The sequence below is a fragment of the Nestor notabilis genome, unplaced genomic scaffold (genome assembly GCF_000696875.1).
Source record: "Nestor notabilis isolate BGI_N333 unplaced genomic scaffold, ASM69687v1 scaffold3395, whole genome shotgun sequence".
NCBI classification, from domain to species: Eukaryota; Metazoa; Chordata; class Aves; order Psittaciformes; family Psittacidae; genus Nestor; species Nestor notabilis.
Genome location: NW_009928813.1, coordinates 896 through 72,984, shown reverse-complemented (window position 1 = coordinate 72,984; position 72,089 = coordinate 896). Strand labels below are relative to the sequence as shown.

The following is a 72,089-nucleotide window of genomic DNA, read 5'->3' as shown; positions in this document are numbered from 1 at the left end:
GCAATGATACTTCAAAATGTCTGCAGCCATAAAGTTGGGACACCTTAAAACTGTTAGAAAAAATACCTGATGTAGTGTAAACAGCTGTCTGTGTTTTATTGCAAGCTCCACAATACTTACTACCCTTTTTTTAGAAGCTCTAAATGCTGTAGCCAGGAAAAAAAGTATTTTTAAACATTATTTTTCAGCACATATGATGGAGAGGAAAGGTAGAATATGTGTATCAGGCAGTTTAAAAACAGGAAAGCCAAGAAATAGAGATCCAAATGTTTGGTTTATTTTGCAAAATATGTTTAGGATTTTTAAGGTTGTCTTGAAGGGTTGTTAGACTTGACTCATGATTTTGGGTTAGGCTATACTACTGATTCTAAAAAGTCAACATAAACTGTGTAGTCAGCATGCTAATGGCTTCTTCCTTTTTGTAAATGAAAACCTCTTTTTTCTCACAAAGAAATAAAAAGGTGAACAGGAAATCAAAATGAGAATTAAATAATTTAAATTCAGGCATCTTTTCCTTGAGACTCTGCCATTCCCTTGGTTTAAGATACTGTAGCCCAGATAATTTCTCACTGCTGCCCGGAAGTTAGGAGACCACTTTCATTTCCCACTATGCATTTAGGGAACAGAGCCTTGTTCACATGGCCCTGCCACTGAGCCAGTACTGACAGCTTTGACTTTGACCCTCTATTTTATCACATCTCCTTTCCCTGTTTCCCAGAGCCTTGTATCAGCAGTGGCAGCAACCACGTTGTCCTGCCAGCATTGCCATGAAGAGAGAAGGGGAGAGTAGAATTTTATTATGGACCAGATCTGGCCCATCCACTTGCCAGCTTTAATTTAGACCAATATAAAGGACAAGGCGAGACTGACACTCAGTAGGGGAAAAAAGTGTCCAGATCTAGTAGTGGCTGCTACATCTACTCAGCAAATTAGCAGTGGTCCTTAGACAGAGCCCCCAGTGGGATGATGCATGTGTGCCTGACAGGACCCCTACACATTCACTCAGCTCTGGCACACGGTAGGTACAGCCAAGGTACAAAGACACTTTGCAAATACATTGCCCTCTAGGATTCAAGCACAGTTCAGGAGCAGTAACACTGCCCTGTGCCTGCTGAGGGCATCTTCCCACAGGGAGAATGTAACTGAACAGACCAGCATAAAGACTGAAAAGTGAATGGCAGGCTGAAATTCAAATAATTAGAAGTTACTTTACTATGAATCTGAATACTACTGTAATGATCTGGGGCACATAAATGGAAAAGTAGAGAATGTGATGTACGAAATTGTGAGGAATTGTAAGGTAATGCTCATGGGATGATAATGATGATCGTGGTTCATTCTTAGGCAGACTGTCCCAAATGCTCCCCTTTGTATATTATTTCAGCATAAGGGGGATTTTTTTTCAGTTTTTGTTTGGTTTGGAAGACACATAGCGTTAAAGCTTTTAAATAAGTACAAAATGAATTAATACTGTTGTGTTTTTTGGCAGGACTGATAGAGAACGTTTCATTTTGAAACACAGTCTTTACCTCTGTTCTCTGTATTTGTTTTTGCTTTTTTTTTTTTTTTGAGAACAGGGTGCTGAATGGCAGAGGATGGCTTTTTGTTGTCAGGAGGGTTGACCTATTTTTTTTCCTGCACCAAATTTAAAGCCGAAAAGATAATAAGATTGAATTTCCCGATTAATTAGCAAACTTCTTCTATCACACAAGTAAGTGGTTACGGGTGAAAGTAAAAATTTATACAGATTATGTTCTGGAGGAGGCAGGACTGAAATCTGCTCCTGTAAGTAATGTGGTAGAAGTTACGGGTGAAGGAGGCATATTCTAGTTTAAAACAAATCACAGTACATTACAAAAGCTCTGCAAAAGCCTGTTCTAGCTCACACAAGCTCCCAGGGCTGTCAAGAAAACACCAAAGACCTGCGTCGCCTGGGACCAGTAAGTTTAAACGCAATCTGTTCTTTCTGAGCTACGAGAGTCCTGTGAGACTCCAACTCTGTTCCAAACTTCTGCTAATAGCAATGCCAACTAGGAGCATGGTGAATTGTGATTTCCCCAGCATAGCTGTGCCAACTAAAGCCCCAAATGACTCCGTTGTTCTAGAAAATATGTGTTTTTCCTAGTATAACTTTTCCTGTGTGGTGCCATGGCCAGGTATGGTCTTGCTGTATAAACAAAAAAAGCGTCTTCACTGGTAGAGCTGCAGCTGTATCTCTGCGCTGATAAAATGCACATAAGCACAGACATAAGAGCACAGAATATCACAGTTTATAAACAGGGTTGGAGGTTGATTATGTACAGCAGGTCTAAAAATCCATTAGTACCTCACAGAGGCTTTACTGTTCTCTTTAGTAGTATTGTGTTTACTCAGAGGAAGCTATTTTGAACTGAAAATATGCAAGGCTCTTTCCTTTTTTTTAACGCAACTCTTTTGTGCATGCAAAACAACAACACTTCTCACATTACCTAGAGGTTTCAGGGAAGGGGAGAAATGTATATAACCCTTGCCAGACATCTTTCTTCAGATAGGAAGAAAGATCCAATCAGGCATCTCAAGTTAAAAGAATAATTTGCTTGGAAAGTTAAAATAGTGATAAACAACCTAGAGTCATTCTGCCAGTGGAGATCGGAGGGATCACAACCTGATTGCTGGAGACAAGGCAGGTTTTAGGTGCAAGCTAAATGAGAAAAACTTGGGAGCAATGTGTTTTATCAGGGAATGAATGTTCCTGCAGTTCAGGCATTTGAAAATCGCATTAACCTGGAAAAGCCAAAGCAGGGACAAGATACAGACGTGAACGTAATAGATACTGACTGCAGGGGCTGCAGGGCAGATGTCAGCTCTTACTTCTGCAGTGGAGGTCATGGAAGAATCTTTTTGGTACTTTTTTTTCTTTTTCTTTTAAACCAGCACTATAGAGTGCATGTAAGCAGCAAAAATAGTTCACTTGTGAACAGGAAGGAAGAGGCCATACATGGGTCTTACTTTCTATGTCTCAGTCACCTTACTTCACCTCATACACCCAAAGATTATCTGGTAGGCTAAATGAATGTGGTGCTACACAAAGGAGCCAGAAGGCAGCTGCAGAATAACCTCCTTGTGGAGAGGACTCACCTGCAGGTACAGTGAGCAGAGCCAGCCCAACTGCAGCCTGTCCTGGCCTGGCCCAGCAAGACTCCACAATGCTCAATTCTTCACTAGCACACAAAGGCACCAAAAGGCTTTTGCTGCTGTGAACTGTACACACACACACACAGCTTTGGAGCAGAAACATTTTGGTTAAGTCACTGAACTGCAACTCAAGCCCATCTCTTCTCTCCTAAGCACCAACCAATGAGTTGGTTTTTCCACAGATGGCTGTAGGGTTTCCTTGTTGTGTGGGCTTGGGTCAAGATCACAAAAATAAACACAGTAAATGCTTTAAGTTTCACCTGTGTGGATTCTTTTACTCTGTGCTGGTTTGTAACATAAAAGAACTTTGTACTTGCAAACCAGCTGGTCCTCAATTAAGAAAACTCTGTATGCAAAAAATATGGGTGCTAAACACATAGTCACAGAAACTTGACTTTCTAGTTCAGTATCCAAAGTCCTTCCTCTTGTAACTTGTCTGCCTCCTCTGAGGTCCAGGTTGTGCTTGGTCCCCATGCACAAAGGAGAAGGGGTTAAATTTCAGGGGGCTGGGCACTCTTTTGCAAAAATACAGTACTGTGCCTAGATGCCTGCTGTTGGTATAATTAATCTGCTTTTGCACACTCAAAATCCCAGAAGGTATCACCTGGGTTTCAGAGTGGAACATTTAGGCAATGCAAACTCTTCCAAGGTTAGGTGAAAATGAGCTGGGTGTTTATTTGTTTAAACCAGAACCAATACAGTAGACTGACAAGGCCTGGAATTATAGAAGGTTTGGCCATGCATAAGCTTGATTTTCTTGCATTTAAATGTCACTGTCAGCTGTAGGCAATGTTCCAGCTTGCGAAGTTTCACTGAAATTGGAAGCAACACTGAGCTTGGCAGAAATGTGATTGTAAGGTTTAATTGAAAGAATAAGCATGCTATTACAAATTAATGTGTAGAAGGCAGCCATGGTGGGTCCATATGGCCTTCCACTGCTCATTGATCATACACCCTGTCATGCACTTATCCTCACAGGAGCCGCTCAGCTTGCTGAGAACTATTACCCCCATTTTACAGCTGGAAAATAGGAGCTAGGAGAGTTACCTGTCTTGCTCAAAGGCACAGAAAGGAATTGATCAAGGGGAACTGCTAATCTTTTCTTCCTTTCCAGATTGCTTATAATTTTTCCCTAATGAAAATCACTTCTTATCTGATAAACTCATATTATGCAGTGCAGAGGAAACCAAGAGAAGCAGTGTCTTTTAAAAATAAATTGTTACAAGCCAACACGGGTTTAGCAATTTACTGTAATTGCAGTTTGATTTTCAGTTTTCCTGTGAAAGATCTCAAACTTACCATCTTAGGACTGAATGAAACAGTAATTGTTAAAATATACTTGGTTGACTACTGATGATCTGTGGGTCATAGTTTTCTTTTTTTCCTGAAAATTACTTCTCATTTTTTAAGATGAAAACCATACGTTTTCCGGCTACCAGCTCTACACAAACATAAAATTATTTTTCCTGACAATATTTTATCAGAGAAAAAAAGTAGGATTAAACAACTCTACAGCAGATGAATTTTGCCCTGCACTTAATGTTTGACTTGTTGAGAGTTTCACTTAGTCAAACATTGTTGGCTCTCTCTTATGCTGTTTAAATCATAGTAACAGATAATAAAGCCTTGTTCATGTTACTTTCTCTTTCCAGGGAAAAGTTGCCACAAAGAGGCTGTGAGGTTTGGCAGAGATATGTATGTGCTCAGAAAATAAAGTTTGTTTTTAAATATGACCTTATCCTATAAAATCTGGTGAATTTCCCTTTAGCCAGCCTGAACTTTGGCCTTATTGACATCTTTCTTCCCTTCTGAGTTGATGTTATCTTATACTGAAAAAGCTTGCCAATATTACACATATGCAAAAATGAGGAAATAGTACAGATGTTGATATCTCTTTTGTTGGAGTGTGAAATGAAATGTGGATTAAGGAGTTATCCTTTGTGCCGTCTGGATGTAACAGCATGTAGACTAACAAAGGGAATCCTTCTGAGGGACTCTGAGTTAAACATTTGTAAGAGGTACAATCAAGCTCTTAAGGTTCACCTTAGCAGAGGTAAAGGAGTTGCAAGGTAGGAACTCCATAAGACTTATCTTTCAAAAACAGAGCAGCCATCTGACTTAAAAAATCTGCTGATTGGTCATGGTTCATACACATAAAGCCAGTATCAGTTACAAGGCTTACATGCACATACTGTTAAAATAAGCCTCTGCCTAGGCTGACAGACTGTAGTCTGGTCACCCTGAATAAATAAGCAAAATGGAAATCATACTTTGCTTTTTTGGAGGTCATACTGCATGAGAGAGAAAACACAGCAGCATTTGGGGTCTCACCAGATTCTTTCCACGACAGCAAAAATACAAGCAACGTAGTTAGGGAGTATTATTTCTTTAGTTTTTTTATTTGTTAAAAAGAAGCCTCATTTCAGGAGTCTGATGGAACCAAACAGCAAAAGGCAAGCTCCTCACTCAGGAATCCTTAAGTGTGCCATGCAAGTAAACCCTACATTCCCCAAGCTGGCTTTCTTTGGTCCTTCAGAAAAAGCATACACAGCACTACCTTTCCCTGCTCTCCACCTTAGCACACACAAAGGCTACAAACTCTGTAGTCTGAACAGTCCTTAGCAGAACCATTGACAAATCTGAAAATCTTTTGATTAATGACTCACCTAGTAGCAGCTGTTAGCACTTCCCAGCTTAACACTGTCACCAATATGAGATGAAGATACCGAAACAGAGCAAGAGAAAATGGAATTTCTCTTAGCAAGGCAATGTATCATGGATAACCAACTCTCGTCTCGCCTTCACAACCCTAATAATGAATTTGCAAGTCTGCATAACAATGTGAAGATTGCTTCCACCTGACAACTAAGTAGGCATTTTGATTACAGCAGATACAGGACAGGTGAAGTCTATCCCGACCAGTGAGTTACTGATCCTACCCCTTCAGAGGGAAAATTCTCTGTAGAAAACTGGTCAGGCAGGATTTCTAACCATGAGTTTAGCTCAAACTCAACTGTTTTTTCCTCAACAGTAATAAAAATATTCCACCTACAAAAGGCGGGAATAGCAAAGAGAACCAGTGCCATGTTATGCTTAGAGGCTGGTATTTCTGGGAGTGCATTTTCAAGACAGGAATAAAAACAGCTATCAAACCACTCAGATTTTCTGTTCGTTGCATGATACAAGCAAAGAAGTAGTGCACGAAGGAAATGATATTAAGCTTATAAGCATTTAGGAACAATGTGAGCCTTATCTGGTAGGATCCAAAGCAATGGGATAGTCAGAACCCCATCCCTAGAGTTAAAAGATACTGGATACAGTCAGAGCCTGATCTGTGGCTTGGTTTTTTTTTGTTGGTTTTTTTTTTTTTCTTTTTTCTAATTTTTAAGCACTAAGATTTCCTAAAAAGTTGGGAGTATTTTTCACTATCTTCTAATCAGTCTTCAGCCATGTCCTTATGACGAAAATACAAAATCTTCAGAAGTTCTTTTCTTTTCCAACCTGGGACTTCACAGTAAAGCAAATATTATAGTCCTAGTTCATGCACAAGGCTTGTACAAGGCAAAGGAAGGTTAAAAAAAAAAAAAACAACCAAGAATTCAGCTATGACTTAAGCAAGGTCTGGTGCATAAAAGTTTAAGAGCCATAATAAAAGTGGCTAGCACCTGGGAGATACTCAAATCCTAACATTTCATAAGGCATGACTTCTTAACTGGCTTCACCTCCTTAAAAACTGCCATGGCTAAAACAGCCTGCCTGCTCTTCCCATGCATGGTGTATGACATGCTTCTGCCTTCCTGTGGCCAAGCAGCAATCTGGTCACTCTGCAACTGCTCTAGTGCCAGTGCCACAAAGGGAATGCTAGGGATATAACAGCTAGAAATAAGAAGAGTGGAGCCATTCTTCTCGTCATGCTCAGAGTGTGAAAGTCACCTGAAGTTAGGGTCTGAGCTAATAGTAGTTGAATCTGAAGTTTCCACTGATACCAGTGTTTCTCCTGGCTCTGCTTGGTGATGATCTATGTAAACTTCACCTAAAAGGCAGGTAAGTCACAGTCTTTGTTTTCAGCTTAGGCATGGTACATTAGATAAATTTCACCCCTGTCAAAATGAGAGTCAGAACAGCCCTAGCTGTTTTACAGGTGATAGTGCTTCTGATAGTGGCAGCCTCACAGCAGGTATTTAATTTTTGTATCTGTAAATCACCTCCCTTGCATGTATAAGCCTGCAAAGCATACTCTTCCCTATTATGACACAATTTCATCTGCATAGGACCTATCTAGATCAGGGCTTTACCTATGTCTGCCTTTGGGCAGGCCCAGAGGGGTCTGTGAATACATGCTCTGTACTGAAGATGACTGGCCTGATGGCTGAGTAGATCAGTATTGACTTGATCAGCCTTTTGTTTGAAAGACATGTTTTGTTGAGTATGAATATGCATCTGTGGCTTAGAAGTGCAATTGTTCTCTCACCCAGTAAGAAGACAATTTAAAATATTGAATAAGTTCTTTTGATAATACGTAGTGTCCAAAGTTTCTGTGCATTTTACACAGTCTATGGTTACAAGTCACCCATTTTAAACATTTGGTTTCTGTTTATCTGTTAGATTTAGGTACTTATCTCACAAATACTGAGTTTGGTTAGGATACTTTCTTAGTATATGAATTTTCTTTAGCTCACTCTAAAAAATGTTAGCCTATATTGCCATCAAAGTAAAGGATAAATGCCTATATGCCACTAAAGATAAATTAACCAAAGCTGAACCTTTGGAAAGAATTATTCCATGAGCAAGATGGAAGGAAAAAAAAAAAGTTAAAACCAGAGGTTGTTCTGAAATGACTTCAGGAGAACACAATTTCTTTTAATGACCCACAAGAGTTTATATGAGTTAAGATAAATTGTTTTGTCTCGCATAACCTGGCATTGTTAAAGCTCAGAATTTAATATCCTAAATTTCTATAGATATAATATAATACCACCTGCAGGTGGAACAGGGCAAGTATTTTCTTACCTGGCATTAAAAATTATTCCCTTGGAAGAAAGAGAAGTAGACACCCCTTATATTCTTGTGTTTTCTTTCACAAGTTCCTCATTGGAGCAGCATCGAGAGCAACAAAGATGCTACTACAGGAAATTTTGCTCTTCTTTGCAACAGGATAATTCTTTGGCAACTCTGTTAAGATCACCACTGTGATGCCACAATATACAGAACACTGAGCAAAAAAGAAAGGAAGAAGAAAAAGTGAAATTCAACTCTTTAGGTGATATACCTTCAAAACTGGCATTTCTAACTCTAATATTGACTGCCTATATTGGAATCCCCAATTTTGTTTCCTTGCCCTGTTTATATGTACGGAAGGCAGATTTTTCCTTCTGCTTTCCCCTCCCCTGTCTTATTCTAAAACTGATTAATTTGTCACAGTAACTTTACAAGACTATGTACCCCAGATCAGAGTCCTCAGAACTGATATTCTCCATCCCCATGGATATCAAGAATACAGTGCTGGTGGTGGTACTGTGAGTGCTTTATTGAACAGAACTATTGCCAGTCACTGAGATGTTTCAAATGGGAGGAATAAAGGGGTCTTTTTAAGTTTTGCTAAAAGGCAAAGGTTTGTCTGTCTCTGAAGCCCACTCATAGCACCTTGTAGAACTGATCTGCAAATCATTACTACTTGGGATACACAAGTTTTGAAAGCTGTCTTACTGAAGCTCAAGCTAGAGTTACAGTTAAGAAAGGTTCCCTTAGGATGAAAGTGGAGAGGCCAAAAATACAGCAATAAAGCCCAATTCTGACATATTAGGCTCATTCTCCTAGCAGTAATCAACAACTCTTAGTATTTAACTATCTACAGCTTCATTAAAGTGTCCTGTATCCATGCCAGCTTTCTCTGAAGTCACTTAGAACCAAACCAGATGGAAAATTTACCCTTATGTGTACTTTACCACAGCATGGATCAGTACTACCTTTAATCACAGCATTCACTGCACTGAAAAGGGGGAATACGTCAAGTATTTTGGTAAATACAGCTACTACACATGGCAAATGTCAAGATTTTAATGACACTCACTTTCAGTGCTTTTCCTCTTCAAAGGGCTTCCCACTAGTTGATACACTTTAATGACTATTCAGAACTGCCCTGTGAAGTTAAGTGCTCAAAGTATAATGCTGTTTTCTGGCTTTCTTCTCTCCCTTGAGTCCATTGCCCCAAAACTGTTAGAATGGAGCTGTATTCAATCACTGCTACATAGTCCTGGCCTGTTTCATGACAACATAAGTTAGCAGGTAGGTTGTTTTGCTGCTCGATTTGTCCAGTATTCTGCTTCAAGTGAAACAACTGGCTCAGACTCCAGGCTTGACAGGGTAGGTTCATGTCTACCATTGTTACAGCTTCATTCTTCCCTTTGAGTGTCATATCCTCAGGCTTCAGTGGAAGCCAGAAGGCAAATACAGGCTTTGCAATGAGACTACAGAGTTAACTTCTTTCTTACCACTTGTGTCTTGCTTTGCTGTTCTTAAATGCCACGCTTCATTCAGTAATTCTTATTTCTTTTTTTTTAATCCAGCTTTCAAGAATGTATTTCATAACAGCCTCCCCACCTATGGGATAATTATGCTTAGTTAGCTGTACTCAACAGTGATGATTTCATAACATGCCACAAACAGGTGCGCATTAAATTCCTTTATTGGAGACAGAAACATTGCATAATTACAGATTTGATGAGGAAAACTGCAAATAGTATAGACTGTTTCTACTGCCAGCAAAATACAGTTATTACAGGATTTATAGACATACAAATATAAAGTGTTTCTTTCATGCCAGATGGTCCGTACATAACAATGCCATTAGGAGCGCTTAATTGTGCTTCTACAAAACCTTTAGAGAAGAATGAGGTAGAGTTTCCTTTAGTTTATCCAGTATTTTTTCACACATCTGTCTTTTACTGGTTTTATATGCTCAGATCCTTGTAAAATAAGCAGTTAACTTTAACATTTGAAAAAACAGAGACCCTTCAGAGGTGTTTACTTCTCCCTCTTTAAGTTGCTAATTTCCCACTGCTTATATGCTACAATTCCAGTAACTACTACTGCAACCTTCTAAATATTTTGAAGGTCTGGTAGATCGGGACATTTGTCTTTCCAAACTTACTGCTTTGACAGAAATTGTTTGCAAATAGCTTCAGATAAAAACTATTACTTGTTTCCATCATGGCAAAGAACCTTTTACACCCTATCACTCTCTACTGTAGTGGCCAAGTTAAAGTCCAAGCCATCTCCCCAGGAGATGGAGGGAATAGATTCACTCTGTCAATACCCTTGACTATGGAATAGAGTTAATTATATATTTGTCTCCTACTTGCAGTTCTAGTCAACTCCTGGGCCATTAGAAAATAAGTATAAATTATGGGAACAGAATAGGCCACTGGCCTGTTGAAAACAGCTTCTCATCGTTAGATGATCTGGAACATTATCTGTTTGTTTCCATCTAATATTTTACTGTTTCATGACATATAAGTGTGTTGCAGCTTTCAGCTAATATACTAGGGCCCAAGTTATGAAAATGTAGGCACAGATGTAGGTATTTAAACAACTGAATAAGAGCATTCCTAAATAGCAATAATATTCTACTATCCTGCTAGACATTTGGTATACCTGGGTAGTCTCTCTCTTGGACTGAATGAGAATGGTAATGATGTTCTTCTGACCTCCTGTCTTGATGAGTATTTTTACTCTCATTCCTTAGCATGCCTGTTCTGGAAACAGAAGACTTTGCTGGCGTTTGCTGCAGGCATTTAGTACTTCGTAAAAACCCTAGAGTGCACTAGGGTACAGCAGAGGAAAAAAACCCTGTTATTTCACCTGAAGAGGCCACAATTCCAGCGGTGACCAAATCATAATGAAGATGGCATTTGGCATACAGGAAGAAGCTGATTACATAAAGAATGTGTGCTTTCTTCTCACAACCTACTAATAATAGCTCAGTAATACTGTATCAGAATTCCAAAATGAAAGTGCAAAATTTAAAAGATTCCATGTTCATATCTTGACCACTTTGATCATAAAATGAAAGAAAAACTGTTCCTGCAAGATAGTACTGCCTGAGATAACTTCTGAGCTCCTCCATCTCACACTTAAATGACTGCTCTAAGCATGACAGAATCAAGTCCTATAAAGAGTTAGCATTAGTAAGAGAACCAGCTCTTAGAAACTTTCCCAAGTCTTGCTTAGAAAAAAAGCACTACACTTACTTTATCTACGATTCCCTGCATACCTCTTTGGTAAAAACCAAAACTGACCAGTACTGGAAAATTATTTGGAACACTGTAGTTAATTACTTCCACAAAGTTGTTGTCTGGTTTGTTTTTTTTTTTTACCTTAACTTTAATCAGCAGATATTTTAAAGACTTTAAAATTCTATACCAAGGTCTTAAATCTTCCTTAAGATCTTCCTATGAACATGAAATTTAAGATTCTTTATTTTTTCAAAGATAAAGAATTCAGGATTGTGGTAAAAATGGCAAAACCCAGACACAATAAATTGAGTTTTAAGATAATCAAACAGTATAAAGTCATGTTCAGAGAGACGGACAAGGATCTAGCCATGCTGTTACTACTAGTAAATTTAAAAACCTTAATTTTTAGTAAATTTGGGTGTGGTTGACCTTGCTAGTGTGGTTAATGAGAACCTGAGCTACTAATGCCAAAATTTTATTTCACATCTAAGGATTGACTTATTCTAGTTCAGTATTGCTCTATACCTGCTAAGCCCTAATGTACATGACTGTTCTACCTGAAGGTAATGGCTAAGTTAGCTTTGTTTATGGAGTTGGGGATATATTTGCCAAGTGTGCTATGGTTGGCACTCAGATTCTTGCATAGTCAGGGGAAATATCCTGAAAGTCCCACTGGTAATGACCATGTTTAAAGCAAGGGATGGACAGAAGGATTGCTACAAAAGTATTTCTCACTAGTGCAATACCAATACTCTATTTTGCTATTATGACTAAACCTACAAATACTTATTAAGAAGTTACTTAGCTTAAATAATTCAGGACCTACAAATTATTTTTCCAAATCTTGAGGATAGTGACAAAATACAGTAAACCACAACTCTTTGACACTTCTCAACTGCTAAATACTGCAGTTCAGAAAACTGTAGTCACAACTGATAAAGGTCTGTCTCAGTGCTGCATGACAAAGTGCACCTCTAGAATGGTTGTAATCTAATGCCTCTACATTGAGAGGTGCAATACTTCCCTCAAGCATCACTTTTAAATAAGATAGCATTGTCTGAGAGGTGGAGGTGAATTCTCATTTCAAGATTTTTCTGTATGCTACTTTATACCTTGAACTACAAATTTTACTTGTTTCTGGCTTCATACAGAAAGCCTTAAACATATTTCTTACATGAGTAACATTTTTCTCCTGCATAATCAAGATACAGTTACTCTAAAGCAATCCTTCAAATACTGGACTTTACACAGTATCTTTCTCTGCTGCTTACAAAGCTTTCTGGAAAGCTTATGTGATCTGCAGTAAAATAACTTTTCATGTAAAAGTCTGGATTAGAGTTAAAAGTGGTATAAGTGGTAGCACTACTACTCTGCACTTAAAAGGAAGTTAGATGATAACTTGTCCAGGGACACGAAGTCAGTGGCAGTCTGTCTGTTCAGGCATTACATATGCAGGTGGTAAAGTGCAAATCTGACCCCTGAACATGTACAAGATGACCAAAACGCCTTCTTTTTTTTAATTCACTACTGCTGAAAGCAAAACACAATGCAAAATTTGCTTAAATAGTCACTTTTAGATAGGAGTATAAGTGGCATCATGATAGGATGCTGAGGAAAAGAGGCTGCAAGTCTGTGTGAAAGGGAAAGACAGCAATGAACAGCCCACCTCAGGTCATGCTCAGCCATCATTTACACCTGCCCACCTCTCAGTATACAAGCCTGCCATTAGAATATTAAAATTTACCATCAGTAGGGTGAATCCCATGCAGAGAGAGCCAATGTGCCATACATAGTCTGGCAGACTGTGCTACCATCTCTGTATTCTATTTTGTAGCAAGGCACTGTCTACAGGCAGAGGCCACTGAATTCAAGAGGGGTTCCTCCTCTACATAGGTATCTATGACATCAGTTCCAACTGTTTTTCAGTCTTCCTCTTTGGAAGACCACATATTAGATAGACATTTCAAATAACTTGCACTCCAAATGAACCTTTCAAATATCACATTTTCCCAAACTAACCGTTCTTCATGGCCAAGGAAAAATAAATATAAAATAAGTATACAGGAGGGGATCAACGATATCTCTCTGAATTAGGCAAACCCTAAACAAGAGTTTATCTAGAAAGAGGAGGTCAACTGCTTTTTAGCTTGAGATAATTGAACAGGTGTGAATAACGGCTGGGCAGAGAGAGCTCTCACTGTCTTGCTTTTGTCTTATCAGACTTCCCTTCTATATCCCAGAAAAAAATAATGTTTGCTTTCCACTTCTATGGACTGAACAGATTATCTACCCTAAGCAGGAAGCTTTATTAGCATTCTCACCAGAGTCTATCACTGTAAATTCTCAGTGAATTTGCCCTTATTGCAGTTAAGAATCTAGTAAAGTAATGTCAGTTGCTGAAGCCCTAAGTCTTGGCATCAGAACAGCTTGTATGAAATGCCAGTTTCATGAAAAGTTCTCTCATCTGAAGGACTTTTCCTACACATGAATCATGCTCACCAAACTGAAAATTAAAGAGATGCTCAGTACTGAAAATAATCATCAAAAGAATGAAGGGGAGAAGAAAGACCATACGAAAATTGGGAGTTTGTTATTATCATTTTAAAGTAGCAGTGTTTGTAAAACATAAGCATGTGAAAGGCTGAATCTCATCTGATCAATCCAATTAAACATTAAATAATTGCAGTCAATTATGCAAATATCACAAAACAATATTAATTTGTTGATCTTTTTTGAATAGTCTCAAATTCTCCTAATGTTAGACTATCTAATGTCTTAAATGATCAATTAGCAGAGCCATAACTAAGTGATGAAGAATGGATAATTGCCTAGTTATGATGTACCATACTCTTTCTATGTAAATCTGTGGCAATTAAACCAACAGGGCACATGGAGAAAAGATGTGCAGATGTTCTTTTACAAACTATTATTAGCTTAGGGAATACCACAGTTCCCTCCTAATTTTTACAGGCAAAAACAGGGGAGTGCAGTAGCAAATACTCACTATTATTTACACATATTATTTCTTTGCTTTGGTTAACAGGATAAGAAAGCAATGATAGAATGCAGCATAGGACAGCATGCAATATCAGAAGAATTTCATGTATTATACTGGCCTGTCAGCTCCCTTATTTAGGTTTTAAAGTTTAAAATCTAGAACTTATTCACCTGGATCCCATTTAACCAAGATGTTAAAGACAAGAATTAACATACACACGCTACGTGTTTTCATGCTTCCTTGCTAGAAAAGTCTAAGCATTTCTGTGGGTCATTTCAGATTCAACTCGCATCATTTTGAAGTGTCCATCAACTCAAAATGTTCAGTAAAGGGAAAGGTGTCTCTGGTCAGTGCAGGAAACAGTGCAAACCACAATAAATGAAAACACCTAGCCTCCTCACAATAAATTACTTGCATCCAATTTAAGAAGAGTTTGACACAATTTTTAGGTTTACGCCACATTAAATAATTACGGTCCTTATTCATTCTGACTGATAAATAGATTACTGCTAGTATACTGATGCCTTCATGGAGATTTTTAATATGATACCTGTCAACGCTATCAACATCCTGAGCTCTTATGGTATACAACTACTTTGCCATAGATCTTGAGTTAGATATTTCCACTTCTCTTCATTTGCTGCTAAATCTAAGATGAACATAAGAGGACATATTATATAGTTCAGTAAAGGCAAGCCACCTGTGATTGTTCACTACATAATCTTTAGAGAGCTCCATGCCACACTCTAGTTAAAGGCACTCTTTAGTTATACTTGTCTCATTGGATAAAACTCTCTACCCCACACTGCATCTTGACATATTCCCCATGTTTATTTTCCACCCATTTAATTAATTAAAAAGAAAGATACCAGCAGCTTATAATAGATAGTAAGTTACTGAACAAAGACCAGCACACGATACAGTTTCAAATGGTCAGAAAAGCCAACACACAATACTATTGCTACTGTAAGTGAAATTAACATTTTGTGCTTGCAGTTGTATTCTAAAGAGAAAACTATACAACACATTTTAACAATGGTTACATTGTCAGAGAGAACCTTCAACTGTTCTTCATTAAAATATCAGATTGGACTGCAGTGAAAGGTAGTAAAAGCCATGATTTCAGGGAGCAAAAGAAAGTGATGGCTAAGTAGAACTTGTCTTTAAAATCTGACCAAAAATAACCAGGAAAGCCATAAGGCTACTTTTTAGCAGTTGCATAAGGCATGGATGGTCTATTAGAAATTATGTCTTTTTAAACTATGTTAATAAGTCTCAGTAATGGCAAAGAACTTATAAAGCACAGGAGAGATACTTCTGGGTCTTAAAAAAAATAAAGTGCTAAATATCTCCCTTAATCCTGGTGCATCTCTACTGCAAACTATGGCAATAAATGTTTCACTTTTACTTCTTATAGGACTCCATTAGTGTCAATAACGTTCCACCAGTTTTACACTGAAGAAGCACTTTGGAACATTGATACAGAATATGGTGATTCTTTTTGGCAAGAGATATCTTAAAGCTGTTCAACAAAGCTGTGTGCAAAAAGAGAAAGCTAATAAATATTACAGTATGATTGTTAGTGAACATTTGCAGAAGTAATTTCCCCAGCTATGGGCTGCATGCTCCATATTGCTTCCAAATAGTATCAAGACTGTAGGTGAGAAAGTAGTGCTATATGAAGTAGTATGTACTTCATCAGAATGAAACCAGGGTTTGAATAAAATCTCTTTCCTTCTTATGCTCAGTATTTTCTGTTGACAACATAGCTTATTCCTTAATAGGAAGGCCCTTTTAAGGTACACCTGTGTCAACAGAGGCTGGATATATTTCACAGTGAGTCGTAAAGGGAAAAAGAATATTTTGCTGACCTAAATTATGTAACTGGATGATGAAAGAAATTCCTCAAGCCAAAGGTTTGGTTGCTGTGAAGGAGTTCTTCGACTTTCACAGCCACAGTTCTCTAATCTTATTTTCTAGACATTCATCTGGAAGGCAACACTGTCTGCAGTGCCCAGCTCTGTACTAGGGCCAGACAAAGAGTCATTCTTGTCTCAGCAGGCTCTGACCCAGCCATTCAAATCATGTATGGAAGGACGTATTCAGCTACTGAAAAGGTACGCACTGCCCAAGCAGCCACGGTCAACAGGGAGCATATTGCAGGCTAGAGAATTTTGCACTCAGAGAATTTTATTCTGGAGGACAGAGCTATTATTTGACAAAGTATGCATGAGGAGATCTAGAAGACTATGTGAACTCATGATCTCCACACAAGCAGAGTACAAAAGGAAAGAGTATATGACTAAACTTAATTGTTTCCCAAACACAAAACAAAAGGCAGAATAATGTCAATAGAACGCTGTGCCCAGCTAACAGGCATCTTTGTGTTATATGACAAGGTGCTCTGCTGATGATGGCAGTCAAAACAAACCAAACTGAAGAGCAGTTGAAGAGCATTTTACAAGTTTTCAGACTGTAGATAAGACACAAGGAGGCTCTAAAAAAAACCATTAGGAGAGTTCTATTGCTAACATTTAGCACCTCTACCAAGACAGGTGTCTACCAACAGGATTACAGTAGAAATCAAAATGATTGTGTTCACATTTGCTGGATTGTGGAAACAATCATCCTGGGAACAAACGGATACAGGAACTATGCTACGCACAGACAGCTACAGAAGTTATCATTATTCATGTCTGTTCCGTCTGGAGGGTCTGAACTCTTCCACCTTCATGAGACCAACACTGCCCAATCGCTGTCTTCTCTTCCATACTGAAACAAAGAAAAACAGAGCTTAAGAATAAAAGTTAAAAGTAACAGCGTATAATTGATAACTTCTTAGCTTTATCCTCAGAAAGATTAATATTTGCCATCCATCATAGTTTGCATTATTTCTTATGCCTTTACTTCTGTCATAGATTTGAGCAAAGCCTAAAGGCGCCTTGAAACTTTATCCATCTTCCAATAGACAGACTAGGAAGGGGCGATACCGATACTCACCAGGGATGGTACAGAATAGTTCTGCTTCACTAAAGCTTTCCTTCAATTTAATACAGTTATTCCCTGAAGTCAGTTCATTAATTCATTCATAAGTATGTCCCCGCTCAAGCTCTAATAAACAAACACATTTGGTTTCATTTCTTTTTATTTTCAAGGTGGCTTTTTATTACAGCATTCTGATTGAATGCGAAATAAACCCCGTCACAAATACCACAGAGAACAATTAGAGAGAACTGTAACACAAATAAAACAAGTAGTCTTTCCATATACAAACCAGCAGGATCACCAGGCAGAAATGAAGGCAACTTGCCACATGGAACTGTATCCCTTCCAGGGGACGATACAGTCCCAAGGCAGCACTTTGATTTGTTAAACTGGTTCCATGTTCTAAAGCTCATTGTCACCAGTCCTGTAAACAATGCTCCAGAATGCCTCAAAAATACACATATGGATCAAGTATATATATAAAGCAGAGGTGGACAGACTAGCAGCAGGTGAAAGTTTAGAGCCCTTTCCCTCATAGCACCACGTTCAGGGAGCTTGAAAACACTTTTCACCAAGGAATAAAGACTGGTTTTAGATGCTTTATGTAGACTGAAAAGATCACTTGATGGTTATTTTTCCAGAGAGGATAAAAGGAAGTTACTCCAATCCAGGTCCTGCATTGGCAAGAAAGGAGATAGAGACATTAAAGCAGGGACAACAGCTCTGAATCAGAATAAGCGAGCAAAATACACTTCTAGATCCACAAAAGGAAAGATGTTCAGTGCGCTTGTGTTTTACTCTTTACTCCAGCAGGTAAAGTCTCTAAATGACCTTCGTATGTCACATCTACTGTTTCTTTTCATTACTAACTCTACTGATCATATTCTGTAATCTGCAGGGTGTTTGACTAAACACTAGTATGGTGCTACATAGGACCTTGGACAAATTACTTGTTCAAAGGATTTCCAGCATTCCCAGATGCCAGTGTGGTTGCCTTAGGACCTCTAGCCAATTTAACCACAAAGCACTGGATTACCCTCGTGTTAGACCGTTTCACTGAGGATAGAGGCAAAGAGAAAGAAAAAGAAAATAAAAATCACTGCTTTTCAGAGAAAAGGTGGTACCCCCATTTCCCCAAATCAGAAAGCAGGCAAAGGCAGGGAATTATTTGTAAGTCTTGCTGGCTTTAGGTAACAGTGTCATCTTTGATGTTGACTTTAGAAATCGCAAGGGCTGGTCTGAGTTGCCATTTGAACCTGCTTCCAGAATTAAAAGGAGAATGAAGATATTGTACCACAATCAAGATGTTTTCATTCCAGAAATAAAAGCTGATCTAGCTTCCTTTTCTGATTTTGTCAAAGACTTTGTGACCTCAGGCTAATCAGCCCCATCCCTCACTTCCCTCCCCACAAGGAAAGGGAATTAGATATAAATTAACACATACATCTCCTTCCCATGTTGTTTTCCACTGGCCTACCCATTTAGATTGTAAAACTTTGAGAAAGATAGGGGTTCTGTCTAAATATCTGTTCACTGCTGTCTTGACTGTAGCGTTTACATGTTTTTTCTATCATGTAGTATAAGCAATATTCCTTGCCTTCTACCCATTCCTTCCAAGTTGCATCCTGATCTACACTTTAAAGGGTATAGCAAAATCTTGTTTATTCTCAAAGCATGGAATGCAAAACCACAAAAATATCTGAATGGTATTTCAGTGAGTGTATTCCCAGAGAAAAGAATCCCATCTCTAAATCTGCTAGCTCAAGCAGTTATAGAAGACAGTGTACTATGACTAATTCATTAACTCATTCATAAGCACACCATTACTGTATACAATGTAAATGATTTAATCTAAAATCGTTATCAGCCTTTCATAACCATGATTTCTACTCAGTAATAGGAAGGGAAATGTATATCGCAGTACTACTACTGTCTCTCTCAATTGGCATGAGAAATGGAATCAGTTCTGCCCATGAGTTTCTAATTTGTCACTCTAGCTCTAGTTCCACTGAACAGCTGTTCAAATCCAAAGAAATCCTGTTGAATACAGAAGACTTGCAAAAGAACAATGAGTAGCATGAAAACGGACTTGGAAACACAATAATGAAGACAAACTGAAAAATGTTAACAAAGCATGTATTGTACTCAAGGGAATCATTACAGTGATACTGGATATGGAGCCCTGCACCTCTTGGTCACGGGTTCAACTGCAGGATAATGTTGGTAGTGAGAATTTTTACTTTTTTACAACTGTCTATTGTCCAGTGTGAAAGAGGTATATCACCCTAGTTGAGGCAACAGCACAGCACAGAGACCAAAGCTGTGTTTGGCCGTAATTTCCATTGCATTTTTTTCTTCAAAACTTGAAGATTCTCTAGCATAAGAAGCTCAGACTGTCCAAATGATATGACAACAGTCCAGTGATACTGCAAAGAGATAAGAGATTTTTTTTTCCCCCCTCTCTTTCCTGGTAGAATATATAAAAGATCGTTGTGAAAGATCCTGAAAACTCCCCTTACATTTAAGAATATTATATACTCCATGTCTTACGTTGCAGCATTGTTTTCTGTTTGGCAATCTGGGGTCCATTTGGATATAAACTCATCTTTCCACAGATAGAAAAGTGCAGAAACATAATCAGCAACCACTAATTGACTTTGAAAGGGGAAGTAACCATCATCCTCCTTAAAATCATGTTTTTAACAATTAAATGTTCTACCTCTAATTGCTCATTTAAAGAAGGAAGAAAACCTAGAAGTAAACATACACATAATAGTCCAGCACTTTCCAAGAGTGATGGATTTACTCTTGGTGTGTAACTACTGAACATACTGTATGTACACAGTTTATGTACACAGTTGAAAGACAAAAACGTCCATATGCATAGTTGTAAAGTGAAAAGGTCCAAGAAAGATAGTGGTTAGAAGTAATTCACACTTTTGCAGCCTCCACCTGAGCCTTGGTTGGGGGTGGAAAAGTAGGGTGATCAGGGAGGGCATGGAGGAAGCAGGCTGGATAAATTTTTCTTAATAATCCACTCACTATCTACCAGTCAAGGGAGAAATAGACATACTCCAGTGTTGCCTTCTTAAATAGAATTCTGGATTTCACAAGCCATTCTTCTAGAGAAGGCATTTGCTTGTCTCATAACACAAACTGCTAAGGCATTACCTATTCCCATAAATAACACACAAGGTGCTAGAACTGGCCTCAGCTCTTTCTGATGCCAAGCTGTTCTACAACTGCAATTAGAAGGGATCAGTGGCGACTCAGCTGATCGTAAATTGTTGAAAGCCCTAACATATATTGCAAAAGCATTGCAGAAAGTAACACACGAGTTACACAAGTGCTTTTAGACACTGGAGATAGCTATTTGACATACTAACGAGATGGCTTTAATACAGAGTATAGAGCTATGAAAACAGTGGTCAGTATGTATCACAATGAAAAGTGTATAGTAAATCTGGACATATGACAATAAAAAACAGTGATGGACACCAGCTGTTATTTTAGATAGGTGTATCAGGCACTTGGGATGAGAAAGATGAAATAAAACTGTGGTATGTGGTGGAATTCTCGAGACAGGTTACTGTGTATACTTGCACAGTAAGATGACAAAAATGTTTCATGCAACTGAGCTGGGAACATGGCATACTAAGCCTCTCTTTCCCATCAAGAAACAATAAAATCTAGAACTGAAGGTGCCTTTGCTTCTTCCTAGCTATCAGTCCTACTGTTTGAAGAGAAAGACCCACTACAGTTGGCACAGCTGAAACAACAGAAACATTATGGGGGAGCATCTCTTTTTGCCCCCATGAAAGTTGGCTCAGTCATCAATAAGAAAAAATACCTGACTATCAGGAAATCTTTCCTCCCTGAGCTGCAGTCAGAAATGTCAACACCATTCTAAAGAACAAGACATGCTGATCCGATGTCATCTTCCTAATAAAGAACAGTCAGGTGGTCCTGCTGCATCATTTGAGCTACAAGTCTTGGGGTGGTAGTGGTTGGGGAAGTAGCTATCCTGGAGACCAGCAGCTATGAAAGGTAAAAATATGTAGAGAAAGAAGAGTACAGAAGAACAGTGAAATATCAGATGGCCTGACTTCTCATTGTCTAAGATTGCTTCACTCTAACTCTGCAATGAGAAAAACTCACAGTAAGTAGCAATGGATTTAAACTTGGACTACAATATAGCACAAAACATTGAATAAGTAACATTGCATAAGTGAACCTGCTTATCATGGGATTTTAGGTGAGTCAACATATGACAGCAGACTGCAATTCATGAGTAGTTTTTGTCTGGGGTCTCATCAGAAGTACCCTGCGTAAGATTATTTCTACACACTAGTAAAGCGCCTGTAGAATAGGAATAAAAGAAAAAAAAATTAATTCTAGGATTCTTTCTTAAAAAGTGCTGATTATTTAATGGGATTCATAGAGTTGTTCTGTAGCGCAGTACACCCCACAATCTTTAAGAAGATTCTTAGTTCAGGGCTTACTGGCAGGAAGATAAAAATTTTAGCAGCAAATCTAAGAACATCTTGAGCTAAAGCTAAGAATGCAGAACAGTAACCATCAGACTTGATTTGAAGAAATCATAATAATGACAAGCAGCTGCTATCAGATCTTAAATAAAGGGGCTTGTAACTTGCCAAGACCTACTCTTATCCCCAAATCCCCCACATCATAAACTATGCTAAATAAGGAAAAGAAAGCAGGCAACTGAAACAAGAAGGGCCATAAAGTGCTGCTCATTGAATTTACCTGAAATGGTATTTGACTATGCCCAGGCATGGAGCTCAAGCACATATTCCAAATAGACTTTGATATTTAGCAAATCACGAAGCAAGGAACTGTTTTAAGAACAAGTGACCATGCGATTGGAAAGATGCTGAGAAACAGAAGTTGGTTGTGCCCAGTGAGTGCTTACTACTTTACCCATCTCTTTATTAATTAGCCTATATTCATTTGTGATAGTGATTATTAAGATGCTTCGTAATGCTATTTTTCCCTTAAAAAGGAACCCAGAACACAGTACTGGATTTCAGTGACAAGAATAGTATCTTACATCTCTCATCCGTCTTCCAAGATCAACAGGGAAGTAATACATTACTCTTCATCTGTATCATATTTTCTCAAGGGAAGAAATGTAAAATCAACAGAATAACCACACCAAACTAAAGAGCCTATATTATTACATAATGGTGCCTACAGCACCACTATTAAAAAGGCTATTTTCCAATGTTTTCAAATGTCTACATTTTATTATTTTATCTGGTTAAAGAAGAGGAAGCAGCTTACCTGGATATCACTCAACTTATTCAGGAAACGGGTTGTTAACTGAGGTCCATTCTCCATAGTTGGAATGTGCAAGTGCTGACATAGAATAAAGAAGGGAGGGGAGGAAGAGAGAGAATAATATGTAAAACCAGCTTTCTATATATATGAATACCTTAGGGTTACCAAGAATTTAAATAAATGTGTATATATATATTATATGCAGTTGCAATAATCCAGCCTTCTGAACTAACTTTGTGCTGGCTAAATAGCATCAAGTCAGCTTAAGAGTCTGAATGCCTGGGGAATTCCGCCTGTGCAGGAGAAATCTCCCGTAAAAGCACCTGTGCACTCTCCTGAACCTCCAGCTCTTCCATCAGAGCTGGGATCCTTGCAATGAGGGGTGAAGAAGAGATGAAGTTGAGAAGGAATGAATGCAGTGGTTCAGAAATTTGGTTCCTTGTGAAAGTCACCTCTCCTCATCTTTCCCAGGTGCCTTTATTTGAAAATAAATGTTCAATAAAAGAAACGTGGGAGAATATATTTTTCGATATTTACAAAGAGGCTTGGAGCTGGGAACTTCTCCCCACCTGAAAAAAATTGAGATTTTATGATTGTAACTCTTAAAAATACCCTAGAAGATAAGAGGGAAAGTTCTCTTCTGACAACAAAGCAGTAACTCACTTGGGAAACAAAATACTGACACTTCATCTTTCCAGGAGCCTCTGGCAGCTTTCCTTTTCTATCTATTTTTAATTAAGCTGCAGTTAATTATGATAAAATTCTGAAGGAGAGGCAGGAGGGGGAAGGGGAGAGAAGAGGATTTTTTAAAAAAAAAGGCGGGGGGGGGGAAACACATTTTCTTACCTTGCCTTTATATAAAATTTTAGAGATAGGACATACAACACAGGCTGTTCCAGCACCAAACATCTCCTTCACTCTGTCCTCTTCCAAGGCAGCTGTCAAATCACTCATGGTGATGTATCGTTCAGACACTTTAAATTCTCCCTGCATGAGAAGAATCAACCATAAAAATTGTAAAAACTTTACAAATGGTTTGTATTTTTGTTTTCCATGTGGAAACATCTCTAATAGGACTATTATCCTAGTGCCAATCAGTCAAGTTTTGGCTGTAATCCTATGATCTTTTCAAGTCTTCCAGTATCACATGAGATAGATTCTAATCAAAAGAAATACCTTGGAGGAAGCCAGTGCTTTGCCAGATACAATGCTGATGATTAAGTTGCACTCCTCTCTGATTTGGTACAGAATATCAATATTGCATTAAAGGAATAACACAGCAGAATTTGTCATGGTTTGTGTAACACAGGATCTGACTGCTTACAGTCTCAAGCATGCTAGAGTTCATACAAAAATTACTCAGTTATGTCAAAAAAGCTTTGCATCCCACTCTCAGCCAATTCGTAAGCAAAATACATTCTGTTAATTCCACCTGCAATGCCAACTGCATGTGATAGATTTCTTTAATCCCTTGTGAAATTTTACACTGTAGCCTGCAGAAAGCTGTCACGTAAGAAAAATAACTGTACTGCAGGTACAAGTAAAACAATTCACACTGGACAGTCTTAACATAAGTTGTGGTTTACCTTCTACAAGTGTTAAAAAGTGCATAGCAACTGATTGAGGGGACATGTTTAAAGAACAGAAATAAACATAAACCTTTGAAATTTTCATTTCATGGATTTATGTGGACTTTACTGTCGTATCAGACAAATTAAAGCTCAGCCATTGTTTCATATGCAAGTTCTTTAACATGAAACAGATGCTTATGATAGCATAAAACTTTATTAGCTCTGGACAGGATAGTATTTGGAGAGAGGAGCAGGGACACCGTGTAAGCAGAGTTTCAGATAGGTTAGGGAATGGAGGTCAGGAAGAAGAGAACAACCTTTGTGAAGTAGAAGACACGTAAATATTCAAGAGGACTGAGGTGAGAGTCTGGTATCTCACAAATAAGCCCTGTCAGCTGGAAATATGTGTCTTGTAAAGGAGATGAGACTGAGAAGTGTGCATGCATATCTGCACTTGGGGTATACCAATATGAAAAAAGATGTGTAAGAGTTCAGTGCAGGTCAACAAGTGGCACGCATGTGCTACGAAGTACATGCCTAGCTCTCTTCACTGCAAGTTAAATTTAAGTGACATAACTGCCAACTGTACTTCAGGAAGTCGTTCAGCTACAGGTGTTTAGAAGCTGAGTTAATATCAGGGGGAAAGGGACAAAACCAAGAGACAGGATACTGGGCTTGATGCGCCTTTGGCTCTATAGTATTTTTATCCAGGCCACAATAAAACCTTTGAATATATTACAGGCAGAGTGGACAGTTCGCTGCATTTCAAGATACGAGGTAGTCCCAAGTGTCCAATTAAGTTCTTGGATGGCTACATGGCAGAACTGGAATCTGGAAGCAGACAGATGACTTCAAGACTGTAGCTGGATTTTAGGCTGCATGCTAGTTGTTAGAAATAAGGGTGAAACCATGAGAACTAAATGGAGAAAAAGTGTGCTGATGACAGAAGTATAGCTGTGGTCATGCACGGTAATTGTTTGTTTCCTTGATTTAAGTTGCTTGTACCAGAGGATTTGATGAGAATTTTCATGTTAAATACTACACGGAGATAGTTTAACAAGCTTGGTATTGTTCTGTGTGACAGATGTGGGTATTCTAATGATGTTGCTGGGAATCTGAATTAGCATGCCCTAAGTTCCCACGCAGGTTAAGGGATTTTAGTACTTAAAGGGGCTTACAAGAAAGATGGAGACAAATTTTCATCAGGGCCTGTTGCAATAGGACAAGAGGTAATGGTTTTAAACTAAAAGAGTGTAGATTCAGACTAGATACAATTTTTTTTTTTCAATGAAAGTGGTGAAATAATGGAACAAGTTGTCCAGAGGTGGTAGATGCCTCATCCCTGGAAAACCATTCACGGTCAGGTTGGATGGCACTCTGAGCAACGCTATCTAGTTGAAGATGTCCATGCTCATTGCAGGTGGGGTTAGTCTAGATGAATTTTGAAGGTCCCTTCCCACCCAAAATATTCTGATTTAATCAGATCAGTTGAACTTCAAAATACTGAGCATCAGGAACGCTTACTTTCATCAATGTTGTAACAAGATAGTCGAAACTATCACTGCCGGGGTCAAAACACTCACCCAATTGCATGCCAGATCCAAAATACTTTGTCTTGTCACTCCTGGAAGAATGATGCCATCTAAAGGTGGGGTTGCCAGCTCATTTTCTGTCAAACACAAATGAAATAGAAACACTGGTTGAAAAACAAAGAAACAGAAATAATGTTTACTGGTATTACACCATTAATAAAGGAACTTAGGAATAAGGGGTTCACTATACCCACTTTGTAGCATTAATATGAAACATCTACCATAAATTTTGGGCCCATTTACTGAACAAGCAAAACAATAGAAACCTTGCCAAATGCATCCTGAGAGGAGGCTTCCTTAGTGATCTTTTGTCTTGGTCTAGACTTCCTTTTTTTCCACTAATTTTCTCTTACACAAAAAGAGTAGTCTTACTAAAATTCCGGAAGTGTCAACAATTCAAATTGTTCAACTATTCTGGTTTGTTATCTTGTTCTTCTTCTTTGTTTTCAAAAAAAGGTTGTTAGATATATGTTCATCTAACTAGTAAAAAAATAGATAAATGATAATCCACATGTGGTAAGTACTTAAATTACAACACAGAAGTTTGTATGTAGCGTTTGTTCTTCCCTCTGGCCTTTGCAGCAAAACAAAGTTAACCTTTTTCATTTTAAGCCATCATCACATAGCACATACCCAGTGGTTTCTATTATCAGAGAATACTGAGCATTTACTCTTTCAGACAGCCAGGTTCTTTTAAGACAGTCTCAAATCTTCACTGAGAAATTACGACATCCTCAGTCTTTTTGTATTACTCTTCATATTTTTTTTTTTCCTAACCATGGTCTCTTCCCAACAAGATTCCATTACCTTTCTTGATCTTAAAAGGATACTATCCTGCCCATTAAATACACAAACCATTAAGGTTTTTGATTCTTTTATACCCGTGCCACATAAAAGAAGATACGTATCTTCATGTTTTTATTATGCCCCCTTATGACCTTCAAAAGATCACTGAATCCAGGCCTGTCTGAATCAGTCTCAAAGACAAAACTGTGTTTAAAATGTTCCTATAGGTCCTGTGAAAACTTGCAGCTGGGTACAAGAGAGAAACATGGTATTCATCCTTGGGCCAAGAGAGCAGGTTGAGTGAGCTCAGCTGCTTTATACTCTGTTGTCAGATAGATAGTCCTGTGCACAAACAGTCTGCCAGCCATGCATACACAGCTCCAGACTGACTACAGCGACACTCTGGAAGAGGGGGCTTTATGAGTTGGGGTGAGGTAGGGGAAATGGAGGATAAATAAATTGAATTGTTCACTGGATCTGCTACTCACTGTCCATCCTCTCTGGAAATGTCTGTTAGTTGTTAATGTAGCCACCCCTGGAGTTACTCTTTTGGACGAGAAGTTTTTCCTATCTATGCTTCAATGTTCCTTTTATGAGGATGCCAAAACATATGTAAAAAAGACTGTCCTAGAACAGGCTATATATTCTGCTCTGGTTTGACTAACCAATAGTGTGATTCCCTAACCTATCCCAGACTCCTACGCACAGCAGTGGTCTCTTCTTTCTCATAGTCAGGAACAATAGCTTTCTTTCCTTGAAGACTGTCTAGCATCACTCTGAATGTAATGTGTGTCTGGTCCTAATTCTGGCACAACTATCATGAAAAGAGGATTTAAAAACTTCACATGAGCCACAGGGCTCACCTGAATCTGAACACTGAAAACCTGATATTCTGCATTTGTTACCCAGTCACATACAAATGCACCCCCTTCTATAACAGAAAACTTCAAATAATGTAGACATTAATACCAAAGATTGTGACTACACACCAGAAAATTTTTACTATTGTGTGATATTGCCACAGATTTTGGCCAGGACACTGTTCAAGCTCAATAACATATATTAATTGATTTGAGCTAGTTTGAAAAGGTGCCAGGCCAAACCAGCCACAAAACAGCACTTGAGTATACAGGACGTTGGGAGTCTCAAAATGTTTCAAACAGCCTGCTCTGTAGAATTTTGTCAACTATACATATGATGCCTACCAGCCTGGGGCCACCCAAGGAACATCTGCTCCCCTGGTATCCGGCAGAGATGATAATGCTATACAACACAGCATGCCAAAAAGCTCATCTTCTCTGTGAAGCGATGCCAAACCAGGCTCCATATGACATCAGTTTGTCCATCTCAAAAAAATCCCCAGACTCTGAGCTCACAGACTCCATTTGCCTTCGGAACTATTTTCATGTGCTAGAAGCCTTAAAATGTATAGCAGCAAAAAGGGGGGGAAAGGTATTTGAAGGAAAATGTCAGGGTTTCTCTTCAGTTGACTGCTGTCACTGTTACAGTAGTAGCACTATAAGTCCAGTGCTCCATTAAACCAGGCATGGTATAGGCATGCTGTAACAATGGAACTCCATCAGTTTAAAGGGATTTTAAAAATGAGGTCTTGCATATTACACAGCTTCAATTTTTACACACCTGTATTTATGAACATATAGAAGATAAGATTCCAAGCATGAGATGCCTTCAGTACTAGTCACACTATAACAACGCTGAGAAGTACACCAAAATATATTTTAACTGAAGGGAACTTCAGGGTCAAAGAGAACCCAGGAAACCTTGGCTTCACTATTATTAACAGCTGACTTCCTTTCCAGTTTGTTCTGTTTCTATTCCTTTCTCCTTATTTCCCTCAGGCTTTTCTTCTACTCTCCCCTCATGAAATCACTCTGTCTTTGTCTCTCTGTCAATTTACTTTCCCCAATTGCTTTCCTCTCCTTTTCTTTGCCTGCCATCTCATTCATTTGCTGCTCTATCCTCCTTGCTATTGCTATCGCTTCCTATTAGCCCAGAAGGTACGATTCTTACTTTGTTACTCGTCTCCTTGTAAAAGATAATTCTGCAGCACAAATAATCCTCTACCTATAGAACACTAATCAATCTTGCCTGATATTTCACCTGCCCATTCCAGAGAATCTTTTAAACATGTTTATTTTTCAATTTATGTAAGCTATTTTGAAGTGGGCACCATTAATCCCAAGTTTAATAACAGCACAAAAATATTCAGCAATGCCTGAATGCTATTCACAATGCCTTAACATTAAAGCTAGAAGTAGAGCCCAGATGGTTCCAAATCATTTTAAAGAAAGTGAGTTTTTGGAAAGTGCACACAGATTTCATAGTTAGCAACCTTCAAGTTGGACATATGTTTAAATTTTAAGGTTTTCCATAAAGTCAAGCCTATATTCTAAGCAAAAGAACAGGCATTATTAAAGGAAATAAGTTTCAATGTCAACAGCTTATGTGCTCTGAAGAGGTAGGTGGAAGGGACTGTAGGGTGACTAAAATTTTCACTTTGTGAACATAAACCATAAACAGTGTTTGATGAACAAAATATCACACTCCTGTATTTATGCCAGAGCAGCAGTGGGGATACAAAACTAGCATAGACTATGTCATGTTATTTTACCAGAAATTGAGTAGTTTCTTCCCCTACTCTCTCCTTGATATTACAAACAAAATATTTTTCCAAGCTTCTCCTGCTGCCCAAGACAACATGTCATGTTTAATCATAATGCTGTAACTGAAATTACATAGCAAAGGCTTGCAAGAAAAGCCTACTCTCATTGGAAGCATAGACGTTCTTTAGTCTAGCTTTGGTCTTCAATTTGTGGCAAACCAAGGAGAGCAGTTCAGACTACTCTGCGCTGACCTCTGGACACAAAAAGAAGGGCATTTTCCTTCTGATGATGATCTGCAGTTTCTGCCTCACTATTTTTATGTTAGATCCCTCTCTCAGCTGCGTAATTTACATAACAAAACCGCATTTTAAGTAAGTATCCTTTGTGAAGTGACAGAACATAATGACAAATGCAAATCACAATGTAAAGCCATAGGTAGGTAGGTGATGACACACTTTGGCAGCAAGAGTGTTTCTCAACCAAAGATATCATAAATTAAGCATTAATCAACACACCGGGGGACAGCAAAGTGCTCCAATGATGCTAATGACCATGTCGTGTGGAATGGCAGGTTTGCCAGTATACAGTTAGCTTGGGTGGCATGAATTACAAGTTGTTTGCTACGGCCACCTCACAATAGTACTATTCAGTAGTGCACTGGTCACATAGTGATTGACAGATCTTTGGAACAGTACGGTGCTGCAGCTGGATAATTCCAGCATATTCCTGGTTTAAGTACAATGAGAACATTGAATTCTAATTATGTCCCCCCTTCAGTGTCCTTTCCCTGGGCAGAATGAGCCAAAATCTATTTTTGTGTCTCTCCAGCAAAGTTACACAAGGCATGAATTTGGCCATCTAGCTATGCTGACAAATCTACTGCTGCTGTAACAACAACAAGATTTCTCGTATTTATAGTTTCATTCACAAGACATCACAGGCTCATTCGACACTGAATAAGCATCATTCCTCTTACGAAAATGGTAAACATTTTGCAGAAGAACAAGTAATGAAACTGGAGATGAGAGTCAGGTAGCTGGATTCCCATTACCCTACACTATCTAAAACATACTGCTGTCCCCAAAGAATGTTGCCTCTGTACTGCAGCTGAGCACTGCCAGACAAATGTCAGTATTCAAGGGTACCCATGGCACTATGATGAAATCTGAGTCTGAACCCTCCATCTGCTGCCATGCAAAAATTCAATAACAATTTGCATGGGGGCCAGCACTCACAGAATTCAGGAGGTATCCTTTTATTCACTTGCCTATAGTGAAGAGGTTTAATCCTCTAAGGACCAGGAGTCATGTAATCTTCTCCATCAGTTCTCAGGTGCAGCTATCACTTCTCAAGCACTTAGTACTTGCATGCCTAATGGGTATTTTTGAGATGCCTAAATAGTTGGCTGTTCATTAACTAGATAGCTTTCTAATCAGCATGTACATTGCTCAGAGATGACTGGATACAAATTCGTAAAAATGGCTTCAAGAATGATAGTATCTCTTGAAAGCATCTTCGAGCATTAGTGATGTGGGATGCTGACTGTCATGTTTCTCTCTCTCTGCCTCCACTGGACAGAATTTCAAATTCCTCAAAGGAAGAGGTAAGTTCTTCATCAGTTGGATGGTGAAATATTTTTGGCTATCCTTTAGGAACATCTGACTTGTCAGAAAGTGATGATGGCAACCACTGATGCTCAAAGTCACAGAGTTTGAACAGTTATACAGCCATAAGGTGTCTTTAGTATATCCCCATATTTTTCAGACCAAACACTTCCCTAAAGATCAAGCATGCTGCTAGAGTTGACACTAAACCTGCAGTGGGACCTTGTACACGGTTACACTCTACCCTTCTGAGCATGTGGACTGGCCCAACAGTTATTAGCAGGCAGTACTCACAGCTGCTCCAGAATCTCCTCTTTCACAATGGTATAACTTAGTTACCTATTAGTTTTCAGAAAATAATTTCTGAATTTTGTTAAATCATCTTCATTTATGATTTGCACTCATATATATTACTTTGTGTATTAAATTCCCAACTGTTCTACTTAAAATTTTTATGGTTGTGTTACTATACCTCCGTCTTCATTTATCCAGTAGAGAAACAGATTCATTGTTCCAACTTCAGTTATTTGGTGATCTTCTCCATACAGCCACAAAACCTGCTGGCAGCCAAACTCCAGGGCTTCTTGCTGGGCATAAACAGAAGAACCATAATTCCTTCCAGAAACAAAAAGAAAGAGCAGTTATGAGTATCTGGTTGGGTATTTTCTCATTTCTGTGCAAGGTTTTGTGCACATCTACCTTATGAACTAGTGCTCTGCACAGTCAGTGCTTGTCCCTGGAATATTTTAGTTAGAAGTATTCTACCAATATTTCCCTAGATTATTTGTATCTACAACCCAAAAACTTCCCAACCAGCTCAAAAAACAGCAGAACAAAACCACCTCATCTCACATATGTCAGACGAACCTCTTGGAACACAAAAAATCACCAGAGGCAAGTTGTTTCTTTTCTAGTAAAAGACATTCACAGAACTAGTAGCTTCATGAGCTGCAGACAGGCCTCGAATTCCATATCCTCAAGGAGCAATTGTTTTCCCAAAATGCTGCCTACAGTGAACCTGACTACTGAGCTACTCTGTAGCTGTAGTGAGGGAGGGAATAAACTCTTTATAGTTTCTGATGTTACCATCAAGACCCAAAGTTAGCAGCCCAAAGTGCTGACCACATTGGAGTTACATTCTCATTTTTGGGCACAAATCAAGTCAGTAGGGACTCCAGACTCTTTTCCACAGCTGACATACAAAGGATGCACAGGGAACAATTAACATATTTCTAAGACTAAGCAAAACCAAACAAAACCTAAAGTTCTCAGAACATCAGACTGAATGAAGGAAAGCTGTTTTCTTGCCCTTTTATTATTCTACTAGCTCAACTGAGCAGCATTTGATAGCTACTAATTTCCTGCCTAGAAAAGAAACTCCCAGGTAGAGGCAATAAGCTTTGCTTAAACCAAAGACCAAGGACATATAATAATTTATTTAGCCACTTCCAAGTTGCTTGCTCCAGTGTAGTCCTAAGCAGCTTCAACTCTACAAGTCAAGTACTCGGACATTAACAATTACGTTTCTACATAACTAGTGCTTTGGCCTAGCTCAGCAGAAAACTGCCAGATGATGATCAAGTCGATGCAGGTAATTATCTCATGCTTTCCTTTAAACACCCATACTCCCCTAGCTAACTGCAGATGGCTTGTCAGGACAGTCTGCCAAGGAAGGAGGTCAGCAGTCAATGCTGCTCACTGCCCAGTTGGCAGCAGGCTGCTACACTGAATGCTACATCACAGGAGTGATATCTTTAGTGTCAACTTCTGCAAGGGGAACAGCCAAAGTATTACATGGACACCTTCCAGGCCTAGTGTCTTAGTTTGAGATGCTGCAAAATTGCCTCTGCAAGTAATCCACTTGATTGTAATATGGAAACAAAAATATGCAACTGTATTGTATACATATTTCAAAGTACAATTTTGAAATCTGTGTTATAGTACATTGTTTAACTGTCATATTTAATACCTGTACTTCTACTGGATTAGATACTTCACTAAAAAACAAATCTCATCTACAAGCTATGTAGAAGATGTAGAATTATGTTTTCTTACGCTCCCAGTTTGCAGTCCCCTGTTCCTCCTTTCCAGGCTCTTACATACTTTGGATCTGCCCATAAGGATATTGGATTAAAGCTTCCACTTGCAAAGTAAGGGCCCACAGGGCTCAGTATGACATACAGTAGGGCTTTAGTTGGCTTCTTCACTCCAAGGGAAGGCTGAAAAAAGGGAATGTAAAAAAATTAAAAGTTACTCTTACATTTCACTCCAAACATCAGATACTACACAATTAGCTTTTGAACACTGCTTTCAGAGGAACTGCAGTACAAGAGAGCTTTTACCAGAACAATGCAAAGTGCTGCAATGAAGAGAAAATATTTATATAATTTCCCCCTTATCCGTGCAATGTAACAACCCTAATTTTATATACTGTCACCATTCACTTACAGCTGCTTCATTTATCTATATATTATTCTAATCTTCACAAACAGTTTCAAGCTTTTGAGAATTCAGAGATTAGATTGACAAGAGTCTATATGATTATATTAATTAATCACAGCAGAAGCTTGCAAAGCCTCCTTGGGGCAGGAGTGTCAAGGACCACTGCTAGCAATAACAACAGTGGAGGAACCGCTGTCAGCTGCATTATTGATGAGAATTATCCAATGCCACTTAGAACTGGCATTTGTAGAGCCGGGTGCTGGCTCCTCGAATGGCTGTGTGACAAGTTAAAATGATTTGCCTGCTGGAAATGGTTCACACAACAGCACAGGAAATAACCTGGAATGTATCACCTTTTTTACTCCTCCTCTCAGAGAGATGGCTTTTCACACTTCAAGTTATCACTATCAATACTTGAATGTGGAGATGAAAAGCCTGGCAGGGGTCAGAGTCTGAATACTGTGGTAGGGTCTTTGCTTAACTATATGATTCTTTCAAAGCTCAGGACTGACCACAGAATCACAGAATGACTGAGGCTGGAAGGCAGCCCTGGAGATCTTGAGATCTTTGTCCAGTCCCTCTCCTCAAGAGCTGGTTGTCCATGATTCTTGGGATCTTCTATGCAACTGAATGGGTTACTATTTTTTCTCCAGTCAGAGAAACTAGTCTCATAAAAAGAACAAGCTTGTACTTGGTTTCTAAGATTAGGTCTCCACTGAAAAAAAGTTACTGAACTTAAATATTTAGGACCAAATTTAAGCAAAATACTGTGCACAAAGTATGTGAAGCTCATCTGGGAGGTAGGAGGGAAAAATAATAGTGCAACAAAGGAACTTCTGAAAAATTCCAATAAGCCTTCTTCAGGTACTTACAGTGTTATTTTGATTTCTGTATATCTTACTCCTTCAGCAAAACTTCTAACATGATTAACTGAGATCTTAATATTTTTCCTGATTCTTACATGATCATTCAAGAGATTGTGCTGACTGGGTTTCTTAATTGTGCTAACTCATCAAAGACTAGCAGCACATGCAACCTGGAAACAACATATGACATAGCAGAAAGGCCAGATATGTTGGCTAACCTGAAAAAAACCTCAACATCAAGACAATTAAAAAAGAAAACGGGGGGGGGGAATCATTTTTAAAGTTGACACTTTACAGTCACTGAGTGGAGATCCTTCCATCTGAAAATCTGCAACTAGCTCACAAGCATTAAAATCAAAGGGGTCCTAGAATATACGTGAAATGCACAATGCACATGTATGGTGCCGACTTACAGATGAGGATACTGCAGAAGAGTAACTGGCCTAGTCGGGAAACCATACATTCTTTAGCCTTTTTGCCCTATGGTCTACCATTATAGGCTTCTCTCCACCACTGCTAAAAGAACTCAACCTTAAAGTTTTAATTAAAATGAATTCCCTGTTTCTAATTCCCTTCATAAATACTACAGGCTTGACTGACACCCACGTGAAACTCAGCGTACACAGTAATACCTAGGTGCTAAGGAGACTCTTGTAAAGTCAGGTTTATCTGGGTTCAAGAATAAACTGACACAACAACTTGGTTTTAGTTGTTAAAAGTTATTGGTTTTAGCTGTTAAAAGTGTCTCTCAGAAAGGCATTCATAATTTACTGGGTAGAATCTTCCAAAATCTCCTCGCCAAAGTCAGGACAGAGACACAAGATGAAATCACAAAATCTACACAACAAATTTCTGTTCCCTCACAATTTCTTCGGATTATTAGTATTTTAAAGGCATACATTACCATGTGACAAATAACTATCCATTTATTACAAACCCAAAGTTAATCTAAGTTTTGCTGTTACGACTCAGAACAGTTAATCAAGTTTACTTTCTGTGATCTAAATCAATGTGTCCACTAGGTGGTGGTGTGGTCAACATAAATTTGTGAAATAGAGCTACCAGTGACTAACTCGGAAGTAAAGACATAAAACCGATTTGCCCCTGAACTGTAATACTGTTGTCTAGTGACTGCTGCGTATTTCCCTTTATGGATGGAGGCTTTTCTCTCGTGCTTAGTACCCAAAAGTTACAAGGAAAAAGAGAAATGTTTCTTACCTCAGTTCCAATTAAGGTAGGACGGATGTAAAGGCTGGCAGTGGTTGAGTACGGGACCCACTCCTTTTCCACTTCCACAAGCTTCCGAATGCACTCTAGAAGCTCATTCTGGTCAAAATGCTAGGAAGGAAAAGCAAAGGGCAAAAAGCAAATGGAGAAATACAGCCTAAACACTCTGTGGTCCTTATAGATCCATATGCTAAGGGGAACACTTCATCAGGATAGGTTACAGTGACAGTCCATAGAGGTTTATAGGACTACACCATTTGAGTTCATTTCTTACAGAATTTAAAGATCTCATGGTCTTTGCCACTGTGCCTTTTTATGCAGTATCCTGAACGTCCTCCCCTGAAACAAAGTATCCTTCTGAGATAGCAAAAAGGAACTATTGACCCTTCCTGCCTCCAAAGCACATGGAAAGAACAGCTTGTGCAGCCAACACCTTCACTTTGGCTCATCACAAGCTAACCTACCGCAGAAAGAGTGCTTTGTGTTAAAACACTGAGGGGATCGAGACACCCAGTTTTACAAAGTTGCAAATTTATTACAGCAATAAAGCTAATAAGCATAAGAGTAAATTCATTAGCCTATATACAGTTGCTAAAAGTCATGTTAAGTTGTTAGCATGACCAAAAATGAAAGCACTCAGAGGCTGAAGGATTTAACTGAATTGGAAAGAAGAAAAAGAAGAATATTACTGCCAGAACAATTTAATCAGCTCTCTGCATGCAAATATCTGCAGAATTGCTCTCATCCCTCAGAAAAAGACTGTATATCTGAGGCACTAGGGAGACAACGGAGAAAGCAAAATACTGTGGTGATTTAAAGGAAAAATGCATTTTGAATAGTTCACTGAATAAAATCTCTTAACAAAGTTTAACTGAACTAGTCAAGAGTTAAGAACGTTTGATAAATGTTACACTACTGTAAAGTTTCAGAGATTTGCATTCTGAAAATGAAAATACGCTCTGACTTAAGGAGAACAAGATGCCTTGACTACATACTGGCAGAGTTGCTCGTCTTGCTGATCGTGCCATCCTCTCCATGTTGAGGGTTGGCCGGAACAGGCGGATTTTGCCATCCACTCCTCGGTAAGCTTTCATTCCTTCAAACAACTACCAAACCAAAAAGGAGGGAAAAGCAAGCAAATAATAATTGAGACATTTTATCTGTGCAACAGCAGTACACATGCTTTGGAAATAAAAGAAGTACACAGTACTCAAGGCATAAATGCTAACTAGTTAATGCTTGCAACACACTCCTTTGACGTAGTTTTATGACATTTATATTACAAAGGTGACCTGCCTATGCTTTAGATGTATCTTTCTCTGTCAGAGGACTTAATGATAACCATTTTTTTTTCCACAGCTTGGTTACAGCAATTAAAATTTGTAGCATGTGTTTGACTTAACTAGTCACTCACATCCTTATTGATACCTAAAGCTGAGCTAAATCAGTATTCTCCCTTAAGGAAAAGATCTATAGAATTTAATTACATATGTTAAACATTTTTAGGGCTGTGTCCAAAAATTCATTTCGGTAGGAAGCATGGAATAAGGTAATTAAGGGAACTCTGTTGCAGTTCTTGTTGCAGTTGCAGCAAAATCTTTGTCACTTAGTTGCCCCACGCAACCCTACGCTGTGGAAAGCGGTTTAGCTAGCACGACAGACAGATGCATCAGCCTTACACTACAGGGAGAATGCATGAAAATGTTTTACCTATACTTCACAGGAAACTTTAATTAGTCATAAGTATCCCATCAAACTGCACAATCCGGATGACTGGTGTTGACAATCAATTTACCAAAAACATTGTTCCATCAGTCCCTACCAGCAGAATGTTCCACAGCATCTCCTAACCACAACAAAAAATATACCCACAAAATATCCATACTTATTTTCAGTTACAGATTCGTAGTTTCCAGTTATAGTCAGAAAACTATAATTTTGTATACAGTTATATAAACAAAACCCCCTACGTATAAGTTCACATCAAACATAAATATATACAGCTATTATTTAGATTAAGTATTAAAAGATCACTCATGTTTATAGACGAGAGCTCAGAATTTTAGAATTTAGTTTTTAAAGCATTTCTTTGTACATTAAATTTCAGCATAAGTTCTATGAATTTAACTGCATCACTGCTTTCAGTCTCCTCAGACTTCTCCTCCTGACTGTTTCACACAAATTGTCTGGAAATACATTCTTTGTAGTTGGAAGTCTACATGTGCAGGGGTTTTATTTGGGAAAAAAGAATCCTGTATTTGTGTGTAAGTAATTTTAGTAGAATATTCAAGATTTCATTATTATTAAATTCTATAACATTTCCCCAGAAGGATCAGTGAAGTGCAATGTCTAGAAAACTTTTGTGCAGTCCCATGCTAAAGCTAGGTCCCTCCACATGACAAATTTTAATTGGGTTGTAACTGGGTTGCAGGCATCCTGACAGTTTTCCTTAGGCTATATGCTAACTATGTAGCAGAACAAGAATTAGAATCCAGAACTTTTTGCCTTCAAAATTTATCTTATTCCTATAGCAGTGCCAACCTTATTAAAAGGTTTGTACTCAGTTTTGAAAAAGCAACAGTTCCTGGTACGGACACTGTAGCTATAAGAAAAGAAACATATTTTTAATAAAGGATGGCATAGGTACCTATATGATTGATACTTTGATATGATTCTTATTGGGCCAGTTATTAACTAATATCACATTGCTGTAATGCTACTATCTTATCACAGAACAGTTGTTTCCCTCCACCCTTTTCCCCAACACATTCACAGAACTTTTAATGAGAGGGAAGAGAAAGGAATGTTACTACTAAGATCTGATCAATGGTTTGAGAGAAGTAAGAATCACATCATTACTGAAACACAAAGCCTTCTCAAGCCGTTAAATCTTTTTCTCCAAAAAGAAATACTTTTAACCTTCCAGAGCTCAGTAAAACCTTTCACTCTTTAAAAAAGGAGACAGTGATGTGTTCCAGAAATGCTCAACATGAATAAAAGCAATCACTGTGGTTACTTGACGGTTGGCTGCTACAGCGGTGTGCAGACAATATTATCTGACATCTGTACATCACAGGAGCTGGATCTGGAGTTCAGCAGATCCAGACTACCACACTGCATCATGGAGGGCAAGGAGAAAGGGGATGGAATGCCAAGTTCATCATTTTTATTATACCCACTGTGTATTCATTGAGCCACAGCATTGGCACCAGATTCTCCTCTGTCTGTCCTCTTGGCTAGAGGAATAGTGACGCAATCAGGGTAAAAGAATAAAAAAAAAAAAAATGGGGGGAAAAAAGAAAAAATAAAAAAAAGAGAAAAAAAAGAGAAAAAAAAAAGAAGAGCATATTCATATTAGCAATGATTTCAGACTAGGCCAGAGGGCGAGCATTAAAGCAATGTGCTACTAAGAGTGAAATATAGATCCGGGACTCCAGCGTGGTTTCTTACTTCTCGGGCAGATCAAGAACTGCAGCCTTAGTCACAGGGGCCTGTTGTAATTTACAGAGGACCTCTGGAGGCTCAGTGAACAGATGGGGAAAAAGAAGCAACAACAAAAAACGGTGAAGGCAGGAGCTCAGGGACAACGAGCAGGGAAAAGCTGAAAAGCTTGATCCTTCCCTTATGATAGTGGTTAAAAAAAGAAAAAAAAAGAAGGAAAAAGAAAAGAAATAATAAAAGAAGCACAAGCAACTCCACTAACTTCAGTGGAGACACTCCCACCTACCCAGAAGCAGGAGGAGAAGCAGGCTTCCATTTCAGCATATGTGCCCTACTGAGGCTCTCACACAGATGTGAGTATAGCCAAAGCTCCTCTGGAGACACAAAAGGCAGCTTTCACCAGTAAGCAGCTAAGCACGGAAACTGTTAACCACGCTGGTTTCCGACTTAACATTTCACTTTCCAAAATTCCTTGCTCTATGTTCTCTGCTTAAATGCACTTGTATATGCTGAATACATCAGATGTAGTTTGGAGCTCTCCAGACTTGTGCAGAGTTGCAAACAAGCATCTGTCTAGTCTGTCCTGCAATCCAAGATACGAACCTTTAAAACAGCTTAAAGTAACTCACAAAGTGCATGTTCAGCCCCCATATTAAAGCCACTCTTGGAATTTCAGAGTTCTTTCCATTGCTTCATTAAGTTACATCAGAGACAGTAAGTGGACAGTAACCATCAGTGAACTAGAACATGTTCTCAAATGAATTTGTCACCACGCAAGCATTATAGAATGATAGAACGGTTTGGGCTGGCAAGGACCTTAAGGTCATCAAGTTCCAACCCAACTGCCATGGGCAAGGACGCCTCCCACTAGACCATGTTGCCCAAGGCTCTGTGCAATGTGGCCTTGAACACTGCCAGGGATGGAGCATTCATCACTTCTTTGGCCAACCCATTCCAGTGTCTCACCACCCTCATGGTAAAGAAATTCTTCCTTATATTTAACCTGAACTTCCCCTGTTTGAGTTTAAACCCATTACCCCCTGCCCTATCACTACAGTCCCTGATGAAGAAAGGGTCACCTTCACTAGTCCAGAAAGTTAAGTGAGCTGAAATCCACTGGTCGGAGTTCCTTCTGAGTTACACTAACATAAGTATAACCTTGTTTAAATAATGGAATTAGTCTGGAAGGACATCAGCTAACAAAACAAAATGTAACTCAATACTAATGAACTTCAGACAGTATAGTCCTTGTATTACAAAGGTATGACTTCAAGAGCTAATAAAACAAAATATCTGTTTCCAGATCAATTCAGTACTCACTTCTAAAGCATAATGGAGAGATGAGGAGGCTGGATGCAATGAAAGGTTCTCAAGTGGTTTAATATAAGGTTTCTCCCATCCAGAAGCCAAGGACCATTCAATTGTCAGCATATTATCAGTGAACACAGTTCCAAATACCAAACCACTGGGGTCTGGTTTTTCCTTGAAAGTCGTAGCTGGGGTGATAATCAAGTCTGAAGCCTGAAGGAACATGGAGACAAAAATGAAGTGTATAAAAATAATTAAAAGTCAGACTGATTTAAAAGTTTTTCTGCATCAGTGAACATTGACAAATGCAGTATTTTATCTGCGAGGACATTTAATAACAGAATGCTTAAAGGCAGCTAACCTCTAAGTAGCTGGCAAAGTCTTCATACTGTATATGCACACATATACACAGTGCTGCTTATACCAGAGGTAGTTGGCATATTTTGAAGAACTGTTAAGTGGAGAAAGCAGTACAAGGTGTAAAACCAGAAAATCAGCAGATGAAAGTTTCTTGGACACTCAGATTAACATAGCTGTACAAGTTCCACAAACACCCAATTGCTGTACCTCAGAACATAAGCTGATCATCAGAAATTAATCCCCCTCACAGCTAAATAGATACATTATGCTGATTTGCCTTCAATGCATAAAACCAATGTGAGAGATCAGAGCCAGCAGTCAGCAGATTACTCAGGTCACACTAGCTTGTTCATTCGCATTCATATTTTCCTAGAAAGATCCCATTAGCAAAGAAGGTTAAATGTTTCCTTGCATGATTAACTGTAGAGACTTTCTCTTACAAGCTATGACTAGCTCCAGAAATGCAGAATAGGGTTTTTTTTACTGGTTTTGGCTGGGACAGAGTTAATTTTCTCTATAGTAGCTTGTATAGTGTGAATCATCCTAAAGAACAACAGGGGCAGAAGGAAAGCAGGATCACTGGCAGGTCACTCCCTTTTTATACACAGATAGGGCTAAACAACTAGAGAGGGCTATGAAGGGAGCAGAGTCTTGATCCACTATCTCCATTCTCTTTCTGTGCCATCTGAGCACTTAAATCGCTGGTCAGAAGCAAGGAAGTATTCAACAAAGAATTGTATTCAAAGCTCCATTGCCCTTCCTAACATGACTCAGAAAGCACTGACCCTTATTATAGACCCCCCCAAGTAAGATCTTACTTCTTTATGCTGGGTACATATAAAGTAGACTGGAATGCAGGTGGTTCAGACTACTGCTCAAATGAGTTGTACATGGACTAAAAAGGCAGTTTTGCAAAAGATACCACTGACTTCTCAGACTCATCTTACAAAATAAGAAAAAATTAGTCCCATGCTTTTGAAAAAGAACACATGCACTCTTACCTCTGTAAACAACCTGATTTTCAAGATGTCTTTAATGTACAATGGCCTGGTTTTATGGATCAGTTAATTTTTGTTTGGGATTTGGTTGGTTGGGTTTGGTTTTGTTGCTTAATGGCTTAGATGTGAAATTAACTTAGAGCTGGAACACATGAATAGCTAAAAGCTTGCTTTAAACTATCTCCAATTATAGGGCTTGACTAAATACTAGAGTGCATTAGCCTGATTGAACTAATACATAATCTGATGAAATAACAATTATTCTTCCTAACTTTTTAGAGTACCCTTTATCCTGCTGACAATGAATGCTCCAAAATGGGAAAAGCACTACTTGATGATGTCCTGAAAATCAGAATGAATTTTACCTGACAGCCTTTTATCATGCACTCTGGAAAAGAAAAAAAAGATACCACACAAGAGCGTGGATCAAATTAAAAGCCACAAAGGAGTGTTTGCACTTACTTCCAATGGAAGACAGCTCATGAAAACACTTATGCAGGAGTGGGATGTGAACAGGGCTTAAGCAAAGATGTAGAACACAGTTACATCCTTGGCTTTATCTCTGGACAGAATCACAACTTCTAAAGAACTCCTACTGCCAGTGGTATTAACAGCTCTCCCTGAAGCCATGGCTTCTGTCTCATCTCAGGTGATTTTCATTAAGGTAATTAACTTTACAATTAACTGGCCTGGGGACCAGAACTATCACATGGAGTCTCATCTCCTAGAACTCCCATCAGTGTGCTGATTTCTGCTTTTCTGCCTCAGTTTGCCACTTTCCCAGCTGTGGCAGCACTACTAGTTGAAAGGCAGCACTACAAAACAGTTTGCTAAGCTCATCAAATAGCTTTTACTTTATGGGTAGGGAAGGATTTTATCTTGGCTTTTCCCAGAGGTCCACAAGCACATGTGGAAGGAGCAGCAAGATGCAGCCACAAGTGAAGAAACATGTTCACATGGGAGCATTTGGGCTTTCTCTGACCCAGTTATTTCTCCAGATTTGGAGGGTTCAAGAAATCCTTGGACAGAGTGTCCATCATATAAGTGCTAATTTAATAAAATTATGCTGATCAAATACAAGCACTCTGTTACAGTTTAATGGTTAATACAGAGAGAGTCCCAGATCCAGAGTTACTCCTATGCTGGTTTACTAGTGATAAGAGGTGGGCCACACTCTCATTCCTGCAAGTTCAGTAAAATGTGTACTCTCCTGTGATGGGTGGTCACACAGCAGTGCCTATGGCTCAGAGAAGCAGCCCACACTGCTTAGCTTTCAGCCCCAAGGACTGGGGACTTCCTGCAGTCACAGAAAAATCACTGGACTGGATTTCAGGTTAAGTGACTTGAAGGCAGAAAGCCTACAGGGATAGGTAGCTGTGATGCTTATCCAGAAAATAAGTAAATAGTTTCTGGACCAGAGAGCTTCCTGGAGCTGCACATGCTGAACAAGGAACCTACCTGCTGTTTCTCATCTCTTTCAGCATTTAAAGAAACTAGCCTTCATTCAGGCATTTTGCAAACACTTGATTCAACAATACCAGGTGTGACACTTGACCCACAACACTTCCTTCAAACAACAGTAGGAATACCACTGCAGAAGACCTCAAATATAGGCTAAACTGCAGAGACCATTAAGGCAACAATCATTAAAAAGGAAAAAAAGGCAATTTTCCTTATCCTTATGATCCTGTTAGGCTCTCCTGAGATGCATTTAAGGTTCTTGGAGGCAGCGTTACTTTCTTAAGGCTCTTCCCCCTTATTCATTCTATTGTATTTTTCTCCCTCCTCTTTTCCAAGCACCAAGTGGTGCAAGTTAACAGTATGCAAAATCACATGAATCTTTCAGAAACCCGATGCTTTTTATGTCAAGATCCCATGAAGCCCTGCAACACATTCAATCTTTTTTTCCCACAGCAGGGGATTGAGGGGGCATTGGAGAACCCATCCTTGGAGTACTCTCTCCCACAGTGTCATCTGCAGCATGAAGTATTGGCCTCAACCACTTCTAGGTACCTGAATAATAAGACCTCCTACACAACATCTCACCTGGCCCACAGACCCTTTTGGCTAACTTGCTCCAAAGTCCTGCCCCAGCATTTTGTGGTGCTGTTCAAGCAACATCAGCAGGAGGGAAAACAAACGCTCAGAAGAACCCACACAAAGAGAGCAGAGCAAGGCCAGGTGACTAACACCAGAAGTAATGATTAAGTATTGATGCCTATTACTTTAATATTCCTCATTTAAAAATTATTGCTGTGTTACCATGGTATCACCTATGACCTTTATAAACAGCAATTTATTTCTTTCCTTTGTCAACAATCCCCCAGCCCTGAAAGCAGCATAATAAGGATGCATTAGGGATTGGCATTAACACCCATCCATATCTCTGCTGTTTGTACTGCCTATACAAAGGGCAATTTTCAACTAGGTTTGTGTTTTGCTTGTTTTGTTTACTAATCTGCTCCCAAGCACCTTCTAATGCTGCTGCCTAATAAAACCATTAAACTGGAAGGAAAACGGGTAAATGCAGGCACAAGAAGAATAAGGGGGATAAAGAAGGAAAGAAAGAAGCATGTGGCACACAGCCTACTGACTGCACCTGTTGCCTACAGTAAAATAACAAAGACAGTTCTATCCCTGCAAACTCCCCATGTTGCAGCAGTACAGTATGTACAAGATACATGTTCCTAGGTCCCAGCCCAGGACACTCCAGTAAGAAACAGGAAGAACCAGATTGCTCTGCCTATGGTAGGCAAAAGGAGGTGGTGGGGAAGACAGCTGGATACTGTTGATTTTCAGGGCTTGTATAGCAACACCACACTTACAAAAAGCCACTGTCTTGACAAGATGCACTTTTTTGAATAGCCTCTCCTCTGAAAAGTGCCTGCTGATTCCAATGCAACTTCTTCCAGGGCAAAGCTTTACCCAGACCAAGTAAAGAAGATACATTGTGACCTCTTGAAACTGAAATTCATCATTTGATCACATCAGATCTTTTCAATTATAGGCTACATCAAATTAAAAGTGACATGCTGGTCTGCATCAATTTTAACCAAAGCTATAGCAAGACATTCTGGTGCCCCTAGCCAAAATGTCAGTTTAGATGCTTATTCTACCTGACCTTTGCAATAGCCTTAAGTGGGTTTGGAGCCGACAGCAGCTTCTGGCCAGAGCTGTTACTCTCATTACTACATTCCTAGCTTTCTTACCCTAGAGAACCATCTTGGGTAGGTGCAGATAGCAAGGGCGTGTATTTTTGAGTTACCAGCACCTTCCCAAATGAACCTTGGTTGCAGTTATTTTCACTGCACTGAAACTACAACCACAGGGAATAGGTTGAGCAGCTGTAACAGGTATAATTCACTTGACATACCCAAACTTTTCTGAACACTGTGCTAAGCCAAGTGTTTCTGCCACTTCCTTGAGTAAAAACAGAACTGGCAGCCTCAGCTATAAAATAGCTTACTTGTTACCTAACTATAACAGCGAGTTTCAGCAGAGATCCTCAAAACATGAACATCCACTCAGTGAGACTGACTGCAATCTACTCTGATGAAATAAGTAACGTTCCTGACTTCTTGTCAAAGTGATTTATTCAAGATGACAAAGCAACTGCAATTATTATTTTTCATTACTTATACTGAGTTTGTAAACATATCCTAGGAAAGATCAGGGCCTTCTGATGAAATAACAGACACAGAAGTGTAGGCAAAATTGAATAACTTGTTTTGCCCTTACATATGTGAACAGCAAAATGTGGTTGCAGTAGGAGAGCAGATTTTGAGGACATATTACACAGAGTATGAGGAATTACTATAAAGGGGAAAGGTAACAAAGTGGGGCAGTTGGAGAGATCAGGGCTGGGACTAGACAGAATGGGTCTGAGGAGGGCTCCAGGGACGAGGATGTTTTTTTCCTGCCATTCAGTCCTCATCATTGCTTTTTGGGACCTCCTCAGTACACACATCTATCCCAGGAAGCCATTCTTTCTGCTGGAGCAGAAAGTCTGCCCCACAACACCTTCTGCCTGGCCTCCTGAACATGAAGCTCTTCCTATATGACAAACTGGGAAGAGGTTTGCACTGCCAAAGAGAACCAGTGATGGAGAACTTGGCTGAGAGTACTAACTAGGCTGAAGAAACTGGATTATTAATTCACCTGTGGAAACTGAAACTCTCTCTTCTCTAAAACAAGCTTTCTTTGGCCTTGCAGGCAAACAGCAAGCTACCACCTTTCTCCTATAAATCATTCGGCTCTCTTACTTTCCAGTCAAGCTGCAGGTGGTAGATGACAGTCCCATTTTCTTGCTGACCTAAGGAGTGATCTTAGGTGTCTGGAGAAGCTCATATATTGGATGTTCCAGCCCAGCAGCCTCATACAGCTGGGCTCAGGCTTCTGTATGTTGCACATAATTGCTCCTGTAGAGCACCTACTACAAGCAGCCCTGTTCCTAAACCCTGTCTTAGAAATAGAAATGCTGGATACTGCTCCAGTAGATGAAATCAACTGCAGCTTTTTCCAGCAGGTGTAATTTTTGCCTAGTTTGTCTGACTTACTCCCTCTCATCTCTATCCGCTACTCACTAGCTGGCACTGTAGCAGCATCTATTTGAGCAAAAAAGAGATTTCTGTCCTACAGGCCTTGGGTAAATCAAGGTCTGCGGATATGGTTTTTTTTCCCATCCCCACCTTCCTTCAAAAAGACCGCTACTTTTGTGGGGCAGAGACCATCGCTTTCTGTATAGGGCTAAGCCCTGTGTGGTTCTGCTCACACTAATAAAGTCTACTGTAGAAACAGTAAGAACAACAAGTGTTCTATTCACTCAAAACAGAAAAAGACAGAGTTAAATAAATTCTTAGCAATCTCTTACTAGCTTGTAAAGTATAAAAAGTAATGTTAAAGTAAGCTATCTTATAATCCTTTTACCATCATTACTGTCTTAAACTTACAGCAGAGCCTGAGGCTTGAGAATGAAAAGTATACCAAGATGTAATAACATTTAAGCAGGAAGGAAGCCCTAATTTTCCTAATATAAAAAAAATAAAGAGAAACAAAATATAAAAAAAAACATCTTCTTCAACCCCAGGGAGAATACACAGAAATCTTTCAACCTAAAGCTTCCCTGGGACTTCATCTGAGAATATGTTAGCACATGTAATTGAACTAGGGCCTGGAATCATTGCATCAGGTTGACTGTACACTGGGTAATAGACCACAACACAAATGACAAAGCAAAAGGGAGTCAAGGGTCTGAATCAGTTGTGAGCCAGCCACGGAAACAGCAGAAAATATGACTGGAAGGACTTTTGTCTAGTCCACCTTCTGCAAGGTGTCCAACCTAAACTATTCATAACAGATATTTATCAGATATTTTTCAAACCAAAGAGTTCACTTCTGCTACACTCTGGAAGCAATGGGAGAAAAAGCAGGAGGGCACAACATACTCTTGGCTTCTTTAATCTTTCCCCTTACCTGATGGATGCTCCAACTCTGACACAGGAATGTTTGATTTGGAGCAATAGGCGGTGATGTAAACCTGGCCTGACAAGACAACAGATAAGTGGTTGGAATTGACATAACTTCTTGCCTTAGAGAATGAAAAGGGCATCTAAGGCAGCAATACAGCTGCAAATGCAGTCTGCAGCTCCCAAGGCACTCAAAAAGGGGAAGAAAAATGCTGGAAAGCTACAGTCCAGCTACACTAGAGAAAGCACTGAAGAAAACAATCTTGCCCTGCAAAACACTCGAGCACATGGGTAATGCATGTCCATCATTGATTTTGGTGGAACTAACTAGATTTTTAGAGTTTTTCTCTACGTATGCACTCAAATAAACTCCCATTGATTTTATCCAAAGCCCATTTAAGTTAATCAAGACCCCTCCTCCAACTTTATAGGAATTTGGACTGTAAGGAAGGCAAAATTATCTGAATCTTTATAGCCTCATACATTCCTACTGTTTCAGGAAAATTAAATGGACTAGTAATGGTTTTGGGGTGGGGTTGTGGTGTTTGGGTTTGGGGGGGTTGGATTTTGGTTATTTTTTGGGGGGGTTGAGGGGTATTTCATCCCTTACTCATTAGTCTATTCTCCACTGACACAAAAGTTTCGGAAGATGTATGCTTTTAAAGTTAAGAAAGATGAAGAAATGGGGTTCTTACAGATCCTAAGGAAACCTTCTACCTGATATTAAGAAAACCTTAAGGAAAGCAGCTATTATATTTTAAGGGGGTCTGTCTCCTTTAGTCCAGCTGATAATATTTTCAGATCTACAAAAAATAGTCATCTCACCCATCGAATAAGTATATAAAACATTTTGCATATGACTACCTTTTTAAATTATAAACCACCAGGATGCTGGTAAGACTATTAAATATAGGAACAGAAACTGGTCACATTATTGCATTTTGGTCCTATAAACTCCTCCTGTTTGCTAAGAGCTATTCCAGTTAACTGAATGATGAAAAAGCATGAATAGGGAAGCAGTATGAGCAGGCTTTAACACAGTCATTGCACTGGACTGAAAAAACACATTGCTGTAGCCCACTGCTACTGCTGGTCAAGTTAGCTATATAAAAATCCTCTTTGGCCATGGAACTGCACTTCCTGTCTGCAGTGTATATATACCTGAGCTTTTGATTAGAAAGAAGCAATTCCACATAGGCAATCACAGACTGCAATTGTGCAATAGCCCAATTCCTTGAACAGAAAGTTCTCTCATAGACTCATCCTCAATCATTTCCAGAAACACAAAACTAGATAACTAATGGAACCCATTAACTAATTAATCCACTCATATTATTCACTATTAGTATACATTGCTTTTTCCCAACAGATCTGACAGCCTGGTTAATGCAATTCCTGATGCTGTGCTGCTCCTTGCCTCACAACCACTGTATTTCTGCATTACAGCATAAAAACAATGTTCCATTTTTAGAAAGAGTTTGCCTGGGAGAAGGTTTGAGCCTAACACAAGCTGAGGGCTCACACAGAAAATTGGAATAGAGAGGTCTGTGGCATTTAACGGATACCACGTTTTTGTACAGTGGAGCAGCGTTTTACATGTTCAAATAATGCTGTATTAAAGCAAAGCTTACAAATTTGGTCCACAAAGACTTAAGGCACTACTGTCTCCTGGTTTGGGAAACATCATTTCTACTTCAAAAAAAAAGTGTCATATTGAAAGAAGAAATGAACTGCAAACCTAAATTTCAGGCAAAAAAGTTGTAAATATTTCACCTAAGTAGCCTGGCCAGTCACAAACATGTTATGTTGAGTAGCCAAGAATAGAATCATAATCTCACATGTCCAAGTCCTGAGCAGTTGCAATTAAATCTCCTTACCCTGATTTTAATAAGCTTGTAGCCATGTAGGGAAGTGGATTTATGGAATGAAGGTATCAGAATTCATAGTTTCATATGGAATTTCAAGAATTTGGGGGAATATTACATATTTCATGGCAGTCTTTTATATCAAGGTTACAGGAATAATTTCAAACATTTAGTTAACCACACCTGCCTTCTTCTCTTATCTCCCTTCTCACACTGCTAGACAGAAGATAAACTTACACGGTTTTGGGAACAGGTATGGACACCATGGATTTTATAAGTTTTGGTGCCAGTCTCCTTTGGAAATCATTGGCTGGTGCTGTAGTTCTGCCTTTTAAAAGCAATAATTCACTTTGAGAAAAATAAATCCAGAAAACTGTACGAACTAAATGGAATTTCCAAAATTCTAGTACAGTTTCTGTGTTTGTTTGGTTTGTTTTTTTGTTTTTTTTTAACAGACATTGGCTCTATCTTAAGCTCCTAGTTAAACATAAGATAAAGTATCACTTTCTTTGTGCTATAAATCAACTCAGCCAAACTGCCCCCGGTATTTTTTTTCCTAGCAACTTCCTTTCATCTTGGCTAAAAGCTTCTGTTATTTGCTGAAGACAATTAGTGTTATTTGCAAATCCTACAGGTTCAGATAATGGGACAATCAGTTTCCCTACTACAGCTTAGAAAACCTATTTGCTAAAATCCTGCAGCTATTTGAAGGACACTACCCACCTGAAGAGAATAACAGAACTACTTGCCACCAAGCGAGGACTGAAGAGACCTGCCACATACCTCAAATGCCCCATTATAGATAGGTTCGTGATGACATGCAGACTACTGGGAAATCATCCCTTAGCATATCACAGGAGGATCATAGTGAATTATTTTCACAGCACTAAAAGTTTGTCATTGTTCAGTAGCATTTCTTGGCTACTACAGTCCTGAAGCAATGACACTACTGCTGCTACTCTGTGGGAACAAGCTTGATTTAGAAACGATGTGCCAAGTAGAGCCATCAACAATACGAAGTGGCATTAATGTGCTCTCCACCTGTGCATGCAACTTGCATGGTCTCCTTCATGAAAGCCACTTTCTCCCAGCAACTAGCAATCACCGAAACATTCATTTACACATATTGGGCTACATTTCTTCTCTTTCATCAAAACAGAATGCTCAGCTGCAAATGCACTGCGTGTTGATCATTACTGCCACCTAGACCTGTTCTTTCCTAATAACTGGAATGAAAGCAGCAGATGTGCAAGTCAGTCTTGCCCCACTATTATTAGTAATATCCAAAAGAGTTTGTGCAATGCCTGTGTGGATGCAGAATACCAGAGAAATCACTCAGCACTCAATCTTCGCTGTGCTGTAGCTGGTTTCCCTCTTGGCAGGTGAAGGTGAGAGAATGGATTTGATTATAAATCACCTCTAGTAATTCTGCAACATATATATGCCCTGCTAGGAGGCGTAATCAAGTGACAATGAAGGCACTGTGATCTAGGAACATTGCTACTCACCAATTTTATTTTTTTAATTCAACACGTGACAAAAAGCAAATCATTTTATTGTCATTGATGAAAATCTAGCACAAATAAATTCAGCTGAAATCACAATAAAAATCAGACTGACCTTTTCTAAAGCAGTGCCCTGATTGCAAATGCTATATACTGTTATTACAAGAGAGAATTGGCCTCTAGCTTGGCATTCTGATCTAACAGCGGCTACAGCTATGTACTTCCACAGAAATGATATGGAGATGACCTACCAGATGGTAACTGACACAGTTTTATCTTAGGAGGTTCAGACTGGACATCAGAACAAACCCATTTTCTTAAAGAGAATAGCACAGCGCTACATTCAACAGACAAGAGCCACAGCTGACCTGGTGTGCTGCTGATTAGAGTCCTACTTTTAGTAGAAGGATGGGCTAGATGGCCCATGGTTCTAAGACACAAAATACTTGGAGATGCCTTATTGTATAATGTTACATACACACACACATATAGATAGATATCCAATTGGTCATCTTTTACTGCATCAAGACAGTTCATATAAAAGCATCTTTCCAATATAGAAGCATTTAGGGGAGCTACTGCTTATCACAGTATCAAGATATTGGTATATCTCTGTAATAATTTTTTCCTCATACAGTTTAAGCACAAAGGAATTGTTCTATCTGATCAATCAAAATGGAAATTGGGGTCTAATATAGAATTTAAAATGGAATTTAACATTCTCCCAAGCCCCAAACCACAGAAGAATTAACAGCTGCAACAAAACAAAAAGCCTCACTGAGTGCCCTTATGCTTTGGCAGGTAAATAATTTATTGATGTCAGTAGAAAATGACAAATTGAGAACAAGCTGGAGAGGAAGAGAAATGAAAATATATGAACTATGTAAACTGCTTTATATTTGTTAGCCTTATACATAATGTGGTAACTATAATGCATGTATGTCCTCATTCCAAAAATACTTCAGTGTTCCCTTGACCCATGTGCTCCGAGAATGTCAGAAACTTTACCTACTGCTCATATAAAGGGGAAATAAGAGAAGTGCAATGTACTTCCTAAACTCTTCAAGGAGTGGACCTTTCACCATGTCACTCAACTGTTATGCCAGTATGATACAGTCAGTAAGTTCAGATGTCTAAAAGATGTCTCAAAAAATTAGACTGTTCTGTATTTTATGTTTTTAATGTCTGTATTGGAGAGGAAGGAAGAAATGTGGTGAACAAAATTTTCTATTAAAAAAACACAGGGTTGGAGAATTTTTTATTCTTTATCTCTGTCAGCAACATTTTCACATATAAAGTCGTTTTCTAAAATATAGCTTCAAACTGACTAATATCTCAAAATGGATTGGTCCCTCTCCCAGTTCCCAGGGTAAAGTATCCTATATCCCACTATATTTAACATGAATTGTAGATGCACTTGAGTTTCATTAGTATAAACATGGTAAAGAATCCTAGTAATGTAGTTTCATTAATGTAAACATAGAAAATGCAATTAGTCAGGTTTTCCTTTGAAACACTTTTTAAAGGATAGTCATATATTTCTTCCCAGAAAACAAGAAATTTTCCCAACTCTTTCTAGCATACACGCTATATAACAAAAAATGCTACATACTGCAGTAACTTCTAACCTACATCTTAACTGCAAAGATTACTTCTCTAATACTATCTTATTTATAACTTTAATGTTTCCAGGGTCGAATATAGACCTGTTCTTTATCTTTAAAGATATTGCATTCTTTGTCAAGAATGTGAAACAAGGCAGAGAATTAGAATCACCACGGTATGTTTTGCATAGAGCCAAGCAAGTTCACAGTTATTTCATGCAAAGGCTGAACGATTTAAAATACATAACTAATGGTCCTACACAAGGAACAATTACATTTGTGTGAAGAGACCTCCAAGGACAAGATCAACGTCTGTAAAACTTCCATTGGCAGTCTCTCAATTTGAACCACAAGTGCCTGCACTGGAAATAAGGTAAATAAGAGGTAAAATACACAACAGCTTTCGATTCTGTGTGAAAACTGATTGTTTATTGGTAAGTTATACCTATAGTGTGGAAGTAATCTTTATGTTCTAATTTAGAGTCCTAGCTAGTTCAGCGCTTGGGCTCTAAAACGTTATAGCGATGCAAGGAACAAATACTAAACCATACATCATTACAGAAAATTCACTATATCCAGCATCTCATGCGGCTAAATGTGAGCTAAGTTCAAACTGGAAGCCATACAAACATATTAGCATAGCACTGTACTCAGTCTAGCAAGTCCAAAATCTCAACAGGGATTATTAGTTTGAGCACAGCACTGCACTAAACTGCCTGTATAGCTTCCAGTCTGCCATGGGCTCATATCCCACTGGCTCAGAGCCTAGGAAGGTTGGGTCTGTCTGTAGAAGACTACACAGGAACACTCATAGTTATTTACAGTAGCATGAGGAGGCATTGAGATACAGAAGCTCCACTTAAACGTTTTTCATTCTGCTACTGTAAGTCTTCATATTAACAAGTCAATCCAGTTCCACTTGTAAACTACAGCTACTCTATTCTGCTTTATTCTGGGTATATTTATATTTATTTTTTAGTGGACAGCAGACTAGCCAGTATCCCCTAGAAGGTTTGCACCATTTTGGTACACTAAACTGTGGGAGACAATGGAAACTATATGATTATTTCCAAAGAGAAGTAACTGCTTGGCTGGAGAAGAAAGAGTTAAAGAAGAAATAAAGTGCAATCAAGCAGAGCAACCCAGCTGGCTGAGGAGGAGAGAGCATAAGATACCAAGACACCTGGCTGAGAAGGAGAGAGCGTAAAGATAAGAGACTGACTATTCTGGGACTGGTTGTGAGAAAGTGAGCAGTGTTAAAAAACAAACTATAAGTCAGGAACTAAACATGATAGGCTAGAAATAGAATGGTATAAAAGCTAGAGCAATAGGCTAAAAATAACTGTTGTTAGAATGGTATAAAAAGTTAGAGCAGTAGGCAATAAAGTGATTCACTGCATGAAGATGCTCTGGGTCCATGCCTTCATCCCCTCACTAAACAGGCCACTGAAAAAAATCAAACAAAAAAACCCAAAAGAACTGAATTTTGCACCATTAAGATACCCAACTAATTCTACACAGCTTCAGGTCATTAAAACACAGAGAAACATAAATACATTCTTAAAGTGTTCCAGTCTCTCAACTGGAAAATGTATCCCATGACAAAAGGTTGCATAACTAAAATAATCTTTCTGGATACAGATTGATAACATGAGGGAAAGAAAAGGCAATCAGAGATGCCTTTAGTTTCTTAAGGCCAAGCATTATGAATTCAAAGTCAGAGCTAAAACACACATTAAAAGAAACCAAATTAGAGTTACGTATGGAAACAGACCACTACATCATCCAAACAACATTCAGTCTTGTGACAGTACAATAAGAACATTAATCATAAACATTTAGTGCCCCATACATAACTGTGTGCTATTTCATGGTATTACTGAATGCAAAGAAACATGTGTAAGAGCAAAGCCAGATATGTGCATTTTTTGCTTCAACATTCCAAAATACATTCAGTGGTACAGAGGATGACTCCACTTCCCATTACTGGTTTCATACTCCCTCCTTAGACATCCAATGCTGACAATAAGCAAAAACTAGAAGTATAACTTAGAATCATAGAATCAACTAGGTTGAAAAAGACCTTTAAGATCATCAAGTCCAACCATTACCCCAGGACTGCCAAGTCCACCACTAAATCATGTCACTAAGGGAATCACCTACATGGATTTCTGAACACTTCCAGGATTCCACCACTTGCCTGGGCAGCCTGTTCCAATGCCTGATCACCCTTTCAGCGAAGAAACTTTTCCCTAGTATCCATCTAAACCTCCCCTGGTGAGCTTCTTAGGGTCATGGTCACAAACCACAGCCAGTTATTTAAATAAATAAATAAATGTGTCCATACAGCAGTAGGGGGAAGGGAAAGACTTCAGTCTAGTGGAAGGAGCTGGGTAGATAAATCCTGGATATTTGACATTTTCTACAATACAGGAAACCAGCATAATCACAATTTCCTTCCATGTTCCAAGGTCATTGGCCACATGTCAACTCTAAATGCCATACCTTAAGCATCTTGTAAACCACAGACCTGTCAGGATGAGCTTTTTAACTGCAGTAGTTCAATTAAGGTAGTTGAGTAGCATTTAAAACAAACATGCCACTTCTGAGCTACTGACTTCAGAGAAGCCCATGAGAATTGAAAACAGTGAGCAGCAGGCAGAGAAAGCTCAAAGTAGCATTCATTCCTTCCCTCCCAGCATATAGGGACTTTCTGAGTCTACCTTTCCAACTCAGGCAGAAACTGCAGTAAAATTCAAATGAGCACACCCCACCTAAAAAGCACAGCACTGCGTTCTAAAAAGAAATGTCTTCAGTGGGCTAGTCTGGCATTCAAATGTGGGACACCATCCCCTGTGAACAATATGTTTTATGTAAGCATAAACCAAAACCATACCCCTTTTTTCTACATTCCCACAATCTTGGATTACTTGGGTTACTGGCACAAAATTGCAGTTTTCTTCAGCAGTCAGCCCCATGGGTCAGCTTGATGCTTTGAAATATTATTAGCTATAGTTTCTGAAATTGTAACTGTAACTGCTTTCCACAAAAACGTTTGTGAAGTTCCCTAGAATGAATCCAGGCTATTTTATTTGCCATTGTCTGGTGTTATTTTTTCCTTCATTTAGAAGGATTTTCTTCTTAATTTGACAATGAAGTCTGCAAATAATTCTTATCATGCATGACACTGCAATCAGTACCTGTACCTCCATCATAAACTTTCATACACACACAAACACTCAGTACAATATTTCTTTCTAAAAAAAAAAAAAAAAAAAGAACCTCTTTCTGGTGACTGCAGCTGATCTTCAGAAACAGAGCCATAAGGCAGCAATAGACTTACAAATCAGACTTCAGCCTGAGCCAGCTTTTTATTTTTTTTTCTATTATTATTCCCTTTATGACCATCTGTGCCACCTGTTAATGTGTTTTTCCCCTCACACAGACTCTCCACGACAATGATTTGCCATTCTGGCTGACCTACAAGTATCGATGGAAAGGAAACTGGATTAAATCCAACTTTGTGCCACCCAGTATTTGGGGCACCTGCTTGACTGCTGGTGTAATTAAATCTGCACTAAGTCTTCTTCAGTTTATGCCCAGTTCACCTACAAACCAAACACTATCAGAGCTTGTTGACACTGCAATCTCCCTTCTGGACTACCTCAGTTAGTGGAAGGAAACAGTACAGTGTGGTTACACAAGAGTGTGCTCTCTGTAAAGCAATTTTTGATCTAATATACTAGCACACTCTACTGAATGAATCTACTGAGATCTATCTTGTCTATTTATTAAAGGTGAATTCACAAAACAACCCTACACTCCATACTTGTGAATTCTCGGGGTTTCAAAGCTGGCTGCATGCCTGGTTTTGTCAACATTTTCCATATCAATTCTTCTGGCTGAACAGTCATCCTTAATCTTCCTTCTTGGGCAGAATTGCCAGAGACACACAATGCAAAAAAAATGAGGAAGAGAAGAACTGGGAAGGGCTGAGAATGGAGGAAAAGAAATTAAGTGACATGTTGCTACATGGCGAAATTCTTTAGTCACAGACTCAAGAATTCTTTGCTGTTTTCAGTAAGACCAGCATCAAAATAAATCTTATCGAGGAGCCCAACACGTTTTCTGCAGCATTTATTTTCCACATCTGGTTAAAGGCTGGCAACTAAAATGGAAATAACTACTTAAGCATAATTCAGAAGACTGAACAGCAGTGACACTGTCCAAAAAATCAGGAAGAACATGACAGTTACAAAGTATATCATTATAATTTCATCTCATGTACTGCTGACAACAGTCAGCAATAACAGGAAGGGAACTGCTGAAAAAGCACAAATGAGGTCACCTTCTTCTGGGTACTATTTTTAAACATTGCAAAATATAGATGAGGCTTTTAAAGATTGTAAAGAAAGGAAAGAGAGGGGAAAGAGAAAGAAGTAGGCAGATGTGTAACAAAGAATAAAGGTAAAAGAAATATAAAAGAGAGGTGGGGGAAAAAAGGGAATGAGGACACGAGGTAGATTTCATGCACATACTGATGGGCTTTACATTTACAACAGAAAATTAAACACTGACATCTGTGTCCATACAGTCTTCAAGTGGAGCTCATAGTTAGTAGCAGTGCATTCAGGAAGAAGGCAGAGGAAAAGAGTTACATCCTGAGCTCAGTTCGAAGCATAAGATAAAAATAAAAAGATGATGGGTTCAGTTTCATGTGAGTTCCTGGCAGCTGCTCAGCATTGCTTATTATCATAGCCCTGTTTGCTTGTTGAGTGCTGATAATGTGCCAAGGTCGTGGTGTGCTTTGGAGTCCTTCTGAGATCCTTAGTTCTGCAACTTTGAGACCAGATGGAAAAACATACTTTTGAACACCATTCCTAATGCCAAAGTTTAACAAATAATAGTGCTATGTAAACTCTGGTTGGGAAAAACAGTTAATGGAGGAATCAATCTTCATTTCTATTGCTTTTGAAGCAGGTAAGAGTTAGAAGTAAAATCACCTATACCATTTTAATTTTTGTTTAATGACTACTAACCTTTTAACCAGTACCTGAAACTATAACAAAGCTCCTCTTGTAACATTTTTAATTTCTACATTGAAAAAATTTTCAGCTGTTTACAGAGTAACTTACAGAATTATGACATTCAAGCATGTCAGCAGGTATGAACACCTGCACAACAATCACTACCATGTTACGTGTGCTGACTGGCACCATCTACTGAAATGCTTCAGACACTCATCTTTCAACAAACATACCTTGAAAGAGTCAGCCATATGCTTTCCAGTTTCTCCTGAACATCCTCCAGCCGTGCACTCATTCTGACAGCCCTGGCACAAATAAAAACAGTGGAAATCAAATTCAATGCACATTGCAGAAAAATTGATACCCATTCAGTTCATCCTGTTTAGGGACAGATGGTATTGAATGATCACTCAGCCTTTCTCATCAGTAAATATATTAGCAAGAACTCTCTGGAAGTTTCTTAGCACAACTTCCCACCTTTTACTTCAGTTGCATTATTTTATAACTGTATTTCAGGGCTTTATAGAAGAGACAACATCTCAGATTAGATCATTGCTCTGAAGTGCAAAATGGTATGCACAGCATCACAAGCCTTTCATTCAAAGCCAAAAAAGTAAACCGTGGTTTTACGCAAGTCCATCAAATGTCAGTTTCTCTACTAAAGCATCCACCTAACAGATTTGCTTTTGCCTTTTCTCAAAGAAGCCTGATGAGGCAGAATGGAAGAAAAAGGGAAAAAAATAGTTTTGTTAAATCCTTCATTAAATGAAGACAGTGATAAGGAATGCCCACCTATATAAATACATTGTCAGAATACTTTTAATTATTCAGTATGTTGATGCTAAGGCTTCTGCCACTGATCATGCTTGAAAGGAACTGAAAGAAGAGTGACAGTTCTAGGCATCCTTCTGTTCAGCAATAGAGGGATATGACAGACAGGAGCAAGCCACCTACTTAAAAGCAAGATCCCCAGTTCCCACAGCATCAGGCTAGCATCTTTGAGGACCCTCCCGCACTAGGTAGGTTGTCAGTGCTGTCAGGCTTTTAACCGGACAAGCAAAAAGCCCTAGCAGAAGCCTGCACGGGCTGTTTACCACTTGGTGGCTTCCTCTCACCCTGCCACCCTTCAGCCTTGATGCATTTTGGGTGGGAAGCCCCCGCTCATGTGGGAAAGCCCGAGGTTAAAGATGTAACAGGAAACCTTTTATGGTTAGTCTGTGAGATCCCCTCCCCAAACTCTTAATCAGGGAGCAGCTCTCACCCTACAAAGAGGACTGTGTGTAGGTAGGGTGGATGGCAGTGCCAGAGACACACTAGACACCACAGTCCTGCAGCAGCCACCAAACTGTGAGGCCAGGACTGGGGACACATGGCTCACAGGCTGTGAGGCATGACACACACAAGGCAAATAACATGATTGGTGTTCCCCTTTTTGCAGATCTTGGGGATACTGTAGACAGGGAAGGGGGGGAAGGCAGTTCTTCAGTGGGTCTGTAAGGGGTAGCAGGCTTGCTACCAACAAAAGAGCGAGCAAACTCCCAGCCACAGCAGATCTCACTTCCTCTCCCCTCCCCCCTAACGCCCCAGGGAGGCCATAACATCCCTCCTGCCTTTTCTCACCATCAGCTTTAACCCTTTTGTTCCTCTCTTTTCATAGTGCTCTACAGCAAGACATGCAATCACGGCTTACAGGCTCCTTCCTATCAACTGAAGGAGGACTAAGTCCTGTATAGTAGGTCCTTGCTTTCCCTGTGATTCTTCAAATACTTTCAAATGCAGTGGTAAAATCCCAGAAGGCCTTCATGACACCACCAGTTTATAATAGTTTAGTATTCCGCAGATGAATTAACCCAACCGATTTCTCTTTGTAGTGCAGTGAATTAAGGTGGAGAGTGAGCTGGTTACCAGCTAGTCGATGGTAACTGCCAGCTGTGGAGCAAGAATTTCTCAAGCATCTCAAGCTCCATTGTTGGCTTTTGTCTAATATCTAGTACGCGAAGTTGGATTTTCTAGTAATAATTACTGGTGACAGCAAATACTGACAAACACTCAACCATGATGCTTCAGTTTCTTCTCATGTCTGCTTCATGAAGTTGCCCTAAAGCAAGTGTTGGCATCAACACAGAGAGGACCAAAGCTGGATATAGTTTAATATTCTCTTTCATGATCTTTATAAAAAGGATACACAGCTTATATGTAATTTCAAGTGTGGACCACCTACAGACAGGCCCTAGGGGCTCCATCGCGTTGCCCTTCAGTTCAAAGTTTCCACTCAGCTCAATAAAGTCAACAGCCAATTTTTTGGGCATATGCCATAGGGCCAATCTTGTTCTCCACGAAGTCATTATGTTTCACAGATTTAACACATATTTAAAGCAAGTAGCTAACTGCCTTTGTTAACCGCATTGAGATGAAACTGAGTTAATCCCTCAGCACTAGAAAAGACATACCACAATTACTTTCTAATTGATAGAGTCATATTTTAATGGCTCCATAGCTTTTAAATCTGAAATATGTTGTTAAATGCAATAGGGAAAATTTCTCTCTGGTTTAGTGCCAACACTGCCAAGGGAGATATGCCAAGCTTAAATTTGCCCTTTGTGTTTAATAGCATGGTAGATTTAAAACTGCATCCGTTAAAACACTGATATTATCCTAAAGATATATTTGAGCCACTCAAGTCTGCATCCAGTTCCTATGCAATTACACAAAGCATGGCAGTATTTCCTGTACTGTGTTATAGAGCTAACAAAATTTCCTTTATGGTATAGGTAACTACTTTTTCTAAACTGATAAGAGGACAGTATTTCATATTTTTTCCTTCAAAAATACTGAAATTACACATTGATTTTACCATTACCGTATAGCCTGTATGAGAAAAGAGTGTAAAGCATTACACTAGATTAAATTTTGTTTAAAAACTTGGTTAATGTGTCATTGTATCACTACAAAACACTACTAAAAGACCTGGTAATAAACAATTCTGTCTTTACTTTTATAAAAAGATCTCAATGCTATAATAATCATCGCATATCCTTTAGCTTTGCAAAAGTAATCACAGTTGGGTAACAATGCTCCCTTACATTAGTACTTACTTCAAATCTAACTTGCACAAAGAGGATGTAGCCTTAGGGGTGTTAGTCTCCTCCCAACATGTGAAGGACCACTGTGTGTTTAACACTTACTAGCACTTCTATATAGTTGCCACCTGCACTTCTACTAGAGCTTTCCCAAATCTGAACATTCAACTCATGCATTTGGTCTTCAGACTACATTAGACATGTATTTTCAACATCTTTTAGCATCAAGATGCTCCAATCAATGCCTCTTGGCTTTTTTTTGCTGTCTTTGTCACACCTTCTCTGGCTACTATTTTGCTACAGGCGTGAGACCTTGTAGATCTTTCAGGGTATCCTCCTGCATCTCACAGCTTCTTCAGAATAGACAATCGACCTCTTTTATGCAGCTCACTCATCCTTCAGCTAAAAGGACCTGATACAAAAACAGGTCCATCTCCTCCCTAAACTACATGAGTTTGCCTAACTCTTAAGATGTAATTTTAGCCATTTATCAAGCCAGAGATCTTTGAGGTATCTTTGTTAGGTTGGAGCACTCTCCATGTATTGGTTTGCCAGTCTTCAATAATGGGTTCAAAGACCTTGTACAAGACAAATTCCAGAGCAGCTCCAATGATACATCTCAATGTATGATCTCATGGATCAGCACAGGGGGAAGAAAAAAAAACCCAATCCCCCCCCCTCCCCCCACAAAAATATTCACACACAAAATAAAAGCCAGGAAAAAAAAAAAAAAAAAAAAAAGGACAATTTGGCACATGCTGTTTCAATGCTTTGCTTTTAGTTCACCAAGAATTCTCATTTGTGTTGATTTCTGCACTTCCCTAACATATATCTGATGCCTTGTCAGCTGGGTGTTATCACATTACTGTGGCTGCTTGTTCAACCTTGAGCTGGCATTAATGTTAGTTAAACAGTGAGGCAGTGTCATAACAATACACAACAAAGAAAAGAAATAAAGCAACCAGCATAGCAGAAAAAGAAAGCTTCCACATTATTTAATGATAATTTTGCATCAGAGTGAAAGCCTCAGGCCTTAGAATATGCAAGAGTTTCTTAATCTAAGATACCTGCATTGCACAAAGTAATGTTAAATTTGAATAGATTATCATTACACTAGTCTAAAACATGCAGGCATTAATCATCTGGCTTGAGCAGTTCATTTGGTTTAAAACAATTTTAGTAGTTCTGATAAAACTGAAATATGCTTCTCTTAATAAAAACAGCCATGCTTGTTTTATGTTTACATAAAAGAATTCAGATTATATGAGCACAACTTATTGGTTAGAAAAAACTTAAGAACAAAAAGAAATGGAATTATTCAGCTAGTCCATCCAAGATTCATAATTAGAAACATGTATAGCTATATCACAAGTCTGAAAGCAGACCAAATCGGTTTCACAAGATCAAATAAATGCAGGACAATGTTGCTAAAGTAAAGTCATTGCAGCCAGCACGCATGTAAGAAACCTCTCTAGGAAACAATGCAATTTTTTTGACTCAGCGCTTAAATTAGTATCTGAATGAGTTCAGTAATGCCTAATGTGTTGTACAAGAAAGCTTGTATCAGTTCACCTGCGAGGTAACAATGCTAGGCAAGGTGAAGGATAACTACTTCTGAAATCCAAAAAGAACATGTGCTTGAGAAACTTGATTATCAAGAAGGCTAAATGGAAGAGTTCAGCAGCAACAGAAAATAGACTATTTACAATAGAAAATTTGTTTTAACTAACTCTAAGAAGAACCTGACATGGAATCTATTCAGCTTCAGGCTAAAATTATTTTCCCAGATATTCCAGAGAATTTACAAGATAAGCTGTGAATTACGCATATACAACATGGAGTCTAAAATGTGATCATTCCCAATTGAAGGATATTGAAGACCTACAACTAGCCCCATCCAATACAGGGCATAAAGCAGCTGTACATCTCTGCATGGTGTCCCTTTATTCAGTAGTTAATTCTGTCTTAATACATTTCTGGCACAACCATACAATCCTCCTTCCTATTTTCTTTACAGAAATAGGCAAGTACTCTAAAAGAAATCCTCTTCACAAATGACCTCCAAAAACAACATGCCTTAACCTTAATTTCTAAGCCCACTGCTCACACTGTTCTTGTTTCTTTTCCTTCCTATGACCCTCCTGTTGCTCTGTCACTCCCCTGTGCCATTTCCTCTATCTTTATTACCAACTCTTCCCTTCTGATAGAGGAAAACAGCCTTGAACTATTTGGGGAATAGGCAGATGACCTAATGGAGCTCTTCCATCTCTCAATCCTATGAACAGTGCCTCTAAGTGCCTCTTTTGTTGGCTTGTTTGTCTGCTCTAGCATTAATTAGGTTTTTAACAAGTGCATTGTTTGCTAGAATGGCAGAAAGAAAAACATGTTAAAACAACCAGCTGGATCTAGTTGACCTATACATTCATCTGCCTGTTTTCTACCTAGTGTCCCATGGCTATGGGATATAGTTATTGCTCAAACAAGATAAATGAAAATCCTCAAAGTCACCTGGTTTTATTGTTTAGGCCCAGTTCTCCTTGATATGAGATCTTTTACATCAAACTGGCAACAAGAAAGAGAGTAAATACTAATACATACTTTCTCCTACACTGTAAAAGGGCTTTGCTGTTAATCACAAGGAAGCTTGTTTTCATTACATTTTCTCTAATGTTTCTCTTTGCTCATGTATTCTGTAATGCTGGGTATTAAGTTAGTATTTTAAGATTCCATAGTAAAGTTAAACATGCGTCCCATAACTCTGGTTAACTGCACTGTTATACCAGCAAAGATGAGCCTAAGCACAATAAAAGATATTTTGCTAATTCACTCAAGGACTGGTTATATGGGGTTTTTATTCTGAGATAGCTGGACAGATAAAGTACAGATCTGATTTAAAGATGCATAAAATATAACTTAAAATTTATTTGTGAAATTCCTTGATGGTGGAAACTATACACAGGTCCTACAGCTGATGACCAAGGCAAGTGTCTTGATGCAATTACCAAATGATAATGTAAATAACATGAACGCATACGCAGCAGAAACAAAAAATCATTGTCTGAAAAGTTACTGAGGGCTTAGAAGGGGAAGCATACAGTTTAATGAAGGAGACCAATGCTTCTGCAGTTTGCCAATAAATCATTGTAGAGTCCTAGGAGAAACTAAAAGTTAAAAAAACAAAACAAACCACAGCAGAAACAGTGATGGATTCCAAAATGAGAACTGACATGCTTAAAGAAAAGAGCTAGCAGAAAAGAACCTGTATTTAGAGACATAGTCCTGTTTACAAGCTTCCTCATAACTACAGTGGAACCAGAAGAAACACAGGGTTACGCCTGAATCACTGGCCTGTACAAGGGGTCATTTGTAGCTATTCTCAGAGTGCTCAGACCGTGTCCCATTTAAGTCCATTTTGCACTGGAATAAAGGTTTACATAAGACTCTGAGCAATGATGAATCACACACTGAAAACAAAAGCTGTGGTGGAAAAAAAAAAGAAAATCTTTTGGAGGATAAAGGAGTTACTTTTTTCACCACAAGTCCTGTATACAGTCCCACTAGAAATAATAAATCAGTAACTTACACAACTGGCTCTCAAATAACACTAAGTACAATGAAACATTATGCAACTGTGGTTGCTGGTCTGTAAAGGGCAGACATATGCTGGCTTGATATCCTATCTACCCTTGATAACTTTGCATGGCTTATTTAATTCTTCACCGAGTATCAAATGCCACTGGTACAAAAGCATAAGAAGTATGACTTTCTGTTTTCTGTTAGGCTGTTACTGCAGTCACTGCCCGTTCCCTGCTTCCCTAAAGGTTTATTTAGCTGTTTAGTGTCCAACAGATGAAGCTGATAAAGCATGGCAGCAGCTATCTAACCTGGGGATCTCAATGGGCTCAATAATTTAGGTATGCTCTGCCCGGCTTGTCACAGGAGTACTCCTTAAAACATGTTTTTCTACCATGTTGAGCATAGTCCTAGCTTTTGCTTGCAGGCAGAACTGTATGCACCTAAATAGGTGTTCTGCCTTGACATTTGGCCACAGTGCTGCAGAAGGACCCAGACATGAGGTTTCAAGGCTTACAGTGGATTGAGTGATCTAGTAGCTCTCTCTAGATGGGTGATGCAAGCCATCTAGATGCGTAGCAAATACTATGCTTTCTCTTGAAGTCTGGTGGGGGGCTGGTCTGCGTGATGCTTGCATTTATTTTACTGTTCGTTCCAGATGAAGAACAGAGACCTTCATTATTTACAAGCTTTATTAGAATCTTCTAATTGTAACACTTGGAAGCCTTAAAAATTAAATACTGGCTCTACAGTCACAACACCCAAGTGAAGGGAGGTACAAATATCTGTTTCCTCTACAGACAGGAAATGTAGGCATAGATTGTCCCACTGGCATACCATGTATGTTGGTATACATACGACACTGGTTGGCAGTTGCTTCAGAGAATTGCCTGGAGGTAGACAAGTGCCAGAATAGAGTATGCATGACTCTTCAGGTACTAAATCCATAGTTCCTCTTTCTTACAGAGATGTACCCATCATATCCATTACAGGTCTTCTCAAGGAAGAAGAACAAGTGTAAATGATTGATGTGGTTTTGGCTGTGCACTCTGCTCACAGCTACGCCCCATGAAAGCTTCTTGCATAACAGCACACAGGTGATGGCTGCAGAAGACCTGCCTATACTAGCTCCAGTGGGTTTTAAGCCTGGCATAATTGGTTTGAAGTAATGGGAGATTTCTCCCTGGATCTTATCAAAGCCTAGGTTATATCTTTGTGACGTGTCTTTTGCTGTATGTTCAAACACAGCCTTAATTTGATTTAACTGGACATAATTCAACAAAATAGAAAGGAAGTTGGAGTTTCTCCCTTGATGTAAAAGGCACTAGCAACAAGCAAACCCACAGGGAAAATCCTTGGAACCTGTTTGAAGACAGCACATACAACGATGTTTGTGTTCTTGTTCAAATTAACGAACTGCAGAGAGGGAACATATTTGCATGATGGATGTCCATCTCAGAATATGCTAGGAACTTCTCTTGCTTTACAGTCTTTCTGACCTTCAGTGGGTGCAGCAAAAGGTAGTAAGCATAATCCACCACACCAGGCAAATGTAAATAATCCCATGGAAGCTTACTAACAAGCCAAGAAAAGCAGAGCACAACTACAGTGTCACTATACAGAGTCATTACTCCCTTGGATGTGGAAAAACTCCGAGATAGCACCCACAAGAAGCTGCTTTTCCTGATAACGTCTGCTCAAAAGTGGTAAAACATTTTAAACTAGTGACAAAGCAGATACTCCACCTACTTGGTATATATTCAACTGTGTAACAGCTCGATGACAGGGAAAAATCACACATTGTAACACTCCAATATTTTGGAGTTGCATTAAAGTTACCCTATGTGTCCTTTCTAAACACCCTGTGAGCAAGCCCTTCATCTGAAATCCCCAACCATTTGTTGACAGTGCCCAGAGCAAACTGGATTCTACCCAGGGAATTTGAGAGCAAAATAGCACTCAGCACATTAAAAGTGGCCTTGGAAAAGTACGGTCACAGATGAAGTATTTGTAGAGGTGTCAGCATTAAGCACATAAAGCAAACAGAGTCCCTTTGCTAAAATGATAGCATGGTAAAAGGTCATCGTAAGTGAGAGTGACAGAGAGTCTATTAGAAAAATGATAACTTTGAAATACCAAGAAATAGCACTAGCAATGAAGATAATAAAAAGGCTTATAACAAGTAATGTAGGCTTGTCCTCTTACAGTTCAATATCTGTATCAATAATCAACCAGCCCTGCTCAGCTCAATAAATCCAAATTAACAAAGTACCTACTTATAACATCCCTATGAACCAAGGGTTTTGCTCAGCTTCAACCCACATGAATATCAATGCTCTTGACTAGAATGTATCTCACACTTCTGAAATTATGAAGCTAATCTTAAATATCTTAAAACAGTTTAGAATTGGATCTGGTTTGTCCACTGTTGAAATCCAGTTCACCTGGAAATGGCAGGACAGAATATTCATTCCGTATGTATGTCACAATAAATATTTTGCCCAATTGACATGACTAAAATGTTGTCGGCTACAACAAAACCACATAAAAGATGATTGAAATGAAAAAAAAAAAAGTACATGCAGCATTTTCAGCTCAGTGGAGAACCAGAAAGGAATGTTACTGAACTTCTGCCTCCAGATATCAAGAGAATCAACCTGTAAATGCCAAAAATCATCTCTGAAAAGGTGTTGAAAGGATAATGTTTTAAGATGAAGCTATTCTAATGGCAGAGATTTTTGTCAATATGAAAAAAACAGTCTACAGAACCGAAACCTGGGCCATGGATGGGGTTACAGCACAGGACCAGATTTAGAAAAAAAGCACAACTAGGTTAGAAGGATAAAAAAAGAAGAAAAACTGAACTGAACCAAATACAGCCAAAGAACCCAATGGACTCCCTTTATTACAGAAACAAAACACTTCCAGGCATGGGAACCATTGTTTCATTCATCTCCCAAACTGCACTTCTTTTTCTGAAGAGAGTTCAAGTTTAAACTCAAGTTTAAGGCCGAGTTTGCAATTTAGTTCCCATGCACATATAAATAGGATACAGCATATCTAACCACCATTCTTACTTACAAAACAAATGATGCATTGATGGATAAATGCCTCAAACATATGAGCATGTGGATACGACATGATTTTTGGTTTCTGCATGCATGAATGTATATAGGCAGCTGTACAGCTGCGGCAAAAATTGTGGCTGTGTAGCCATCATACGCTATAATACTCTATACTACAGCTGCTATTCCATGTTTTATAAGGAATAAACTTAGCTCACATGACACTTTCATACTAGTACACAACTATTTTTTTATAGCTTTCGCCCTGTATACTTCAGACAATAGTTTCTAGCAATCAGAAAGTGGGGTTTTGAATTTGTAAGTAGGCACTACCACAGCATAGGGCAGGATTCACAGTTTTGACTCTTAACAGTAGCACTTGACTGTGGCCTTGATACTTTGATGTTCTTAATAAATCTTGATGTTTTATTCTTTAAAATTATTGTGGTACTTCTGAAAGTTTTAAAACCATAGATCCTACTAAAAAAGTGACTTATGCTTTTATTCATCCAGGATCAAAACCTTAACCTCTGCATATGTGGAGGATACTGCAAGTATTATAATATGATATCAAATTTTCCTCCCCATGTGGTTTTGATTAAGAATTTCCTTTATTTTTTACTAAAGGGTGAGAAATTCCATGCATCAACAGAAATTATATCACTACTGCTGATTTTTAGTGGACTTTATGTGATTCTTCAATGATTTGCATGACAATATGTGGTTGTATAAAAGCTTGTGAATTAATAATTTTGTTGCAAGAGTACAATGTGCATGTTTGTATGGTGTACTTACTATATTTAAGATATAGTAATTTAAACTTCACATTCCAGAAAATCAAAAAGGTCTCCTTTTTTCCCAGTGCTTCATACAGTTCTGCCAGTGTTTTATTTTCTACATATCAAAGGGAAAATGACATGATCTAGAAAATTTAGCATCAAATATTAGAGATAGAACCTTTTCAAAAGTTGTAAGAAGTCTAGCAGCACATTGAACTTCACTTGCAGCCAGTTGCATTGAAAAGACGACCACCTTGTGAATTCATTTCAAAACCAACAAGAAGCTGTTCTTTTTCAAGAAGACAGCAGTATTATAAAAGAATCAATCTTAAGAAAAAAAGTGTTTGAATCCCTGAGATATCCCCTTAACTTTCCCTTTGTAACTAATGTAACTAGGAGTTTTGACATACCTCTTCCCTTCCCATGGCCAGTATCTACTGGTACAAAGATCCTTGTTTAAAGAATTATTCTTCAAATACATGCTAAGAATAAAAAGAAAAAAAAAAAAGAAGTCTAGCAAAGCCAGGATGTATTCTGATGATAAGAAAAAGTATTAGTTTAGGTCTTGGATGCTGATGGGGAAAGAAAGTACAGTACTGAGAGGGAAGGTGTTGAGAGTGCAGGAAGGAGGTACAGTCCTCTCTCCTGGCTCAGTGGTAGACACACTGATGGAATATTGATAAACCTCACCATGGATCCTCATGAGGTAAGTAAAGCACCAAGACAAACAAACAAATAATCCCTCTTCCTCCCCTACCCCCTAAAAAAAAATCCCCAACAAACAAACTCCAAAGGGTCCAAATAAAGTAGCATTCTTGTGAAGAGACTTGCACCAACATTACTGTTCAATCTCTTCTGTTAAGCACTTAAGAGTTACTCATGATACTAGGCAAGAACAAAATATTACTGCTATACTGACATGCTAAAGAAATTACCTTCTGCAAAGAAATCTGCCTGTACTGGTGACTTTAAAGAGCATCTTTCACAGATTTCTTCGTACAGTAAAAAGTCTAGCAAGCACAGCTCTGGGACAACATGTACTGATCCCGTGTCAAAGCCTCAGGGGGTCCAACCTGTTCAAAGCAGGGCCAGCTCTGAGCTCAGACCAGGTTTCTCAAGGCTTTATCCAGTTGGGTTTTGAGAGCTCCCAAGATGGAGACAAACACAGCCTCTCTTGGGAACACATTCCATCGCCTGACTGTCCTTTTGGGGAGAATTTTTTCCTATATCCAGTCTGAACCTTTTTGGCTTAAATTTATGGCATTGTCTCCTGTATTCCTACTGTACACGACTGCTGAGCCTGGCCCCACCTCCTTGATTTTCCTTTAGATTTTGGAAGGCTGCTGTTATGTCACCCCAAAGCCTCACCTTCTCCAAACTAAACAAACCCTGTTCCCTAAGCCTCCCAGTGTCAAAGTTAAGTCATTCTCAGTAAGGATAATGCAAACTGAAGCATTTATTACAGAAGTGATGACTCCTAAGACAACAGTCTAAATATAATTTAGCAACTGGACATGACTTGTGTGGCACTGATCTCTCTGAATGCTGGGGGAAATTCACACAATCAGAACCTTGTGGAATTAAACCCAATCCGTATACCAGGAAAACCAATATGTTTTCTGTGCTTACTGAGACTGGTTTTATCAACTATTATGTGAAATACTCTTATAGGCAAACTGAATTACAATAGCTGTGTACCTACTGAGAAGTCATATGCTTCACTTCATTAATGCATCAGATATACTCCAAAATAAAACTTGGAGCAAACTGCAGACCTCAAGGGAAGAAAGTAAATGAGTAACTCTGTTGGAAGGGTATTATGACATTAGTTTGTAAAAACAGTAATATACTCTAGGCCAAGATGCACAAAAGACAAACACATAAAACTTCTTCATAACTTTAAATACAGTTTCAATTATTTAGCTCATGTTAACTCTTTTGAATCATTTGATACACACACCGAAGGGCAATACTAGGTCTTTCCGTAAGCATAAAATTGGATTTTCATCTGCAGTAGCATATAGTAATAGTCACCAAATCGCCCTTCTACAACAGGTGTTCTATTTCATAAGGTAGTATTATCTGTTCTTTAATGTTTAAAGTCATAAAGTAATGAAATTCTTTCCAAGGTAAATGGGACAGCCCATTCACTTCATCCAGTGTAAGAACTGGAGGTATAAACCTGCAAGCATATAAGCAACTATGAATAAGAAATTAGGGTTACATGCTACTTTGATTTATGCCCAAGTACCACTGAAATTCAGACATTCAAGTTGGAGGTTGTACATTTAATCTCTGCATTACAGTCATCATGGCAGTTGGATAGCCACAATTTACTATCAAAAGCCACAAAATACTGAGCAGCTGGAGCTCACAGAAGTCTCTGATGAGCTGATCTAGGAGTGTGGAGTACATGGTATGTCACTGTAGTAACACAAAGATATCAGTCCTCACATGTGCAAATTTTCCAAACTTACCCCTTAGTTCCTTCATTCCAACAGTGACCCCTTAGATCTTTTATTGTAACAGTGAAGGTCCTGCCTCCAAACCTACTGGCGATCTGCAGATGACCATACATTCAGATGAGATTATTCATTTAAGAAAATGGCATAACATAAGAAAGTAATGAAAGTAATGTCTGTTTCGATTCATTTGCATAGCCACACTGAATAAATTGTTTTTAAACAGCTGAACAAATTCAGAGTAACTGAGTGCTTAGATAAATAATGAGCTGATCTACCTCCTTTCCTAACATTGCCCTCCCAGGGATAATTAATCACTAGCTAATTCCATTTGGACTATTTTCATCGATCAAACTGAAACAAGGATATGGCCTATGGACTGTGTTAAAGCTACCTAATGATCTTGCAGTCTTCCTTTTTATCTATGACTTTGCAGCAGATTTTAATACTCTCTTTCCATGGGAAAAATCAGAATCCCCAGTGGATCACACACTGCTAGGAGTGCTAGGCCCGTCAGTAACAATTGGTGCAATAGACGAACAAGAGAGGACTGCAGAAACCAGAGGCATAATTCATTTCTTATTCATAACATTCATTTAAACAGGCAAGAAAGAGAGGGTTGAGGCTGGGCTAGAAATGCTTCAAGGAGAAAGGGAGGGTTGTGACTAAAAGCAGGAAATGAAGGGGGAGAAGGGATAAGGAGCTGTAATAATGCTGTTGCTTACTGATACCTTCAGAAATTTATTGGGGTTTGCAGAAGTATTGTGATAATCAAATGGCAATTTTCTCCACCTTTGACACATGCTCTGCAAATACACAGTGACAGCCACTAGACGAACAAGAGAGGACTGCAGAAACCAGAGGCATAATTCATTTCTTATTCATAACATTCATTTAAACAGGCAAGAAAGAGAGGGTTGAGGCTGGGCTGGAAATGCTTCAAGGAGAAAGGGAGGGTTGTGACTAAAAGCAGGAAATGAAGGGGGAGAAGGGATAAGGAGCTGTAATAATGCTGTTGCTTACTGATACCTTCAGAAATTTATTGGGGTTTGCAGAAGTATTGTGATAATCAAATGGCAATTTTCTCCACCTTTGACACATGCTCTGCAAATACACAGTGACAGCCACAACCCTGAAGAGCCTGCAGTCTGAACAAATGGGGCAAATAGAGGGTAAAAGGCTTAGACAGAACTGACATGCCCAAGGCTATACCACTTGCAAGTGACTAGAGTGTACTTCTATTGCTGTGGCTCTTGCTTCATGCTGTCTTCTCTACAATAGAAGTATAAAGCAAAGTTAGGCTTTGTGCAGGTGAGAAGAACCCAAAGAGAATCATAAAATCAACTGGGTTAGATAAAACCTTTAAGATCATCAAGTCCAACCATTACCCCAGGACTGCCAAGGCCACCATTAAACCGTATCAGTAAGGGCCTAACCTACACGTTTTTTGAACACTTCCAGGGATGGTGACTCCACTATTTCTCTGGGTAGCCTGTTCCAATGCCTGATTACCCTTTTAGTGAAGAAATTTTCCCTAATATCCAGTCTAAACCTCCCCAGCACAGCTTGAGCCCATTACTTCTTGTCCTATCACTTGTTACCTGGGAGAAGTGATGTCAGCCCTGCTTTGAGCAAACAGGCAGGTTGGTCTACGGCTTGCCTGCTACTTATTTTTCTGCATGGGCATGCCAGAGCATTACTGTCAGGTGCTGGATAACACCCTGGAGACCAAGGTCATGCCCTCTTGCCTAGACAGACAACAGTACATCAAAAGCGGTATAAAACATGGCAGTGTGTCTCACTCCTTGATTCACTTGAATTCCGTCTCTAAGCATTCCGGCTGGGGTAGCTGCTGGGTATTTTCCCTGAGCAGTTTCAGATCCGTTTTCTGTCATGGCTGATCTGAGACTCTAAATTGCAGAACATGCAAATGGGACTAATGAGAGCCGCTTCCAGAGCACTTCCCCCTTCTAGCTCTGCCATCATCAGTAGCACCTGCACCACTGCTAGACCCACCCAGGGGAGAACAATGACAATGAGATCTAACATGCGATTAGAGTAACACTTGTCACCAGTCGTGGGGAGAAACTAGTCACATACCTGTTGTGCCCATATTCCATCTGTTACAGTTATCCAAGGAAGGCAAGTAACTC

General features: G+C 38.9%; 1 protein-coding gene across 1 annotated transcript; it reads right to left on the bottom strand.

Annotated features, from left to right (window-relative positions):
* Positions 1-16,709: 16,709 nt before the first annotated feature.
* On the bottom strand, positions 16,710-57,282 carry BCAT1 (branched chain amino-acid transaminase 1, cytosolic; the record flags this gene model as incomplete). The annotated part of the gene is made up of 10 exons (XM_010014687.1): positions 16,710-17,178; positions 22,696-22,770; positions 23,539-23,679; positions 25,847-25,932; positions 31,342-31,484; positions 32,925-33,088; positions 35,396-35,515; positions 36,400-36,510; positions 40,166-40,366; positions 57,211-57,282. Coding segments are annotated over 10 exons (1,155 nt in total), but the record flags the coding sequence as incomplete, so codon positions are not given.
* Between the last annotated feature and the right edge of the window lie 14,807 nt (positions 57,283-72,089).